At 41.2% G+C, this 60948-nt stretch overlaps 2 protein-coding genes across 3 annotated transcripts; both read right to left on the reverse strand.

The window, feature by feature from the left end:
* Positions 1-18043: 18043 nt before the first annotated feature.
* On the reverse strand, positions 18044-32690 carry LOC124857561 (ADP-ribosylation factor-like protein 8B). Of its 2 annotated transcripts, none has more exons than XM_047348870.1 (7): positions 32497-32690; positions 30535-30615; positions 25561-25634; positions 25326-25419; positions 24858-24925; positions 24655-24725; positions 18044-18409 (listed from the first exon to the last, which is right to left on the reverse strand). In XM_047348870.1, exons 1-7 carry the CDS (start codon positions 32683-32685, stop codon positions 18387-18389), a joined length of 600 nt encoding a protein of 199 aa, XP_047204826.1. In that variant the 5' UTR covers positions 32686-32690; the 3' UTR covers positions 18044-18386. The 2 variants fall into 2 exon arrangements, with proteins under 2 accessions (XP_047204826.1, XP_047204825.1); XM_047348869.1 differs by having other exon boundaries at positions 18044-19701.
* Positions 32691-35305: 2615 nt separating this feature from the next.
* On the reverse strand, positions 35306-41680 carry LOC124857233 (N-acylethanolamine-hydrolyzing acid amidase-like). The gene is made up of 11 exons (XM_047348415.1): positions 41458-41680; positions 40167-40331; positions 39913-40036; positions 37139-37229; positions 36975-37060; positions 36723-36895; positions 36582-36644; positions 36438-36504; positions 36333-36361; positions 35666-35735; positions 35306-35562 (listed from the first exon to the last, which is right to left on the reverse strand). Exons 1-11 carry the CDS (start codon positions 41634-41636, stop codon positions 35539-35541), a joined length of 1071 nt encoding a protein of 356 aa, XP_047204371.1. The 5' UTR covers positions 41637-41680; the 3' UTR covers positions 35306-35538.
* Between the last annotated feature and the right edge of the window lie 19268 nt (positions 41681-60948).

Genomic DNA, 60948 nt, shown 5'->3' on the forward strand with positions numbered 1-60948 from the left:
CCCATTAAGGCGATGGTATTAGGACAGAATAGAAAGGTGTGAGACGAGCTCTGGCATTATTGAACAGCATAAACTCTGCACACATATGGAATGAATTCACACAATTTCTTAAAATACAAGAATTTATTAACAAAAATAAGTCAACTCAAAGTCAAACATATTTCAATCAACAAACTCTTTACTATGCTAAAACAATCCAACTAAACTACCAAGCAGAATTAAAGAATAATGAAGACTAATGGGCTATGTACAATATAAACAAGTTGATTAAAGATGATTAGAAATCATGACCAAAAAGAGTGATGCAACATTACCATGCAATGTTTATGTTTGAGAACCAAGGATTATCTTGAAGAATCCGGAAGTGAAGTTAAGTTAGTCTTGGAACTAATTTAGGCAATAATCAGCATACCTTTAGACAACCCTTCACAATGCAAGATCAGATTAAATATTATTTTAATAAAATAATGTTTTAAATAATGATCTGCTGAATAAAACCAACCTCCTGGATGACTAATTCTCAACGGTGTCTAATTAACTGCCTTTATTTATTAAAATAATATTTAAAGAAATATTATTAAGGCAATATTTTGGAAAAGAGCCAAATCTTTCTGGAGAAATGGGGCTTAATGGTGTTTACTTAGTTATCAGATTTAGTAAAATAATATTTAGGGACTATTATTCACTAGCTTGAAAACTAACAACCTTTCTGTTGACTAGCCTTAATGTTAGCACACGTGTTCTTACCGGCTGGCCGTCGGGCTAACAAAGAAGCTAGCTAAAGTGCTAAGCTAGAAGATAGCTTAGCACCAGAATCAACACATACCTTTAAAATACCAGGGTTAAAATGCATAAGCGCGGACGGCGCGTTATGAGCAATGTTCTGGTTAAAACCACCCTTTAAATAAAGTTTATCTTAGCTTTAAAACATACAAAGAACACGGAACCAGCGCGTGCCGAAGCTAGCCTACTAGGGCTAAAGATCGCCAGGTTCCATAAAACAAACTTCATAGAATGAAAACGTTCAGATTATTTCATCCTAACTGTTAATCTGTTAATCTGCCCAAACCCAACCTCTGTCCATGGTGAGTAAACGTTGTCCAAGGGCGATGAAGTTCGAATAAACGTCCACAGTCAACAAGCGGTTGGTTTTCAGCTAACCTCTGCGTTCGCTCTGCAATAGCGTTAGCTCCGGAGGGCTGGGCGGCTGTTCGGTACCGTAACACGGTGGTGCAAGCCGTAGTCCGTCCTTGCGGCTTGGCTTGTAGAAACAGCTTCTCCACCGGGATCTCTCCTCAATACAGTTTTGCTTCTGTGGGGCCTCGAAGAGAAAATGTAAGCAACTCTTACACCTTAATTTCCCCGTTCATGAATGAAAATACCGGATACACAGACAGTATTTCATTCTACTTAACTTTGCATATGATCGATGATCGTATAGCTTTGGATCCAGTTGAATTTATGTCTTTTTGCCAGCAAAAGACATCAGCGCGTTTTCCTCTCCTATCCGGTTCCTATGGAAGGCCGCGTGGAAGAGGAAGACTTGTGGAAAGGTGGGGGCTTTTATTTGGGTAATGGCGCCACAGGAAGTCCGCAGTTACCCCCTTTCCTGGCTGTGCTGGAAGAAGGTTAATGCGCTTTATTTTGAAAAGTTCCAGGAAAGTATGTACTGGAGTTTTAGTGTTGAAACCCATGGCTGTGGTCCCAACATTTGTGATTATGATTCTTTTCTATAATTGAGCAGCCTTAGCTTGGGTAACAACAGCAACCACAGGTATTTAATGACATTTTAGAATTACAGCAAGATATGCCTTCTTTGGCTAAAGATAGCCTGTTTGTGTCAGAATCTTTGTGTGTGACTCATTTTCTCTACAGAGGATCTCTGTTGGGGGTGTGGCTGATCAATGGCAGGTAGTACACCTACTGGCAATCTTGCTCATCTGCTTCTGTGAATATCAGGAGCTGCAGGACAATCATTCAGTGGATGGGTCCAAGCTGTTGGTACCATCAAGCCCCTAATTTATTTTCTGAACCTACCAGTGATTAGTTATCTCTTATGTGCTCCGTTCTCTCTGTGTCTTCAGGTTGAAAGCTCCGTACCAATCCTGGATTCTTCCTCAGACTCCTCTGTGACAGTTTTTCCTGGATTCCCTCTTACTCCACGATCATACACTGCAGCTCCTTCCTCTGTGATTAAACTGCCTCCCTGCTCTCCAACTCACTATCCGTTCCTCTCAAAAATCCAATCACCTCACCACCTCACTTCCTCTAACTGCCTCTCCACCAGTTGATACTGAACCATACCGGACCCCAAGTTGCTCCTAGTCTGTTCCGATCAGTTGTATATATTGTAAACAAATCCTTTACTTTTCGATCTGAGTCCTGCTGATGATTTTGCTTGGGGGTCAGGAAATTATCCAGCATGGCAGTTTGATGTTTCTGACATGAACAAGAGACAGAACAAAACAGTTTCATCCAACCACATGGAGGGTTTGAAACAAGCTAAGAAACATCTGAAAATCTTGGCACCATCATGTGAAAATGACCAACGGAGTTGGTCATATAAAGGAAATAATGCAGTTGGGATAATTAGAACCAACGAAATAATTGCAATAAAGGCTCCAATATTTGCTTGCCTTGTTTAAAATGATGGATGTTTGACACTGAAACGGCCCCCAGTCAAGTGATCAACATGGTTCTTCTTGTCATTGCTTGTATTAAACCTCTTTGATTTGTGACCAGTATAATGATGTGAGGTACCTGTGTTAATGGGGTTAGCTTCTTACTCATAGCTGCTGTGTTCAGTTATTCTAAGAAACCATATAAGCAATTACAGATTTTTCTTATGGAACTTTTCTGGTGATACTATTTGTCTCCTCTCACATTTTCAAAAACGCATGCTTAAACCCATAGAGATACTAGAAGTGTACCAAAAGACTTATGTTACTTTTTTACTGCAAAATAATGTTTTTCCCAGTAAAGGTGACCAGTGACCCGAGATATAAAGGCTTGAACTAAAACTGCTGGCTTGGTTGTGTTACATGCAGTTATAGATGTGTGTGTTCATGTCTTACAGCAGGATAACAATAATGATGATAAATATTTTGGAATCCTAATCATATCTAAGGAGAACGTTCATATGTATCCACTTAGAGCAGATGTGGAAATGACATGGCAACAACCCCAAAGAATTTCAAAAACTTTGAAGTTCAGTTGGGCACATGCTTTATTATTCAGCTCACACCGCACGCACACTCCCTTGTTCAAAGAATTATACTCTCTACATCAACTCTTCATTAAATATACATAAATCCATCATGGTTTAATAAAGAGGACTACAGTAAAACTGCTGTAAAATGCACACTGATAAATACCCAATCTATATGTAAATATGAGGCATATTGGGTGAAAAAATCAAAACGCAGAAAAAATGCAATAACCACCCTATTTGATCAGAACCCCAGGAGCTAAAGTTTTGATTTTTAAATGGAATCTGAAGAGGAGAGAGCATCAGAGCTGAACCGGGGAGGTGAGAGTGTGAAAGCGTTCACATGGGAGCTGACTATCTGAGGGGCCACTGGATAACAGAGTGGGCCTGTAAGATTACCCTCACAGAGTGGGAATGGAAACATTGCATTTTGGAGGTCTCAGCAACATTTTTGCACTCCTACAATCACAGAAGAGAGGAGAAAATCGTGGATTACGTCAAGGTGAAAATAACTTTCTTGTTCGGTCCTTAAGCGGCAGCAACAGCCTCTAAAACTGAATCACTTCTGAAAATGTTGCCGCTCCATGTTTATATTTTAAATGCTTTATCCTTTTTAGGATCATCTGATTACCTGTACAAAAAAAAACTCTGTAGCCTCATAAGATTTATATAACCAGTTAAAATAACTTCTGAAACGTTTTGTCCCTGTGTGCCCATAACCCTGTTGCATATCTGACCTTTTTTAATGCCACAGGAAGAAACAAAGTCAAAGAAAAAACTCATTTACCACAGTAGACTACTTGATCACCATATTAAACCAGGCTTCCATGGGGCATGATTGTTGCAGTTCTCACATGTCATGTACACTGCACACGTGTTCCACTGCAACATAGTGGATGCAACTGTGACTCAAGCAATGACCCAGTAATAACATTAATTTATTTTATTAATTACATATAACTATACAGTACAAATTATCACAATGACGTTAGTCACATGATGGTGATCCTTTTACTCAGATTTTATTTATTGTTATTCAATAAATGTGAATATTATTGAAAAGTTAATTTGTTTCAGTAACTCAATTCACTAAATGAAACACATTGTATACTGTAGATTAATTACACACAGACTGATGTTTTCAAGCGTTTATTTCTGTTAATCAAGATAATTTTCCACTTACAGCTAATGAAAATACAACATTTAAGTTTAAAATATTACATCAGACCAATAATAAAAGCATTTTTTATACAAAAATGTTGGCATAATAAAAAGTATGTTTAATATATGCTTAAATGTTTTTATTTACAAAAGGAGGTACAATCGCCATATTAACGTGTATTCCAATTTATTTAATAAATGCAGGTAATTATTGAGGACTGGGTGTTGGAATAATTGTATATAGATTTATCTGATATATTTCTCCTATTCTTTAACTTGACTATTTGATTTTATAACCTTTCATGATGTTTGTGTGAGTAAAGGATGTGTGAGTTGTCTGCAGGCAACCATCAAAAGAGGAGATGAGGAGGAAGCAGTTGAGGAGGTCATAAAGATGAAGGCTGATTGCGCTGAACGAAGATGCACTGATCCTAAGATTGGAGGAGACTGTGGAAGTGTGTTGTTAAAAGATAATGGTGTTTATTACCTGTTTACGATGCAGTTGTTTTTCCCATCCTTAGAGAGTAACGTTCTTTGTAATTAGGGACCCCCGAAAGATAATAAAAAGAGAGGGTCGGACAGATGGTTTTCATAGCGGTAGGAGATTTGTAACTGAAGCACATCTCTGTCCGTTCTCCTCGCTGCGAGTGAAATAACTAATTCTTTGTGTTTCTCTTCTTTTTGTGATGTTATAAGTATTTTAGGTTGTTTAAACTTGACACTGGGCAGCGGACGAAGGTGGAAATCTCGGCAGCCCAATCTCCGGATGCTTAGGCTGGCTCTAGGGACATGAAATGTCACCTCGCTGGGGCGAAAGGAGCCTGAGCTTGTGCGGGAGGATGAGAAATATTGAATAGAAATAGTCGGGCTCACCTCCACGCACAGCGTGGGCTCTGGAACCCATCTCCTCGAGAGGGGTTGGACTCTCTTCGACTCTGGAGTGGGCTGTGGTGAGAGGGATGGGTTTGCTTGCTGCCCCCCAGCTCAGCCGTCTTGTGTTGGGGTTTACCCTAGTGGATGAGAGGGTCGCATCCCTGTGCCTTCAGGTTAAGGACAGGTCTCTGACTGTTGATTCAGCCTATGGGCAGAGCGGTAGTGCAGAGTACCCGGCCTTCTTTGCGTCCCTGTCGGGGATGCTGCATAGTGCCCCTCCTGGGGACTCCATTATTCTGCTGGGGAACGCCAACGTGGGAGACAACAGTGACACCTGGAGAGGCGTGATCGGGAAGAATGGCCTCCCCGATTTGAATCCGAGTGGTGTTTTGTTATTGGATTTCTGTGCTAGTCACGGATTGTCCATAATGAACACCATATTCAAGCATAAGGGTGTTCATCAGTGCACTTGGCACCAGGACACCCTAGGCAGGAGGTTGATGATTGACTTTGTTTTTGTGTTTTCAGACCTTCGGTTGCATGTTTTTGACACTCGGGTGAAGAGAGGGGCTGAGCTGTCTACTGATCACCACCTGGTGGTGAGTTGGATCCGCTGGAGGAGAAGAAAGCCGGACAGAGAGTTTGCTGGGAATGTCTGGTGGAGCCCTCGGCCAGGGATGTATTCAACTCCCACCTCGGGGAGAGCTTTGACCACATTCCGGGGGAAGTTGGAGACAGTTAGAGTTTGGGTGGGCAATGTTCTCCGCCTCCATTGTGGATGCTGTTGGCCGTAGCTGTGGCCATAACGCCTGCGGTGCCTGTTGAGGCAGCAATCCCCGAGCCCGGTGGTGGACACCAGCAGTAAGGAATACTGTCAAGCTGAAGAAGGAGTCCTTTCACCTGTGGTTGGCTTGTGGGACTCCTGAGGTGGCTGACGGGTACCGTGAGGCTAAGCGTGCCGTGGCCTGAGCTGTGGCCGAGGCAAAAGCTCTGGCTTGGGAGGAGATCGGTGAGGCCATGGAGAAGAACTATCTTTTGGCCTCGAAGCGATTCTGGTAAATGGTGCGGCGCCTCAGGAGGGGGCAACAGTGCTTTGCCAACACTGTTTACATTAGGGGTGGGGAGCTGCTGACCTTGACTGGGGACATTATCGGGCGGTGAATGGAGTACTTCGAGGATCTCCTCAATCCTGTCACGTATTCCCTGGAGCAGGCACAGGCTGGGGACTCGGGGTTGGACTCTTTCATCACCCAGGCTGAAGTCACCGAGGTGATTAAAAAGCTTCACGGTGGGAGGGCTTCGGGGGTGGATGAGATCCGCGCTGAGTACCTCAAGTCTCTGGATGTTGTGGGGCTGTCATGGTTGACAGGCCTTTTCAACATTGCATGGTGGTTGGGGACAGTGCCTCTGGACTGGCAGACTGGGGTGGTGGTCCCCCTTCATAAGAAGGGTGACCGAAGGGTGTGTTCCAACTACAGGGGGATCACACTCCTCAGCCTCCCTGGTAAGGCCTACGCCAGGGTATTGGAGAGGAGAGTCCGGCCGGTAGTCGAATCTCGGCTTCAGGAGGAGCAGTGTGGTTTTCGTCCCGGCCATGGAACACTAGACCAGCTCTACATCCTCTGCAGGGCACTTGAGAGGGTGCTCCAGGAGTACGGAGTTGGGGGCCCTTTATTAGGGGCCATCCAGCCTCTGTACAAGCAGAGAAGGAGTTTGCCGGCACTAAGTCGGACCTGTTCCTGGTGCATGTTGGACTCTGCCATTTGTCACCAGTTCTGTTCATAACTTTTATGGACAGGATTTCTAGGCACAGCCAAGGGCCAGAGGGGTTCTGGTTTGGGGACCAGTGGATTAACAATAATTAATTTAACAATAATGTCCAATTCCAGAGCTCTAAGCTTTGCTGTATGTTTTTCTTATTGTAGATATTTTTCACAAAAAAAATAAAATTTATTGAAAAATGGAAACCATTCTCCAATACAGTGTACAATCATTCAAATTCACTTCAGCTGGAAAGAAATATAAATATTACTGTAAGCTATTAGCATTATAAGGTCTACAAAAGAATATGCATTTTAACTTTTTCAACATTTATCACCACATTTAGTGTTGTGGAAGGATAATGCTACATGGCTTTGAATTTTTCCCAAATAAAAACAAATTGTGATGGATTGGCGACTTGTCCATCGTGTACCCTGCCTCTCGCCCATAGACTGCTGGAAATAGGTACCAGCTCCCCCGTGACCCACTATGGAATAAGTGGTGTAGAAGGTGAATGAATGAAAAACAAATGCTTTACACCTATATTTGGCCCCTTTACTTTCATATGCCTAAATAAAATCCAGTGCAGCCAGCAGCTTTCAGAAAGCACCCAATTACTAAACAGAGTCCACCTCTTTGTGGTTTACTTTTACAAAAAATGCAGCAGTTTTGTGGTGGTCTCAGAGGTTTCCTAGAGAACATTAGTGAAAAAATAGCATCAGACCAGCAGGTCAAACTGTTGACATGACAACTGTTATGCAGCCTGCAAATCTGGCCTTTATGGAAGTGTAGCAAAAAAAAAAACAAATCATCATTTAAACAAGCTTAAATGGTGGTGATCCAATGTGCAAAATGCTATGTGTGGCAGAACAATTGTACTGCACATCATCCTAAACATACCATCTCCACAGAGAAACCACACATCATGCTTTGGGGATGCTTTTCTTCATCAGAAACAGGAAGCTGGTCAGAGTTGAAAGAAAGATGGAGCTAAATAGAATAGAATAGAATAGAATAGAATAGAATAGAATAGAATAGAATAGAATAGAATAGAGAAGAAAATGATATAATTTTTTATTGTCAATGAAAAACAGTTTTAAGCTCTCAGTGGGCAGTGTGAATGTCACACACATTTACTGTATACACAAAAAAAATGCAATAGATAATACACAAAGAAAAGGCTATCAAATCTCAGGATATTTACTACTTTTGGTAAATAAGGTGTCTTGTGATAAGGGTGATTGATTGGAATGCTCTGGGATGAAAACAGTTTTTGTGTCTGTTGGTCTTGGTGTTTCTGAAACTTTTTCGAGATGAAAGTGGAGAGAACAGAATGTGTCCAGGGTGAGTGGAGTCTGCTACAATGATGCAGGCTTGCTTCTGGAGATTCCAGGTATAAATGTCTGTCAGAGAGGGCAGCTGTGATCCAATAACATGTTCTGCTGTCCTCACCACCCGGTGCAGGTTCTTCCTGTTCTCCTGTGAGCAGCTAAAGAACCACACAGTACAGCAAAACACCAGGATGTTCTTTATCACTAGCCTGTAGAGGTTTGTGAGCAGCTGGTGAGAGAGATGGACGCACTTTAACCTCCTGAATAAATAAAGTCCATTTTACGCTTTCTCCATTTGGTTTGTGTGTTCCAGGTGAGGTCAGCAGAGATGTGGACACCTAGGAACTTGAAGTTCTCTACTCTCTCAACCTCCTCGCTGCATATCAAAAGAGGAGTGTGTGTGGTACGCCTAGATTTCCTGTAGTCTATTATTACTTCATTTGTCTTTGATATGAGGAGGTCATTATTAGGTTATATAGGTTATTTTTCTATTACCTCAGTGTCAAGTGCAGGACCTCCTCTCTGTAGGCTGACACATTATCATCAGAAATTAGACCTATAACACTGGTGTCGTCAGCAAACTTGACTATGGTGTTGTTGGTGTGAATGGAGAAACAATCATGAATAAATATTGAATAGAGAATGGGGCTGAGGACACACCCCTGGGGTGTCCCTGTGTTCAGGATGAGTGTTGATGATGTGTGCTTACCCATCCAGATGGTCTGTGATCTGTTAATTAAGGAAATCCATAATACATATACACTGTGAACTACCAAGGCCCACGTCTCTCAGGTTATTAGCCAGCTTATTTGGAATAACGGTGTTAAAGGCAGAACTGAAGAGCAGTTTTAATGTGTGAGATGATAAATCTTTAGAGGACAGTCTTCGAAGAAAACCTGTTAGAGGTACAAAACCTGGATGGCAGTTTACATTTCTGCATAAAAATCACCTCAAGCACACAGCCAGAGCTACAATGGAATAGTTTAAATCAAAGCCTATTCACTTGTTAGAATGGCCCAGTCAAAGTCCAGACCTAAATCCAACTGAGAATATTTGGCACCAATTCAAAATTGATGTTCACAGATATTTTGCACCCAGTTTTTCTGAGCTTCAGCTAATTTGTAAAGACAGTGAAAACATTTCAGTCCCTAGATTGCAAAGCTGGAAGAAATTCCAAAGAGGTATTGACTCATAAGGGCTGATATATAATGCATAAATCAAACTTTCAGATTTTTAATTCAGTAAAATGTTAAAAAAAAAACTTTATTTTGTTGCTACTTAGAATGGTCCAGTCAAAGGGCCAATATGCACTGCTTTGTTTTGGTCCATCACATAAAATCCAGATAAAACACATCTTTTGTAAACATGATGACCAAATAATTTTATAGGCTGTCTTAGTTTTTCTGGATGAAATACTGCCTTTAATTGAAATCAGACTATTTAATCTGTTGTTCTGCTTCCATAATTACTGCTACTTAATAAATAAAATAAAGACCAAACTTGAAAGTTTTTACAAGATTTCCTAAACATGGTCAAATTAAAATCTCATCAAATTCAGTACCATAAACATCAGTTAGTGGCCACCATAAAGCAGCAAAGTAGAAGAATGAATTTGGCTACAGAGCCCTGTTACACTGGATCATTACAGGATGCATTTGCTTATAACCATCTGTCTTTTACAGAGTGTAGAGCACTAAGGAATGATGATATGTACCATGCGGCTGTGAATTAATCATGTGACATTCCACATGGCGATTAGTGCCAAATTAAGGTCTCCACAGGGGAACCAAATGAAGTGCTTGCAGATGGCTGTCAATCTTTAACAACTTTGGAACGCATCAGTTTCTGTTATCAAAACATAAACCTGTTAGATCTCTGAACAAATTAACAGTGAAATCATTACTTAAATATGAATGCTTATCTTACAGTCTCATGAAGTATATGGTATTTATTCAGTGGTGATTTTTGAAATGCTCAAAATCGCTCCCCACCCAGAACGACCAGGATTCCATCAGGGGGTGGCACAAATGTGGACCCAGTGTGTTCTCAGTTTGTCTATTTACATGTGTTGTTACAGTGTAAACACTGTAAGAAAACAAGCTGTATATGTCTGAAACCAGTGAAGGTCACACTGGATTTGAAGATTCCTATTTGATATTGAAGGGTCATTTTGATCTCTTTAAAGGAAATGGACTCACCTCTAGTTCAAAATATGTAATGATAACCTGGACACACCCAAAGTTATTTTTACAGCACTAAACAGATTCACTAAAACATATTTACATGTTTATAAAAAAAACTTTATTCTGTTTTGAAAGTAGAAAAAAAAGAAAACTGTTTCTTTTGTGAGAACAAAATAATGTAAATCAGGCAAAGAATGGGGGGCTCGCCCAGGGAATCAATTATTTAAAAACTGCTCCTGCATTTATTTCATTGTTGTTAGGATTTTTAAACCAGCAGCCACTCACCAACACAAGTGCTAAAATCAGACAAGAAAACACTTTACCTTTTTTACCTTTAGAGCTGCATGTTATCTTATAGGGATCCAGTGAGATGTTGTGTAACTGCGCTGTAAATGTGCAGTGTAAACACTATGACCCAAATGTCTCAGTGCTGGAGGTAAATATTATTGCAGGATTGTCTGGAAGAAATAAAAACTGTTTATGGTGACAGCTAAGTGGGGAGGGAGAGAAAGGAAATGGAAGTGCTTTAGCCTTGATGGAGACAGTTCAGTCATCACTATAGCTCAGATACTAACTGCTTGAAGAGATGAAAAACATCAAAACACATCAGAAGCAGGTTCTCTCCCATTTTTTTATTTTCAAAACTATCTTTAGTGATTAACAACATGGTGATTCTCTGGTTGAAAATAAATTTTGGAATGTTTTTCTTTTTAAGTATTAAGGTTCTATGTTAAAAAGCTTGTCAGGTTAGGCATCTTTTACCAACTGAATGTCAGTTGGGATTTCTGATACGACTAAAATGGCTCTTTACCTAGGGTGGCATGGCCTTTGGGGTGCAGCAAACACTGCAAAAGAAGGTTATGGGATTCCTTTTGCTTATTTTCAGGTCCAGTCAATTTAGAGTAGGCAACCCCTTTAGGCATAGATGGGATGCCTAACGATACAAAAGATGGTATCAGAATAACAGCTTCCAATTCTAGGCTGAATTAAAAGGGCTGTTTCAGACTCTCAGAATGTCCAAAACCTGAAATCTGTTGAATGGTCAAACCTAAGCTGGAATAACAGTTTGTAATTTGTGAAAGCTTTACTCTATCTTCAACATGCACTGTCATGGCATTTCAGGTATAAGAAGAAGCTGATCGTGTGCCAGGGTAGCTTTGTTGTACAAAAAGGATACCTGGAGATGGTATTGTTAGCATTATGAATCTGAGAATATTATTTAATATTAATATTTTATCAAATAATATTTCGGTCTGTTAAAAAAAAAAAAAAAAAAAAGAGTTATCCTGTGAATACCAGCCCAGTAAGGCGATGGTATTAGGACAAAATAGAAAGATGTGAGACGAGCTCTGATATTATTGAACAGCATAAACTCTGCACACACATGGAATGAATTCACACAATTTCTTAAAATACAAGAATTTATTAACAAAAATAAGTCAACTTAAAGTCAAACATATTTCAATCAACAAACTCTTTACAATGCTAAAACAATCCAACTAAACTACCAAGCAGAATTAAAGAATAACGAAGACTAATGGGCTATATACAATATAAACAAGTTGATTAAAGATGATTGAAAACCATGACCAAAAGAGTGATGCAACATTACCATGTAATATTTATGTTTGAGAACCAAGGATTATCTTGAAGAATCTGGAAATTAAGTTAAGTTAGTCTTGGAACCAACTTAGGCAATAATTAGCATACCTTTAGACAACCATTCACAATGCAAGATCAGGTAAAATATTATTTTAATAAAATAATGTTTTAAGAATGATCTGCTCAATACAACCCACCTTCTGGATGACTAATTCTCAACGGGATCTCATTAGCTGCCTTTATTTATTAAAATAATATTCAAAGAAATATTATTAATGGAATATTTTGGAAAAGAGCCACATTTTTCTGGAGAAATGGGGCTTAATGGTGTTTACTTAGTTATCAAATTTAGTAAAATGATGTTAGGGACACATTATTTACTGGATTGAAAACTAACCTTTCTGGGTAAATATTATTTGGCAGCACGCACGTGTCCTTAGCTGTTAGCATTTGAAGCTAACAAAGGAGGCTGATAGCAAACACACACCTTTTAAAATACCGTTAATAAAAGGGTTAAAATGCATAAGCACCGACAGCGTGTTATGGGCGATTTTCTGTGTTTAAAATCACCCTTTAAATAAAGTTTGTCTTAACTTTAAAAACCCACAAACATAGAACACAACCTGAACACGTGTGCTGCAGACATTCTGCTAGCGCCAAGATAGAGTTCAACACAAACAAAACCAAACTTCATAAAATGAAAAACGTTTAGATCATTTCAATTTAAATCCTTCTATATTATTCTGCCCAAACACTTAACCTCATGAACTGTGGTGAGGAACGTTGTCCAGGGCGGCAAAGTTTGAAGAATCGTCCACAGACTTTAAACAGTTAGCTACAGCTAACCTCCTTAGCTGTAGGGATTGGCGGCTGTTCTATCGGCCGGCCAAACTGCACGTTACTGTAACCACTGTGATGCAATTCCTGTTGTCCTTCTCTCAGGCAGGGAAAACCGCTGCACTTGGCTTGTAGAGACAGCGTCTCTACTGGGGACTTCTCTGGGACAGTTTGCTTCTGCAGGCCTCAGAGAGAAAGTAAGCAATGCTTATACCTTAATTTACCCCTTTTTATAAATCAATACCGGATTCTTTCAACAGTAATTCATCACTACTTAACTTGTGCATATGATCGCGGGATCGTATGACACCCTTGGATCCAGTTGAAGAGTTTATGTCTGTTTGCCAGCAAAGAGAGACATTAGTTCCTCTCCAGCCAGTCTCTCAGCGGAGTCCCGAGTGGTAGAGATCGGACCATTGGAAAGGTGGGGGATTTATACGGGCAGTGGCATCATGGGAAGTCCGCCGTTACCCCCAATTCCTAAATTGTGCCGGAAGTAGGTTAATGTAATTTATTTTGAAAGTTCCAGAAAAGTCCGTACCGCATTTCCTGTTGTAACTCATGGCTGTGGGTCCCAAGAGTATCCTAAGTGCTTGTTTGACTTTTTTTAATCAAGGCATTGATCTGGCATCAAGGTAGACAGGTTGCATTAATAAAATATGAACCTGTGTTTGTATGACCTTCAACTTGTTGGATTATTTATATTTTGGCACTGTGTGCTTCACTGTATTTGTAAAAACAAACAAAAAAGGTGGGGACCTTTTGTTTTTGCAAAGCACAAGTCTAACCTCAGACAGATTAATGGTTGTGACTGTTTTTCCATAAGTAGGTTTGTTTGGACTGTGTATTTATTTGTCCGTGGCGCTGCTGGGGAAGAAGTGACATGTTGGTCAGGTGGGGAGGGGTTTTGGGGGCACAAATGGAGGAGCTTGCCCATGGCACCATTAAGGTAAGAACCTCCACTGCTGGCAGCACTAAAAGGTACTCTGCAGGAGGGATAATGGCTTCAAACAGGAAGCAGTGACTCAGGAGTAATATATCTCATTGCTGTATTTGGTAGGTTAAAACATAACTGGAGAACATATTAATGTCCATCCCAGAACATTAAATATGAGTATGTAACTTGCGATGCAGACATGTTTCTGATTATACTGCTGAGAACAAACTTGTTGACAGTTAAGCTCCACCCTTTTTAGCACCTCCATCACGATCTGTCAGAGAAGATGTATTAAGAACAAATATCATCTCCATGCATTGTCTAATGTTCCACTTTGAAGGAAACCTTGTAATTTTGGTGATGGACTATTATCTAAAGGACTACCGGGAAGTGCAGACAGTGAGTTTTATCAATGACTTGGTGCAAAACATGTAGCAATACACAAATGAACCTGTGTGTGTCCCACCTTTATGTCACCTCCTTGACCCCTCCTCTGAATAAATCCCCAACAGGTTTATAAGCCCTATTTAATCCGTCGCTGTTACTCTAGTTGTAAACCACATTCAAGGCAGTAATAAGGATCCCATAGTGATGCAGCATTGCGTGTTGATCCATGGATTTCATCGGGCAACACCCACATCTGTCCACACCTTCCACCTACCAGTACGGATACAATGAATACCTGCAGATGTTAATTTAATGGGATGTTCAAGAAATGGGATTAATGACAGTGTTTCTGTTGGAACACCAGAGGTCGGCTCCCCAGTAGCTCTGTGCTACTCCACCTGCAAAGGGCTCTTTTTATTGGACCCTAGCTTGAAAACACACATTGCTGCATTTCTTTACAAGAAAACACTGTGTTGAAAAAGGCTTTGACCTTTGTCTTGGGATGAAACAGTCCTTTTTGGGACCACAGCTGACTTGGACACACTGCTAGCAGAAGGTAAGATAAATTTAACTTTTTTACATGTTTTAATTTAAATAACTTTGTATAAATAATATCTGTGATGTGCATGAATAAGGGAAAAAGCATATTTGATTGAGTAAAGACACTTATTGTCTTCATTTATATACTAAAATGGCAGTTTTTCATTCGTTGCCTCAGGGCAACATTGTGCAGTTAGACCACTTTTGTGTGAACTATAACATGCTCATGGATGGAGATGTGTAGGGATGCGTAGTTATCAAATAATCAATTTTTTTTCTGTACTATCACTATTGCTCACAGGAAATGGATGCACAAACATTTTATGGGTATAAGGAACATGGTCAAGCGGTTAGGCTCATTCCTTCCGACAGTGAGATTGAGGAGAATGACAATGAGGAAGAGTGGACTCCAAAATCAGGTTTGAGGGAGAGTTAGGAGATCAGGGTTCAGTCAGAAGAGTAACATACTGAATGGAATTAACATGTGTGTACATCAGTGGTTGAAGAGAGCTATATATGACCTATTCTAAGTTAATGCTTACTGGTTTCTTTTTAAAACAGATGACCTGCCGGATGACAATGAGTCTGTGGATGAAGAAGAAAATGAAGATGATGAAGTATCACAGGAAGCTGTTCCATGCTTACCCTGTAGGAGAACACCCCACAGTGCCAATATCACTGATTACCCAGAATGGCAGGCCAGTCTTCCAAAATCAGACAATATCAATTCCCCCTACGAATACTTCAAGATGTTTTTTTCTGAAGACATTCTGGAAGTAGTTGTAGAGCAGTCAAATTTATATGCCATTCAGTGTGACACCAACAAGCCCCTTAACCTCACTACAAAAGAACTGGAGCACTTTATGGGTACAGCAGTGTACATGTCGTTGTTTGGATTACCAGGCACCCGCATGTTTTGGAACAAAGCCACTCAAGTGTCCCAGGTAGCTAACACCATGGCACTAAACAGATGGGAGTTCATTAAAAAATCCCTGCACTTCAACAACAATGAAGTGGAACAAGGAGAAAATATTGATCCACTCCACAAAATCCGAGCACTGGTCACTCATCTTACCTCAAAGCTGCAGACGATACCAATGGGTGAGAAGTTGGCTGTAGATGAGCAGATGGTCCCTTTCAAGGGAAGAAATAGACTCAAGCAATACCTGCCAGCAAAGCCAAAGAAATGGGGCTACAAGATATTTATCTTGGCTGGCTCTGATGGTGTCCCGCAAAAGTTTGAGATTTATACAAGGAGAACTGTGCAACCACCTGAGCTGCCAGATGTAGGAGCAAGTGGCAATGTTGTCCTCCGCCTGGCTCAGCCAATACCCAGACAACAGAACTACTAGGTGTTCTTTGACAACTGGTTCACGAGTGTCCCTCTCATTCTCACACTTGCTCAACAGGGAATTCACTGTACTGGTACTGTTCGTAGCAACAGATTACCAGGTGTCAACTTGATGTGTGATGCTGAATTGAGAACTGGTCGTAGATCTTTTGAACAGAAGACTGGCATGGTGGGAGAAACCACCTTGCATGCCGTGAAGTGGTATGATAACCGTTCAGTCAGTCTTCCCAGCAATTACATTGGAGCACACCCCCTCACCAACGTTGATAGGTGGGATGGCAAGCAAAAAAAAAATCATCAAAGTTCCCTATCCTGCAGAGGTGAGAGAGTACAATAAGAATATGGGTGGAGTGGATCTGCTGGACTCTCTCATTGCACTGTACCGCAACAAAATCAGGTCGAAGAAGTGGTACCATCGGCTGATGTTCCATTTTATCAAAATGACCATCGTGACTGCCTGGCTGCTCTACAAGAGAGACTGCAGTAGCACTGGGATGAGAAAAGAGGAACAGGTCAGGCTTTATACATTCAAGTCATATATTGCAGAAAGGTTGTGCAAAAGTGGCAAGAATCTGGAGCGTATTAGAGGTCGTCCCAGTTCCACAATTGCTGGGGAGTATGAAAAAAAGAGAAGAGGACCCACTACATCTATTCCAGTCCTTGATGTTTGTCTGGATGCCACAGCCCACTGGATGGTCATGGATGAAAAGAAAGGGAGATGCAAGGTACCAGGATGCAAAGGTACACCTAAAGCCAAGTGCCATAAATGTGACGCTCACCTTTGTTTCACATCCATCAGCAACTGCTTCATGAGGTTCCATACAGAATACAAACTGTGCTTTGTAAAAAAGAGAAACACAGAGCCATTCAGTACCCCACAGGAACATGCATTAAAAAACAAACACACACTGGAGCTAATCTCTAATGCACTAAGTGATAAACCGTTTGTGGTTGTTTGTTGAAAGAAAACTTGTTGAAATTGTTGTTGAAGTAAACTTGTTGAAGTGTTGTTGAAATAAAACTTCTAATGTATTTATTGCTTGTTTGTTCCTCATTCCACTTATGAAATAAATACTACAGTGTAAAGAAAACCTTGGCGTTTTAGTTCCCTCATAGCATATTGTTGCCCTGAGACAACAAACCAAAATCTGGTGGGGGGGCAGGGGCACATTTTCTGATTGATATAAGGACCCCCCCAAGCTCCCAAAACTAGGGTGAAATATGTTTTCCTCATAACATAAAATGTCATGCCATAGAGGGTTGAAAAAAAACATAAGATTTTAAAAAATAGATAATAGTAAATAAATAGGTGAACAAATGTATGGTTAAGACCCAAATAAAGACCTAGTATGGAAAGTCTTAACAGATTTAATACTTTTTAGGGCATAAATTTAGATTAAACTTTAACAACGCCTCTTTAACACTCCATGGGAATGAAAATGTTCAGTACAATGTCCCAGTAATAGTCTAGGCCTAAATCCAACTGAGAATCTGTGGCAAGACTTGAAAACTGAGGCTCAGACACTTTCTCTCCAGTTCTGCACTACCTTGTCACATAAAACCTCACGTATGTTGGTCAGTTGTAACATGACGTTCGCAGGGCTTGCAAGGCAGTATTTATCGTATACGCATCTAAGGTGACAGTTTTTAAATAACAGCTACAACAGAAAATCTTAATTTATCTGTATTTTTGTCATTGCATCTTCAAATCTCCAAACAAACCGCACCTGCTTTCAGGATGCTTCAAAATATAACTGTAGACAATCGATACTGGCTTCATGGCAGCTTGCCTCAACATTACTGTCCCAAGGTCCTCTGTTTCCATCTAGTGGTGAAACATTAAACTGACACTTTCACAAAAGACGGCGCAGGTTTGAAATCCTTATAAATAAAAACAAATTTATTGGCAATCACAGGGAAAGAATGCATACAGGAGCATTTATTTGAATAAAAATGCTAACGTCTTATTTACAAAGTGTACGAATGAATGTGAACAAGCCCAGCACATGCAGATACAAATATTGCAAATAGGCTATATTTATTTCACAGGTAACAAAAGCTTTCTGTAAGATGAGCCACACTGTCAGCCAAAGTGAACAGCCCATCACTGCTGCTGTGGTCCCAACAATCAAGTATGGACTACATGTGATAAAACATAGTGATGGGGATGTGGGCATGGCTACGGTGGCATGCAGACATCCTGCAGGGAGATGATTCAACCCACTCCAGGGACGTACGCTTGGGCAAAAGGAGGAAAAACAGATTGAGATACATCAACCAGGCGAGAGGATAGTGGTTTGATCTATTAGTCTTATTAATTAAAAGCAAAATCATGTAAATGAAAACTTTTACTCATTGCCTGATGTGGCATTTACAAAATTTGAAGAGGTGCTGCAAATGAGTAACACTGGCTTTCTGTTACCCAACCCCTACAGATAAAATCTACCATGAGAGAGATATCTGCGCTCAGGCTCTTTGCTTTAAAACAATTAAACAATCTGAGAGCTGAAACTGTGATTTAGCCCATCTTTCAAAGCTACAGACATGACTCAATGCCTACAAGTGAAACAGCGTTCCAATGCCCCAGCATGCACACAAAATGTAACATTTTTTCTTATTCATTCTTCATCATCAGCATAGCACTGTCACTTCTCAGACACTATAATGTGTTTAGGTGATTACAGAGCTTCAAACGAGATTGTCGAGAGGCGCTGTTGAGAGCAATTAAGGAATCTGAGCCGTGTCTGTTCTGAGTATGGTTGTCATAGCGGACTGGGAGCTGCGTTGGGCAATAACCGTCTGATTGGGACACTTTCACAGTCAAAGGCACTTAAAATTTGGCTAGGGAATTTTGCCTTGAGACACAACAGCCACACCAAAAATCTTACCTCTAGCAATATTTAAAGTTACATGTAAACTTGAATTTAAGACACCCAGAGACACTTCCAGATGCCAGCAAATTAAGAATGTGCGCTACACTGCAGAGAGATTACCGGGAAATAAAAGACTTAGGCAGAAGCAACCATCGTCATTTGGCAAATAGCTGCTCAAAACTACAATCACACAATGCCACAGAAGCACTGAATGTTGACAGGCAACAGAGTAGGTGTTTGATGTCGGGTAACAGCATACTGCAGTACCGTTGGATTCCTGGAAACCATTAACAAGAAGAAACCTTCACGATGCACACAGACTCAGAGCGTGTTGCGGCTACTGAGAAGGCCTTACTCAGGGGTTAAAGCCACCCACTGTCACAGTAGTGAGAGTCCAGGTGGTTGGGGGATGGTGGTAGTGCTGTACAGGAGGATGCACATCTATGGTAGTGTATGAGATGGTGCAGGGGGCGGTAATGAGCAGAGAGAGCTGGATTACTTCACAGGGGCAGTGCAAAGGGTGACTGTTGAGGACCCCTGGCCGATAGGTGAAGGGGGTGGCTGAGGCCAGCGGCTGTGACCGGCAGATGTGGGGGGGGGGGCACTTTCAACTTCTTCGTGACTTTGAATGCTGGATGAGCCACTGCAGTGTGATATCTGTAAGAAACATTCAGATTAAATGAGAAAATACTGATGTTTTTGGTGTTGCTGGTCAAAACTATTACTAAGAAAGGAAACTGATTTGAGTCAGTGAGGTTCTGTTCCACTCATTATCTACAATTAGTAATTTTTAAAGACTAAACAGCCTCACTGTGCCATTAACCAGTAGCTAGGACAACTGGTGCTGGTGTTACCAGTAACGTATTATAAGTAGTTCTCATTCCTTATTTACTCCAAATTAGTCACATTAGCAGCTTGTTTCAGCAGGAGTAAAAAGCCCCTGAAAGCTTCTCCGAGGCATTACACCCCCCAGTACTGAACAGTAAAAGAGATCCGACAAGGCAAACCCCCCCTTAACAGAACACTGGCGCAGTTCTTTAAAATAACTAGGTCCGTTTTTATTATTCATAATATTTGGAGTTTATAAAATGTTTGTTGGGGAGTGGCGGTGGCACATGGATAAAGCGTGTGACCCATGTATGGAGGCTACAGTCCTCGACACAACCGTTACGAGTTCAAGTCCCGGCCCGCTGACCTTTAATGCATGTCTTCCCCTATCTCTCACCAAACCATATTCTGTCGGTCAACTTCAAAAATAAAAGGCCACTAGTGCCACAAAAATAGAAATATTTGTTGAAGCCAAATGTCTCCAACAAGAATAAAGTAAAAGCCCCAATGTATATAAAATTTAATAATTTTTTTTAAATAAATGTAAGATAAACAACTGCATAAACAAGGTCAAGACAAGGCTTTATAAGCACATTAAGCGAAATAATGATATTTTACCCGAGTCCCACTGACTATTCACAAGCATTACTTCAGCTAAGGCTGACTGTGAGCAGGGTATCTGCAGGTTTCAGCAAGTCAGATTTCAGACGTTTGAAGACCTTTTCAATGCCACAATGAATGAAATTTAGGACCCAAAAAAAAAACCCTGTAAATACAGGGGATGCCTGGGGGATCCTGCTCTATTACAACCAAGCATAGTACAGTAACTGGTAAAAGTTTTGAACTTTTCCACATATTATCACATTACAAACACAAATATAAATATATTTTATTGGAATTTTATGTTAAAGACCAACATAAAGTGGAACTTCACACTGTGTTCCAGTAGAAGTGGAAATTATACATGTCTTTTTTTTTTTTTACAAGTAAAAACTGAAAAGAGCATTGTGCAAAAGTATACATCGCCCCTCAGTCAATACTTTGCAGAACCACCTTTTGCTGCCATTACAGCTGCAAGTCTTTTAGGGTATGTCTCTACCAGCTTTGCACATCTAGTGACTGAAATTTTTGCCCATTCTTCTTTGCAAATCAGCTCAAGCTCAGTTAGATTAGATGGAGAGCATTTGTGAACAGCAGTTTTCAGATCTTGCCACAGATTCTCGATTGGGTTTAGGTCTGGACTTTGATTGGGCCATTCTAAAACATTAATATGTTTTGTTTTAATCCGTTCCATTGTAGCCCTGGCTTCATGTTTAGGGTTGTTGTCCTGCTGGAAGGTTAACCTCTGCCCCAGTCTCAAGTCTTTTGCAGACTCCAAAATGTTTTCTTCAAAGATTGCCCCATATTTAGCTCCATCCATCTTCATATTACCTCTGACCACCTTTCCTTTTCCTGCTGAAGAGAAGCACCCCCAGAGCATGATGCTGTTACCACCATATTTGACAGTGGGGATGGTGTGTTCAGAGTGATTTGCAGTGTTACTTCTCTGCCACACATACAGGTTTGCATTTGGCCAAAACGTTCCATTTTGGTCTCGTTTGACCAAACCCCCTACTTCCACGTTTGCCGTGTCCCCAACATGGCTTCTGGCAAACTGCAAACAAGATTTCTTATAGCTTTCTTTTAAGATTGGCTTTCTTCTTGCCACTCTTCCATAAAGACCACATTTGTTAAGTGCACAACTGGTTGTCCTGTGGACAGATTCCTCCACCTGATCTGTGGATCTCTGCAGTTTGTCCAGTCACCAATGGGCTTCTTGGCTGCATCTCTGATCAGTGCTTCTTGTTCGGCCTGTAAGTTTAGGTGGACAGCCTTGTCTTGGTAGGTTTATAATTGTGTCATACTCTTTCCATATCCAGATGATGGATTGAACAGTGCTCCATGAGATCGTCAAAGCTTAGGAAATCTTTTTATAGCCTAAGCCTGCTTTAAACTTCTCCACAACTTTATCTCTGACCTGTCTGGTGTGTTCCTTGGACTTCATGATGCTGTTTGCTCCCCAAATTCTCTTAACCAACATCTGAGGCTGTCACAGAGCAGCTGTATTTGTGCTGAGATTAGACTACACACAAGTGGACTCTATTTAGTCAGCAATCATCAGGCAACTTCTGAAGGCAATTGGTTGCACTCAGAGAAAAGGGGGCTGAATACTTCAGTTTTGTATTTGCGAAAAATGTTTTAAATCATGTATAATTTTCGTTCCACTTCACAACTGTATACCGATTTGTGTTGGTCTTTCACATAAAATAAAATATATTCATGTTTGTGTTTGTGACAGTATGAAGAAAAGGGTATGAATACTTTTACAAGCCACTGTATGTGTGTCAAACAATGAGACACATTCAAGTTTAGTTTAGGTCTGTTTATTAAAAATAAAGTAATAAAAGTGCTTTCTGGTTCAATGTTGTATGAACAAGTGCATAAGAATGTGCCGTAAGACTGGTTCTTGACCACTGTGTTTGAAATCCACAAAACCTCCGACTTCAGAGTTTGTATCGCACCAAATGCTACTCTTAAATCAGTACTAGTAGTAGCAGCGGTGACCGTTTTCTGAGGAGCTTTAGCCACATCAGGAGCAAAACTGTGATATTTCTGGGGTCTGTTTGTGGCTCTTGGCAGCGGCTTTGTGCTTCTCACAGTTCAAATGGCTTTCTACAGCCTTAACCCTCATAGTGCAGAGCTTAAGGGTTTTTTGCACAGAATGCACCTAGCCTCCTGTGGGTCGGCAACAGAAGGAAGCCAGTGGCGAAAAAACTAATGTCGTACAGCCAACTGGCGATAATTTTGCATCCATAATAGAAGCAAAAAAAACTTGCTAGCGAGGGTATACTAGCAGCTAGTTACCTGTAGCCTCGACTGTCTCGAGTTACAGAACACCATGAAGATGTCTGCGTGCGGCTCAAACTTTTGTTTGACAGAAAAGTCCCGCAAGAAAAAAAACTATGTATACGAGAATATATGAGATTTAAGTTGTCCAGCCACGACAAAATGTAAGACCTGTGTAACATATTTAAGGCCAACTTAGATTTTTTTCCCCCCTGAATTTAAGAAGTTTTAAAGGTCTTAATTTTAGATACCGTATTTTCCGCACTATAAGGCGCACTTAAAAACCTTTACTTTTTTCAAAAAATGACAGTGCGCCTTGTAATCCGGAGCGCCTTATATATGGATCAATTGGTTAATCCATACTGGTTGTACACGGCGTTCTTTCAAAATGTTTCAGTACGACTGGTAAACTACAAAGCCGCACCGCTTGCAGCATCACGGCTACCGTAGTCAGGGGTGTCGCCGAAGTAATAGCGGTAAACACCTGTACTGTGCTTACTCCTAGTCCAACACCACTTGTGTGTGTATAACGTTTGAATGTACTGTTGCAGGAATTGCCTGAACTATATGTGATTAGAAGCTCAGTGTGTGGGGTGTATGTTTCGTGTGTGTGTATGGAAGATGTTGACATTACTCCTCCGGACAGAGGTGGCGCTGTGTGCTGCCGTAGCTGAGAATCAAGAGTGAAGGAGTGACGTCGGTATTATTGTGTGTGTGGGGTGGGAAGAGACGGCGACCGGAGCAGCGGTGTATGAGTCTGTAAGCCCTGTGTTTTTACGTGCTGCAAAGTCATTAAAAAGAACCCCGAATCTCGTCAACAACTCAATGTTTTGATGCTGTTTCTTCATGCTCAACTCAGCAACGTATGAGTGAGGGAGTTAACCCCGAGGAAACTAGTAACTTCGGCCCTGGAGAAAGCGTCTCCCCTGTGTCATCAGACTACGGTCAGGGGACAGAAACAGGAAAGGTTAACAGTACTAACGTTTGATTTAGTGCATCAAACTGTTTCTTTTATGTGTTTACTGAATCAGGGAAAAGTTCCCTTTCACATTTTCACTAACGTTTGATTTCAACTTCAACTTCATAGACTCCAATGCATTCCTAACGTGCGGTTGGCTCTATTCAATAGAATTCTATGTAGAGGAGACCTTACCATGAGAGTGAATGGAGTTATCAGAACGCTGGTTTGTAGTGTATTAATAAAGTTTGACTGACTGACTTATCTGTTGACATTCTCTTTAGCACAGCTCCATCTAGTGGATGCATAACGCAACCCCAGTCAAACGTTTGACTGCAGTAGCTTCTATTCTATGCGCCTTATAATCCGGTGCGCCCTATATATGAAAAAAAGTTCTAAAATAGGCCATTCATTGAAGGTGCGCCTTATAATCCGGTGCGCCTTATAGTGCGGAAAATACGGTACATACATTTCAGACTTATTAAGGATGTGCGGACACCCTGTGAGGCTTTAACAGGAAAGACTGAATTATTACTGAGTCGCTTTTAGACCGAATTTAACTTTTTCGTTGTCTGTCATTTTGACACTGGAGACTGGTGACATTACAAGCGCCACTTCAGCCAAACTTTTGATATCAGGGAACGCTTTCTCCAACTGAAGTGATCTGACGTCGGCATGACTCTTCCTGATCTGGAGAGCAGTCACTTTAGTGGCCCTGAGGGACCACACAGCTAATTAATATGTTTTCTCACAACCACGTGGTCAGGGGTTAGAATTACAATCTGTCAAAATTACTGATGGCCTTCAGACTTTTTCCATCAAAAATGGAAAATATTTGGGTAACGCAACACCTGGATTTGACACAACTGAGTTTTAAGATTCATACGTCTGGCCTTCCACTTAAACGTTGAGCAGACAAACATCCCTCTGATATTTACCTATGTTGTCTTTCTCTTTGCAAGACACAGAGTAGCAGCAGATCTCTCGGTCCTGAATGGCAGAAAGGTTCCTGCAGAGATCAGGAAGGAACATTGAATAAGGAGTAACATGAAAGTGGCATTACTTTATAGAGCACAACATGGGACATTTATTTTGTCATGAGTTACTGTCACACAAACTAAATAAAATAAGGATTCCTCACATTTTTTCAATGAGCTGCTTCTCATCAAGCGCGTTGAATAAGTCCCGCTTGTTGCCGAGGACTAGCACCTGGAAAAAAAGGATAGGAAGGAATACTTATTGATAGCTTGTTCAGCTTCACTGCAGTTTGATCATTCTCAGTAAAAAACCCTTATAGTCAGAAAAAAAGAAGCAGCTCCTGCTGGTGGGTTGTATCAAGCATCACAGCAGGATAAACGGTAATAATCACCTGCATCACACAATCATGTCAGTTATCATGACTAACAGTGAGAAAGAAAAAATGGTTAAAGGGTTGAAATAACCACCAAGTGTAACATAATCGATCCTGCTCTTGTGCTGCAGCAATTCTGTGTTTTTTCACCATTAATGGCTGGAGTCACTTGACTTGTAAAGAAAGAAACCTCTGAGAAAAAGTCCATTACGCTATGACCGTGCGTTTTTACTTCAAAGATCAGACAACATCTCTTACAGGAATTCCTTGTAGTTGTGGTTTGTCTAAAAGGTTGTGTAGTTCGTTTCTGGAAGCTTCTATCTTCTCTCGGTCTGCTGCATCCACCATGTAACTGAAAAAACAAATGGGGTAGAAAATACTGCTGAGAACCAAAACACAGTTACACACATGGAAAAAAATACACTATGAAATATTCATGCTTAGGTTTTGCAAGGCTTTCATATGTCCAGCCAGAAGAACAGGGCTAACTTACACAATAGCATTCACTCCTCTACAGTAGCGCTCCCACATGCTCCTGAAGCGAGGCTGTCCACCTATGTCCCATATCTGGAACAGGAAAGCACAAAATCAAGTCAGGGGAGCAACAGCAAAGACACACGGTTACTGCTCCACGCTGTAGGCCATCTAGAGATAAACTCAGAAATCTGCTGCTGTGTAGAATCGCATGATTTTCAGCTTCATTGAGACAGACCAATAACTTGATAGTCAAAAACTTAAAAATCCTATCTTTTTCCAGTCAGTGAATGCACTGTAGTTAAGTGCTACCAGGTCAAAAGCTTTTGTGATGGAGGTTGTTACTGTAGGGCAGAACATGTTTTTTTGCCCCCCTTCCAGAATGTTGAAGCTATTTCAAAGAAAACGTTTTTCTACAATACACAGAGACATGTCTGTGGTTTAATCAGGCTGAGATTGAGAGACCAGGACTTTAGGTGGTTAACAGAAGGACTGAACATATTACAGCAAAGTTGCTGTTTTGTCCTTTTGAGCTTTCAACCTCTGTCTGTTATGGATAATGGTAGATTTGGAAATGTTAAAAGCCTTTGGAGCAGGGGTGTCCAAAGTCGGTCCTCGAAGGCTGGTGTCCTGCGTGTTATATGCCTCTTTTCCACTGGCTCATTTTAGGTGGGGTGGCTTTGCTCCACTTGGTCTCTCTCAACTCGGCACGGTACCTGTTGTGTTTCCGCTGACCCTCTGACGGCTGGAGCTATGGCAGCTGAAGCCCCGCTTCCAACCGTCAGTGTAGTGCGCTGTGATGCTATAATTTTTACTCTGACATTGTCACATTAAAGTAATCCTCATGTAACAATAAGTAAATGAATAAAAAAATAAGTAAATAAATAGAAAATTAAAACAATACAAATTAAAGCTGCAAGCAGCATTGGGCGGCCCTCACAGCTCAGCGCCGCTCAGCCTGTGTAGCAACCGCGGGAGCCTCGCATCGCCACCTCCACACCACAGACGAGCTCACCACTTGATTCCACACATCACCACTAGGTGGCACTGTGAGCAACTTTTTATACAATCTTCATTCATGCAGAGTTCTGCTCAGGTGAGAAGCATTCAATATTTGGGCGAAAGAAAACCTTCCCGATGGAAGCTGCACTGGCTTGTTATTGGGTGGTGCTAAAATGATGTCATCAATTGACTGTGCGGACATGTTCAGCATTGATCTATGATAATGCATCCCAAATTTGAAGTGGATCCAATGATGCATGAGGAAGATGAAGCATTTGAAGTTTCCAAGGGGGCGCCGTTGATCCAAATTCCAATGTAATTCAATAGAGCTTTTTGGGGGTTGACAAAGATTAACCATATTCAGTTTGGAGAAAATCACACCATGCATGTGTAATTTAGAGCCAAACGCAAGGCCATAGCCACGCCGCACCACTCAGTACTGGAGACAGACTTAGACCATCATGTTATCTGTCACTGGGGACAGTTTCATGTTGATTAGGTGAAGGGGATCAAATCTGGACCTTCCAGAGTAAAACATTAGACTTCGATGATGTCAGCATCTGATTATTGAATATTGTTCGGGGCCGATGTGGATTAATTCCAGAAGGTTTTGTGTCTCTGCGACATGCCTTGTAGGTGCTATAACAATTTTGTCTTTAGTGGTGAGAATCCAGATTTTGAGGCTCGGCTACACCCACATGCGTTCATGTAGCAAAAAGCTTTTGACATCTTTTAATCCCTAATGCCTTGAGAGTACACTGAGTGATTTAGAAGTCTGTAAGTCAAAAGCTGTAGCAGGATCCCACTGTACAGTCTCTGTGTTGCAAACGAAGTTAGATCAACTTGATATCTGTCTTCTGACTCACTTGCAAGTTGAGTGGGTCAAGAGGGCGTGGCTTTCATGATGTCATCATTTGACCACATAGGATTGTTGGTCACCTGACAGGGGTCAACCATACCAGGTTTGGTCTAATTCAGCCTTTGTATAGGAAAGTTATAGCTGTTCAAATTTTTTGGCGAGAAAGCAAACTTTGAGGCATAGTCCCGCCCCTTCAGCATGCTCAAAAATCCCCCATGCCTTAAGAGCATATTGACCAAATATGAAGTCGATAGCTCAAAATCCATAGGATGAATTCGTTGAGAGGCAGAGAGGAGAGACGCCACTGTCTGGACTTATGCTCCATAGTTTGCCTGAAGAAGTTAGAATTTTGGCCTTTATTAGGAAATGTATGTCTCAGCAATGGTAAAAATGAGAACAAGGACTTTAAATCCCAAAACTGCAGATTTTTGACTGTGGTGAAGTTAGTTTTAGGTTGGATATTGGATATTCATTCTCTGTGGATTCAGTGGAAACTTCCTCCCGTTTGTCCCAATACAGGCAGTCTTCACAGGCAGCTGCTCTCTGTCTGCTCCTTCCTCCTGCAGACCGTGGTTCACTTAAGGAACCACACCAAACACTCCGTTTTATGGTGGTATTGTTTTATGTGTTTTGGGGAAAATGTTTGTGTGTCTGAACAACTGATTTTATGTGTGATCAGCTGATTCAGGATTGTTCTTAAATACAGCATGCCACCTGCCTGTAAATTCAGAAAGCTGATATGTTTTTTTTTTTGCTTTCAGCCTTCAGGCCTGTTTATGTTTTGTAAATAGTAAAATTATATTTCGGTTTGACCCCCTTCGGCTATTGTGGTCCTTAATATTAATGTAGTCGCTATTGAGTTTTATTAACTATTCCCTGCACTCTCAGCAAAGACCTTCTCATTTATCCTGGTCCCTTGGCCAATCAGTGAACATCAGTCTGTTCACGTCACATGTAGTCCCTACTTAGCCCCCATCATACCTGTTCAGGATCAGGAACCAAAAAACTAGGTACCAGTATGGAAAAAACAGTAATGGAATAGAATGGAGCCGGGCCAAATTGAGCCAGTGGAAAAGGGGCGGTACATGTTTCCCTACTTCAGCAAACCTGATTTCCATCTCTGGCTGATTACCAGGCTTTTGCTGAACTGCAATCATCTGAATCAGATGTCTTAAAGCAGGGAGACATTGAAAACATGCAGAACACCAGCCCTTGAGGACAGACTTTCAACATCCCTGCTGTAAAGGCATCAAAAGGCATAAGTTCTTCCAACACGTCACCAAGTGAGAGGCTTTGACCCGCTTGGCTGTCAGAGGGGAAATACTCCCCCTGGCTGTACAAGACTGATCTTGATAATTATGTAAATATATATAAAACATAAAGAGAGACAGATGTTGACAGAAAATATATATAAATACATAGATGAATATACATCAGAAACAAAACAATCAATTGTTATACTGTTGTTATTAAAAGAAACACATAGAAATCATGTCCCACCGCCACGAGGACTGAAGAGTCACCAGGAGTACCATGAGACTCAGCGTAAAGTGAAGGTAGCGGTAGCTAAGGCCAAACACAGGACATATAGAGACTTTTATGATTGGTTGGACAGGAAGGAGAGAGAGGGATTTATACAAGTTGGCGAGAGAGAAGCAGCACAGAGATGGGAGGGATATTCCTTTAGAGTGATTAAGGATCATGATGGAAATGAATTGACAAATGTTATAAGAAGATGGAAGGAGTACTTTAAAAGTTGATGAATGCGGAGTTTGAAAGAGAACGAAGAGCAGAAGAAGCGACCGTTGTGGATCAGGAAATACCAAACATCAGTAAGGATAAGTAAGGAAGATGTTGAAAAGGATTAAAAGCACAAAGGCAGTTGGTCCTGATGATTTACCTGTGGAGGTATGGAAGTGTCTAGGAGAAACAGCAGTAGTTTCTGACTAGGCCGTTCAATGAGACAGTGAGAAGAAGCCTGAGGAATGGAGCAGAACTGTGCTGGTACCAGTATTTAAGAACAAGGGAGATGTGCAGAGCCGTGGGAACTACAAAAGAATAAAGGTAATGAAGGTCAGATGTGAGCATCTGTGAGAAGCATTATGGTTTCATACCAAGAAGAAGTACTACAGATGCAATATTTGCTTTAAGGATGTTGATAGAAGCAGTACAGAGAAGGTCAGAGTAACCTGCAGTGCTCTTTTGTAGATCTAGGGAAAGCATATGACAGGGTTCCGAGAGAGGAGCTGTGGTACTGTATGAAGAAGTCTGGAGTAACAGAGAAGTATGTTAGAGTGGTGCAGTACATGTAACAGAGCTGTATGAGAGTGGTGAGATGTGCTGTAGGTGTGACAGATGTGTTTAGGGTGGAAGTGGAACTGCATCAAGGATTGCCTCTTAGCCCCTTCTAGTTTGCTGAGGTAATGAACAGGAATCTCCATGGACTATGATGCAGATGTCCTTGTGATTTGTGGTGAGAGCACTGAACAGGTTGAGGGAAATCTAGAGAGATGGAGGTTTTCTCTGGAAGGGAGAGCAATTAAGGTTAGCTGGAGCAAGACAGACTACATGTATGTGAATGACAGGAACCCAGGTGGAGCTGTAAGGAGGCTGTAAGGAACAGAGACAAAGAAGGTGGAGCTGCAAAGTTGACTGTGGACAAGAGATGAAGAAATGTGTCTGAGCAGGTTGGAACGGGTGTAGAAAAGTGTCAGGTCTGTTGAGAGATTAAATTGGTAGAAGTATGCTGAGGCTGGAACTACCAGGCAGGAGGCTTAGAGGAAAACCGATGAGGAGATTTATGGATAGAATGAAAGAGGACATAAAGGTGGTGGGTGTGAGAGAAGAAGATGCAGAAGAAAGTTAGATGGAGACAGTTGACTCACAGTGGCAACACTTGAAAGGGAAAACCGAAAGGAGGAGATTGGCCGCTCATGGCTGAAAGGTTAGATAATATTCTGTTCTAATTGTTGTTCTTGGATTACAGTTTATATAAATAAACTGAAACCATAATCTGCTAAAACTGGTATGAGCAGCTCTAAGCTTTACAAAAATTGGCCACAAAACTTTTATCAGTGCCTCTCTAAGCACACGAAAGCTAAATAACATGTAGAGCCTTGTTTACTGGCTTACCTTTATTGTTACATTGCCTTTAGTGACCTTCCGCATGTTGAAGCCAACTGTGGGAATCATGTCTTCACTGAACTGTCCCGACTGCATATGAGAGATGGAAGAAAAAAAGATTAAAAGAAAAACATATTAGCAAGAAACCAGATGCCTTGCAACCCTGAACAGGTCATCATGGTGTCATTTGATCTAAAATCCATGTGAGTGAGAGGGATGTGGATATGAATTACATCAGTAATGATTTGTTAGCGATGGACATATTTTCCCCAGGCTGCATTAAAAAACATTTGCCATTTCACCCCATTAATCACCATGATATGATGGCAGGTGTGGTGTCACTACGTAGTCTGAGTCCAATGTGGAGATGCTTTTGTAGATCCGAGTTTAAACACATTGATTATAAATCACAAAAAGAGATGCTTGATTAAAACCCAATGGATGACCAGGAATGAGTAAAGCAGAGATCAATACATTTAACGCTATATGGACACTTCATCATCATCAGTACCAGAGACATCTGCACAGCCAACACTTTGCATCTCCCCTGCTGATGCTCCCTGCAGCTTTTCTTTCACCCTGCTATTTGCAGAGGCTGCCTTTGTGTTTTGTCTTAGACAGACTGTGAAAAGCCAAGTGACTCAGCCGGTCAAAGATGTCCCACCTATTCACCCTGAACAGCCCACTAGCCAAATCAGCTCTGTGTTCAGAAAAACTGTGCATCCTGTGGAAGGAATGTAAACTAACCGGTTTCTATGCAGTTGGATACATTTGAGAAGACAGAAGTCTTCTGGAAAACCCTTTGGCTGATACTGAAGGTGAAATTATTCTCATCATATACCCTTCCCCACCTGTTGCTGCACACTGCCAGTCAGCTAGTGGTATGAAGGCGCTTAGAAGTTCTACTTTCCTAACAAGAACAACATATATTGCTGTTAAACTGATTTTACCATGCACTGACCTAACCAAAACATAGAATAAAAACCTAATACATGTAGAAATTGTTTTCAAGCAAACTGCACCAAATATTATGCATTTTGCTGCTCCAAAAGCATGCAAATAATAGTGAAAAAGTAACCAACAAGTAAAATATAAAATAGAGTAATCAAAAGAAATCTGATCAACTGCCTTGTGTGATGTCATCAGAGGAAAGTGGAAGCTTGTTTATGAATGGTTAATTGGATCTTTCCTAAATACCTGTTTACAACATCAACAAAACAAACAACTGACCATAACATGTTTTATGGATGACAAACTATATCTAAAGATAGTTTCATTGACTTTGCAGAGAATTCTAGCTCGTAGCTCTAAAAAGCTAAATAATCTGGAACTGCATCACCACTTGAGAACAGTGCTTAGCGGGCAACAACCTTGCTTAACCTCTCCTCTAATTCCAAGGGATTACTAAACAGGTCCAACTGCATGAGGGATCAGGCTCTTACTACTAAACTAGCCAGAACCTCGACAGCGACTGAGCAGCATTTCCTGATGGGGAACATAAGCCGGTGCTGGCGAAAACTCGAGGAACATCTAACACAAAATGAATTAGTGAACGAGCATATAGTCTTTATTCATGTACATGTACATGAGACACCTAAGAACCTATGGTTACCATCAGCCTGGTGACTCCACGACAAACAGATAGTCTTTAACCTAGACTGGTGTTGCGGACACACCGGGAGCTGCTACAAAGCTCTGACAGTGGTCACATGACCCGGTGTATTAGTAAGCACACAGTCATACCGACAACTTCGTCATTCTCCAAACACCAGCTGTTTGAAAGATTTCCAAGACTTATTGCTCCTGCACTTTTCCTCGTCTAACCGTTACCAAAAGCATACTTTATTATAAATATGTTACTTTTGTTTCTCAAAACGTGCAAAAAATGTGTTGTGTCACAGACACCTTCAACCTCTCCCAGTCTGTAGCCTGGGCCCACTTTCTGCGTCTTTTCTAACGTTGGCTACTTACAGCAATCACATTGACAAATGTGGTTTTTCCCGAGTACTGAAGTCCAACTAACGTGAGCTCCATCTCTTCTTTCCAGAAAAGCGACCTGAACCAGTCTAATAGTCTGTTAATTAGGGCCAGCATCTTGGAGGAGTCCGTAACCGCAGTCTCTGTTGCTGCCTGGAAGGAAGTCGCTAACTGCTCTGTCATATCATGTGATCTACTGGCAGGCGTCCGCTCACGCCTCTTCTTCGCCTTGGGCTGTTACCTAACTGGCACTCTACTGCCACTCTGTGGTGTTAACCATTTTCTTTTTATGTATCGCTACTCATCTACTCATCTTTAGGGATTTAAAAATAAGTTGTGTTTATTTTTTTAGCATTGCGCTTTTCGTGTCCACTCAGCCAGGCAACATGCATTATGACCTTCAAATACAGTCATATTCTTTCTGCATTTTACATATGAATGTGTAATTTGACTCAGCATCAGTCATTTTGTGATGAAATAGGCAAATGCAGGGTAACACATCTACAAGTTGTTTTTTTTTTTGTTTTTTTTTTTTGCCTAATGTAAACAACAAAGCAACATCAAGAGTCTGAAATTAGCTTAGCAATCAAAGTTCAGTGCAAAAAAAATGTGATATTTAAATATTTCTCAGAATGACAAAATAATCACTTTAAAAAGATACATTAGAAAACAATGGCAGATTAGAAATAAAATTGTAGTTTTAATTGTATCTGAATAAGCTGAAGCGGATACATCTCGAAAAATCTGAATATCATTAGCGAGTTCAATATTTTTTGTCACTCGTTTCAGAAAATAAAACTCTTACATTATATAGATGCATTACATGTAGAGTGAAAATTTTCAAACCTTTATTTCTTGCAGTTTTGATCTTTATGGCTCTAAGATAATAATTAAAAAAATTTATTCAATGTCTCAGAAAATTGTAATATGTGAAAAGGTTGTACTGTATATTGGAAACACATGATGTCACACCCTAATCAGCTAATTAACTCATAACACCTCTAAATGGTTTCTCAGTCTGGGTCAGTTGGCTACACGGGGAAGACTTCTTACTTGACTGGCCAGCCAAAATATTGTACTTTTTCAAAATATTCAACATTTTCAAGATGTACCTGTAGTGCTATAGAAATGTTTTCCCCGATACTACTTTTTCTATTCAAATATCCGAACCAAGCCCAATTATATGTGGAAAAAGTCATCACCGTCTTGTGAAATCATGAATTATCTAGGGCTACCTTAAGGAAACAAACATGCTTCTTGCTGGTTTGGTAGAGTTGTAGATATCAACAATAAGGTAAGGTAAGTTTATTTATATAGCGCTTTTCAGTAACAAGACATTCAAAGCGCTGTACATGAGGAAGAACAATTACAATACAATCACAAAGAAAATAAACAGATACAGACACAGAAAAACAAATCAAAATGAAACTTATAATCCTTGAGAGTAATAATAATTAATAATCCTTCCAAGTTTACTGGTAGAAATTGGTTCCAAGCCACTCTTAATAATAAAGCATCTTATGCTAAAAGAAGATGATAATATTGATAATCTCCTCATTCCACTGAATTCTAACTAGGGAAGCTGAGTCACTGGTACAAAACCGCTTTAATCCACATTTTAAGGTGCTAATAATATATTCCTTTTACTGGTATTGAAGTTGAACTAAGTAATAACAGTCATTGTAGACTAATTTAGAAAGCTGGGTCATTGGTGTAAGAGCAGCTAAAGTCCAAATTACTAATAATATTTGGTTTTCGCTGGTAATCCTTCTGATAAAACTAAAAATTAATGAAAAAGTAATGAAATACTAATAATAATTGGCTTTTGCTGGTAATCCTTCTGAGCAATCTGAAAATCTATGAAAAGTAATGAAATCACAGATTTAGGTAAAGTAAGTTAGGAGGAAAAAAAAAATCATATTTCAGACTCTATTCTTAGCAGAATAGAGTCTGAAATAGTACAAAAAACCTCAGCAGGGGTAAGCAACACACACATAAGTAAAGATTTAGCAAGGGTAAGGTGGAATCTTGAGGATGCAAATATATATAAGTCTGAGTGTGTTTGCAAGAATTAGACCGTCATCACTGATAGAAGCGCCATTGTCCTTGAGAAGAGAGATGGAAGTTTTATCAATCGGCCGCATAGTCATATCAGCACACAGCTGGTAGGGGAGTGCTGGGGAAGAGCGTCGTGTTTATATAACATCCAGCAGATATTTTGTCGATAACCAGTTAGCAGAAGTTGCCAAGGCCACATTGGGGAGCCAGTTCTATTGTGTGGCTGCTCTCCTGCATCTGGCACAGGGAACTTAAATGTATGCAAGACACAATTAAGTTTCAAGGCTTTCTGGAGCAAAACGCACTGCCTAGTATCAAAATGTTCACCCTCAGTCGCAGGTTATGGGTCTTCCAACACGATAATGGCCTAAAATCCCTGGGCAAATCACTGGACTATTCTTAAGTGGCCTACCATGAGCCCAAATCATCTTAACTTTTAAGCATCAATTAAAACATCTAAAACAAGCCTAAGCCAGATTGAGCAGTTTGATCAGGGAGAGTGAGCTAAACTACTGGTTGGCAAATACAGACTTCTGATTGTGAAATACAGAGAAAACCTTTTTGGTAGTGATTGCTGCATAAACTGCTGCAACAAAATATTAAATCACAGTTTTTATCTAGTTTTAATCTGTTTTTATCCATGGCATCCATGCCAGTTGTGTATAGTCTTATAAAATATTCATCAGAAGCATTTATCAAAATCAAAGTTTGATTGTGTCAAATATGAAATAAGCAATAAGACATATTTCAAGTTATTAAAAAGATAGTTGTGTTTATTTTAGAAGGGGGCAATACAATCTGTGTATGTCTGGACATTCAACAACCCTGCAAAGTCATATTGACACCAGACATGAAACAACAAATTTAAAAAACATTCTCATCATCTTGGGTCTGATTCCAAAAACACAACTTCTGGCTGGCTATCAAATAATCAGCAGAAACAGTAATTAGGTCATTCACTGCTCCCTGATGGTCACTTCAGTTGATCTTCTTCGGACAACCCTTTAAAAAACCATCAGAGAGGAAATCGAGTGAGTGAGGGTCTCATGTTGTTTGGAGTATTTCCAATCATTTCCCAATAATATTTTAGATGTATTTGCAGTACCTTTTGTCTCATAACTGTGGTGTACTCCCAGGGGGTTGCTGCACTCATAAGAGTTGTATAGATTGTATTTCTGGGGGTTTATCAAGGCAGAAGGTAAATGATACTGTCACATATGTTTATAGTTTATATTTTCATATTACAACCACAAACTTCAATGTTTTTTTTGGTGGCCAGCCATGTCCTGGTAGGTTTGCAATTGTGCTTTGCTCTGTCCATTTTGAGATTGAATACTGCTCATGAAGATGCTTAAAGCTCGAGCATATGGCTTCATAACCCAGTCCTGCTTTAAATGTCTCCACAGCTTTTTCCTTGGCATTTGGTTGCGTTGGATTTGATTTCAGAATAGCAGAATTAAGGGGGCAGGTTACGGATGCACACCACACTTTTCTGATGTGTAGTTGTAAAAACTATTTAAAGCACACATTTTTCTCCTTTCACTGTTATTAATAGCTTTGTATTTATATGTCACAAAAATCACATTAAAAGATGCAAAAATCTGTGGTTGTGGTGTAACAAAACATGCAAAAGTTAACAGGGTATAAACACATACGCAAAGCACTGTAAATGCATGTGTGGAGCCTGACAAAGGTCCAGTCATATTATGGCTGCTGCGGAACAAGAGGTTAAAGTGTTCAAAGTGTAACAAACAATTTCATCCTATCCTCACCTGTTGCACACTGGAGGCACCGACAGAACCTGGAAGACAAGGCTTCATTATCTAACTACACATTCACAAAATGAGCCAGTACCACATGACCTTGTCCCTACTTGCCTGATAAAGTTTATCACTATTGATGCGATTCTGACCGACAGCATTTAGTGCTTTGAAGGCTGCTCCTCTAAGAAATGATCAAATAACAGCAGAGTATAGAAATCAAACATTATGGATCTGTCATCATCATGTGATATGACTAACCTGCGCTGGTCAGAAGGCGGAGGAGACAGCCAGTGGTCATGGTTCGTCTCCACTCTGTACCATCTAAACAAATCAGGAAGATGGTGTTACATGTTGCTTCATTAGTGCAATCCCCACTAAGCAGCACCAGCTTCTCCCTACCCTCCTTTTAGTGGCTCCAGGGGCCAGGTGTCAGCGGGGCCCTTTCGATCTCTGGTGATGATGACCCCCTCCCCTGCTCTTACCCCACCCACAATGTAATACACCCCAGTGATGAGGGGGGTTTCCGACAGACGCTTGACTGCATCCTGAAAGTCCTTGGCCTCCTCCAGGGTCTGCATGAGTTACACACAATTAATTTCCCTTCGACATAATGCCATTTTCTCATCCCGCAACCTTCTGTAATGTACTCACCTCCCTCACAAGCCAGCTGACTGGGTGACTTTGATACAGCAAAGCAGAAACAACATTCTTCCGCCAATTCCACCAGAGCTCAGTTTCTTAAGAATGAAAACCAAGCTTAGAGAAAAAAAGAAACAATATCGTCCAGCATGTCTCAAAACTGTCAGCAGTCTTACCTCGCTGGTTGCCAGACACAGTGAACTTGTAAGGACTCATTCCAGTCCACAAGCCGACATAACCAGCAAATGAAGTTCCAAAGTACACTACCTAGAAAGTTACATAAATGAAATAATCACACAAACATTTCAGTGCCCCAGCTAGAATTTAATGCTGGAAGGTTTCTCTCACACAAATGTTTCGCAATATGTGTGTGATGGAAGAAATTAGCAGGTAGCAGTGTGGCAGTTTGTCTTGGTTTATCACAAAGATAAATTTTTAGAATATTAGGGCAGGAGAACAGTGAAACACCAAAACACCTAACCATGCCAAATGTTGCACAAACATGTCTGCTTGTGTTGGTTTAGTTATGAGGTGGTTAGGCCTATTGAGTTTGAAGACTGGCTGGTATAGTGTCTACTGGTAAGCTAACGGCAAGGCCCTCCTCACCAATAAATTCACACGTTAGATAAAAACTCGTCGTTAAAGATACATAGAATCAATCAGTTTGACTACTTTCACTTTCAGGTCTGGAATTGAATTTCAGTTCCAAACTTCAGTTTTTTTGTCACACATCCGGGTCGTTGAGGATAGCCACAGATTAATCAAAGATAGATTCGTCGATTTACGTTTCACATCAGGTTAAACTTCCTTTATGGCATTTTGAGCTGGAGAACTGCCGCATACATGAGCTTGGCGGATGTCAATCACTAAGTCAAATGACCATCTATTAGAAGCGTCATGTAAAGAAATGATGGTCAAATAGTAACACTTATTCTATCTGTAGCTATTAGCTAAACATGCCAGATTAGCATAGTGTGCCACCGGTGTTACGTCGGTTTGCGTTTCCCTTGCCATTACCTCAGCGTAACTTCTGTTGGCAAGCAACTGTGTTAGCGTGAAGCGCAGAGCTGCAAAGCCGAACAAATGGAGCCTGAAGGTTAATAATGCTGTCTCTACTGTAAATGACTACACGGTTTTTATTTACCCTTTTACATATTGCTGATGGCTTATAATCCTATTTTTTTTAAATGTTAATGTTTTATGATCTTGTTCATTATTCAGCCATTTAAAATGTTCAAAATAATTTTTGTGTTCATAGATATAAAGATCTAACACTATAGATAAAATACATTGATGACAAATACCATTTGTTTAATTCATTTGTAAAGCTTTTAACAACTTAAACACATTATAACTTATAACATATTAACTTTAGGAACAAAGTTTAAATCAGTTTATTTGTAGGACATACTACAAATAATAATAATAATTATTATTATTACAATTACAATAAATAAACCAAACATTAATATTAGATATCATCTGAGTGAATTATATCTGCTTAACTTCCACCTATTGGGGAATCTCAGCAGGATTTTGAAAACAATGCGCCGGGAGTCAGCTGTTCTCTCTGGGTTTTGCGCACCTCAACCGCCTGGAACCAGATTCAGAAATTCAGTTATAGAACTGAAAGTAATCAAACTGAATTTTCGATACAAAGCAAAGCAATTTTCAAAGCAAACAAATTCAGTTTCAAAGCAAATAAATCCAGTTTAAAGCAAACATATTCAGATTCAGTTTAGTGAAATTAATTTTCATACCAGTGCATTTAATTTCAAATTACGCCAATACAGATTCAGTCTGAGCAATTCAAATTTAGTTTCTGATGGGACAAGTTTCTTCCCTTAACCTTTCAGCCATTTTCTTAACTAGTTTGTGGTGTTAATTTTCACCAAAAATCGGGTCAAGAACTGTAACTCGGTCTGTTGGGTTACAGAGGAGAGAAAAAAAAAGCTAAAAGGAATTTAAATTGAGGACACTGTGAATCAGTTATCTGGTATTGGGGTGAAGGCAGAGGGCTACCTTCTTTTTAAACTGAAGAAATAATGTTAACATTCATGAAAAAAGGTCTACAAAATGGTTAACAAACTATTATTTTTGCTAAAAACACATAAAACAAAGCATCTTTTATTTCTTATGCTTGTTTTATGCAGTTGGGACAGAAGTTGGGTAACCAAACAAAACTTTTGACCCAGGTTGTTAGAGTGGGAACCTCATCATTCTTCACAGGCTGCCATGTTGAACCGATCAGACGTCACTAACCGTCTTCCATAGGATGAAATAAGAAATGCTCAAATGAAGCTGAAATGGTGTATAATCATGTTAATGTTGATGGATTGTGGTAATGAGATTTTTTTCAAACCGGAAAGCCTGTTTCTTTTTAATTAGCTTTTTCCTGCTAAGTGGTTTGCACAAGGTAGAGCTAGGAATGTTCAATATAAAGACTTTGAGCAAGGAAATTATAAATAATGTAAATAAAGAAAGGCACAATTTCCTAAAGTGTTATATATTGGGTATTTAAGATTAATTTATGAGGGTTGTAGTTTTGTCATAATAAAGCATAATAAACTCCAAATTTTCCAATCAGAGCAACAATGATGGAACAAGCAAATGCAAACAGTATTACAAAGAAAGTTGATAAAAGGAGCAACAACTAAAGAAATGTACAAATGTACTAGTTGTATTATAAGACTTTGTATTGAAAATCTGAGATTTGTGACACATTTTTGTAGGCCTAAAACTAAGATTATTGGATGTTAATATTGTAACTTTTATGGACATTGCAGAAATCCTAAAATGCTCCAAAATCCCCGAGGCAGCAGATCTCTGAAGTATTTTAAGTGCTGATATGAATTAGAAATTGTAGTACTACAAAAACTGTAGATTACTGTATGATCAACATGTCTCCTTTAAACACCTATGTTGCTTTATGAGCATAAACACAACCCACCTTTCCATTTTTGTAGAAGACTACATTCATGGTTAGATTGTTCAGAACTAGATGTGGATAATCAAAATTTCTCCCATGGTAGATGTTCCCCTTTTGATCCTGAGCCACAATGCTTGTGCAGTAACTGTGGATAGAAACGGTGGATGACCTTAATGTATTTTCAGGCTTCATATTTATATACCTTTTGGAATTTGTGATCATTTGAACCCTGTATGTAGTCACAAATTTATAAACAGACTTGAAACTTTACATACGCAGTAAATTCGTAAGCAAAGTTGAGTATCATGACATCTGCGGGGTTTGTTTTCATGAAGCCAGCTATCCCACGGATTTCCCCGGCGTAAGGCTGGGGAACATATTTTTCCAGGGTCATCGCAATAGGGTTGACTGCCTGACGCAACCATTTTGGAATCTGTGAACTACAAAAAATAGGAAATAAGGAAAGATGAAATACATGGTGACTACTGTAAACATGAGTATAATAGAATATAAATCTATTTTCTCAGTGTTCTTCAGTGTTAAAGAGTAAAGATCTTCTGATGAATGCTATATTTTTATTAGTTTGCACAGTATAAATTGCATGAACGGACATTATACATTTCTAAACTGTAAAAGTTTAAAATATATTAGTATATAAAGTATTAAAGAGTAATGTTTCTGTGTTTTTGGCATGCTGTTTTTATTCCTTTATTTATTTTCAATGAATTAATTAATATAATTATTTATTCATTTATTAATAATTATTTTATTTATTTGAGGGATTATAAAGCAGAAATATTAAACAGCGCATATATCCAGCTAAATGTTAACTGACTCAGCATTAAGTGCTGGCAGAATGGAGATGCCAGAAGGAGGTGGAGGATTTCATTCACTGAGAAGTCTATCTCCCTCTATGTTTTACAAACAGAAAAAATCCATATACGTGCACTGGATGATGTTTTCCCCCCTAGTTTCTCATTCCCTGTCCTCTTCTCATTTTTGGGACAAACTATTTTTGGGCTTCTGACATCTCCGGAAAAAACACACACACTATAGCCAAGGTCACATTTCCGATATCTTTAATTCATTAAGAGTTCCAGCAAGTTTTAAGTAGTTTGATATCAGGATATCTTAGATTGATTAAATGTGGCTCCAAATATCATTTGAGAAAAGTCAACAAAGCTCACATCATTATGATAAAGTGGTGTCATGTTAGGCATTCATAAAGGTTCAGCGTAATTTAACCAGAAGTAGGTTTTTAGAATAGATCCAGGCTCGACAAGCTGTATAAAAAGTTACAAAGAATTGAACAAATAAACAAGTAGGCATAACAAATGTGGTATAGTGAATTAATACAGAGATCTCCATCTTTACCTCCCTGCACTACAAAGGTGCTTATAAAAACAATTTAATGTATTTAACTGAGCTGAATTGTTTTTTTTCAGCTTAGATGTTTCTTATTTTTCTTCAGTCTGTCTGTTTACACCTTAAACCAACTTTTTCTAACCAAAGTGCCATCTACATACTAAACTTTTCTAATAATAAAAATGTCATAAAAAGACTTACGCAATGAGGGCTCCTGCAGCTTTTTTCAGGCGGTTTATATCAAACGCTTTCTGCAGAGGCTCCCATCGCTTTTCTGGACTCAGGCTAAGATTGATGACCACTGTAGGTGGAGGAGTCTGAGCGCATAAAGACCCTGCGAGCCCAAGCAGCACCAGCAGCCCTGCACTCAGCTGCATCATGACCCAAGCTTGCAGTCAGATGAAGAAGATGCTTGACACTGAACAAGACTGGCTGCTTTAAGCTGATAATGAACTAAAGACAAAACTAAACCAACTTCCTTCAAGAGGTTTTCATAATAAAACACACAAGTTACACAAGTTGTTCAAGTTACACAAACGCTTTGCATCAAGTCAATTCAAAGAAATGTATGCAGTGTGATCCAGCTTTACAGAGCATCCTGTTCATTCATATGCGTTTTCTTTAATTTTCAGATTTTACATGTCCTTCATGAATATTTTTTCATTTGCTGTTGTGTGCTTTTGTATTCTAAAACATGATAATACAATATTCACAAAGCCCATAATTAAACTGCTGGTCTGATTTAAAGGGAACATATCATGCTTTTAAATCTTTCCCTTTTAAACTTAATTAATTCAGTTGTGTTCCACATGAAGTGGAACTGCAATACTTTGGTCTGAATTCCTTGTTATTGTAGCTCCACAGACCTCTCTTTTACCCCTGTTCTGAGGTGCCTCTGAGATCAACTCGTTTTGGTGCGGTCTCTTTAAACGTGTTAAAGCGCTTCACACCCCAACCCTACAGGTCAAGGTGCGCTCAGCTTTAACTCGATCGGCCATTTTTGTAGTTTCATAAAAGTTATCTAACAGTATAGGCGTGTACACTCCACTCTTTGCAACGGGTGGAGCCAAGAATATAAAAACTGAGGTTTTTCCTTTGTTCAAGATTTCATCTTCTTCATCCACAAGAGGAGAGGATTGGGCCTTGGTCCTGAGTGTTGTAATATTTTTCTGCTTTTCTACATAAAATATCTCAAATTTAATTACAGAGTTGTAGTATGTAATTTATAGATTAAAGGGTAAATGGAATCTCTTTGCTTAGACTAACCACAGTGGAATGGTCACAGCTGTGTCCGTCATTTCCATTGAGAGAAGGAACTGACCCCTTAATCAGATGAAGTCTTTCAGCAAATCCTTCTTGGAAGTTGCTGAAGCCACTAGTCCTTGAAGTCAGAGAAAAAGGATTTTCCCCACCTATGTGGGAACATTTCCATGAAAAATTGTATTTAACTAGGCACTTTGAAGAGGTTCTTATGCTAGGGGACGCTGTAATGTATTGTGTGGGTTAATACAACCAGCAACCGAACCAAACTTATCCTCTTTCAACGTAGGCATACTTGAGCTTGGACTACAAAATCGCAGCAAGAAATAAAAATTGTGATATGCGAAATTGATCAGCCGGAAGTCCATGACCGAATTTAAGATTGCTTCAGTCTTTTTTCAAGTAAAAATGAACAGGACCGGTGACAAAGGGCAGCCCTGCCGGAGTCCAACATGCACCGGGAACAGGTCCGACTTAGTGCCGGCAATGCGAACCAAACTCCTGCTCCTCTGGTACAGAGGACAGAAAGCCCCTAGTAAAGGGCCCCGATTCCATACTCATGGAACAACCCCCACAGGGCATCACAAGGGACACAGTCGAATGCCTTCTCCAGGACTGCAAAACACATGTGAACTGGTTGGGCAAACTCCCATGAACCTTCGAGTACCCTGTAGAGGGTATAGAGCTGGTCCAGTGTTCCACGGCCGGGACGAAAACCACACTGCTCCTCCTGAAGCCGAGGTTCGACTATTGGCAGGACTCTCCTCTCCAATACCCTGGCGTAGGCCTTACCAGGGAGGCTGAGAAGTGTGATACCCATATAGTTGGAACACACTCTCTGGTCACCCTTCTTATGAAGGGGGACCACCACCCCAGTCTGCCAGTCCAGAGGCACTGTACCCGACCTCCACGCAATGATGAAGAGGCGTGTCAACCGTGACAGCCCCACAACATCCAGAGACTCGAGGTACTCAGGACGGATCTTATCCACCCCCGAAGGCCTGCCACCACGGAGCTTTTTAACCACCTCGGTGACAACAGTCTGGGTGATGAAAGAGTCCAACTCCGAGTCCCCAGCCTCTGTTTCCACCAGGGAATGACTGATGGCAGGATTGAAGAGATCCTCGAAGTACTCCGACCCCCGCCCGATAATGTCCCCAGTCGAGGTCAGCAGCTCCCCACCACCACTGTAAACAGTGTTGGCGAAGCACTGCTTCCCCCTCCTGAGGCGCCGGACAGTTTGTCAGAATTGCTTCGAGGCAAACCCCTCCTTGAACCGCCACCTTAACGTGGTGGAGGGGTTTGAGTGCTCGAATGATCTTAGAGGCTATGTTGTCTGGGGCATAAATGCTCCTGGTAGGGTCTCCCATGGCAAACAGGCTCTAGAACCCCTCATGACGACTACTAAATTGAGGCATGTGACGTTGCCCGGTACGGCGGAGCCGGGGTCCCACCCTGCAGCCAGGCCTGGGGTTGGGACTCGTCGGAGAGCGCCTGGTGGCCGGGTTGTTCCTCGCGGGACCCGGCCAGGCCAAGCCCGAACGAGAGACGCGAGGCCATCCCAAAGAGGATTGGGCGGCGGACGAAGGTGGAGACCTCGGCGGCCCGATCCCCGGATGGTTAGGCTGGCTCTAGGGACGTGGAATGTCACCTTGCTGGGGGGGAAGGAGCCTGAGCTTGTGCGGGAGGTTGAGAGATATCAGCTAGAGCGTGGGCTCTGGAACCCACCTCCTCTAGAGGGGCTGGACTCTCTTCTACTCTGGAGTGGCCCACGGGGAGAGGGGGAGGGCTGGGGTGGGTTTGTTTGTTGCCCGCCAGCTCAGCCGTCACATGTTGGGGATTACCCCAGTGGATGAGAGGGTTGCGTCCTTGCGTCTTCGGGTTGGGGACAGGTCTCTGACTGTCGTTTCGGCCTACGGGCCGGGTGGTAGTGTGGAGTACCCAGCCTTCTTGGCGTCCCTGTCGGGGGAGCTGGATAGTGCCCCTCCCGGGAACTCCATTATTCACCTGGGGGACTTCAACGCTCACGTGGGAAACGACAGTGACATCTGGAGAGGCATGATCGGGAGTAATGCCCTCCCCGATCTGAATCCAAGTGGCGTTTCATTATGGGACTTCTGTGCTAGTCATGGATTGTCCATATTGAACACCATGTTCAAGCATAAGGGTGTCCATCAGTGAACTTGGCACCAGGACACCCTAGGCAGGAGGCCGATGATCGACTTTGTTGTCATATCATCAGACCTTCGGCGCATGTTTTGGACACTTGGGTGAAGAAAGGGGCTGAGCTGTCCACTGATCACCACCTGGTGGTGAGTTGGATTCGCTGGAAGAGGAGAAAGCCGGACAGACTTGGCAGGCCCAAGCGCATAGTGAGGGTCTGCTGGGAACATTAGGCAGAGGCCTCAGCCAGGGACACATTCAACTCCCACCTCCGGGAGAGGTTTAACCAGATTCCGGGGGATGTTGGAGACATAGAGTCAGAGTGGACCATGTTCGATGCTGCTGTCCGTAGCTGCGGCCCTAAGGCAGAAATCTCCGAACCCGGTGGTGGACACCGGCAGTAAGGGATGCTGTCAAGCTGAAGAAGGAGTCCTATCGGCTGTGGTTGGCTTGTGGGACTCCTGAGGCGGCTAACGGGTACCGTGAGTCTAAGCGTGCCACGGCCCGGGCTGTGACAGAGGCAAAAACCTGGGCCTGGGAGGAGTTCGGTGAGGCCATGGAGAAGGACTACCGGTTGGCCTCGAAGCGATTCTGGCAAACCGTCCGGTGCCTCAGGAGGGGGAAGCAGTACTTCGCCAACTCTGTTTACAGTGGGGGTGGGAGGCTGCTGACCTCGACTGGGGACATTATTGGGCGGTGAGAGTACTTCAAGGATCCTCTCCATCCTGCCATCACACATTCCCTGGTGGAAACAGAGGCTGGGGACTCAGGGTTGGACTCTTTTATCACCCAGGCTGAAGTCACCGAGGTGGTTAAAGAGCTCCGCGGTGGCAGGGCTTCGGGGATGGATGAGATCCACGCTGAGTACCTCAAGTCTCTGGATGTTGTGAGGCTGTCATGGTTAACACGCCTCTTCGACATGGTGTGGTGGTCAGGTACAGTGCCTCTGGACTGGCAGACTGGGGTGGTGGTCCCCCTTCATAAGAAGGGTGACCGGAGAGTGTGTTCCAACTACAGGGGGATCAGACTTCTCAGCCTCCCTGGTAAGGCCTACGCCAGGGTCTTGGAGAGGAGAGTCCGGCCGATAGTCGAACCTCGGTTTCAGGAGGATCAGTGTGGTTTTCATCCCGGCCGTGGAACACTGGACCAGCTCTATACCCTCTACAGGGTACTCGAGGTTTCATGAGAGTTTGCCCAACCGGTCCACATGTGTTTTGTGGACCTGGAGAAGGCATTCGACTGTGTCCCTCATGGTGACCTGTGGGGTGTGCTCCAGGAGTATGGAATCAGGGGCCCTTTCTTAGTGGCCATCCGGTCTCTGTACAAGTGGAGCAGGAGTTTGGTCCGCATCGCCGGCACTAAGTCGGACCTGTTCCCCTTGCATGTTGGACTCCGGCAGGGCTGCCCTTTGTCACCGGTCCTGTTCATAACTTTTATGGACAGGATTTCTAGGCGCAGCCAAGGGCCGGAGGGGGTCCGGTTTGGGGACCAGAGGATTTCGTCTCTTCTTTTTGCAGATGACGTGGTCCTGCTGGCCCCCTCTAGCCAAGACCTACAGCATGCACTGGGGCGGTTCGCAGCCGAATGTGAAGCGGCAGGGATGAAGATCGGCTCCTCCAAGTCCGAGGCCATGGTCCTCGATCGGAAAAGGGTGGCTTGTCCTCGGAAAAGGGTGGCTTGTCCTCTTCAGGTAGGAGGGAGTTCCTGCCTCAAGTGGAAGAGTTCAAGTATCTCGGGGTCTTGTTCACGAGTGAGGGAAGAATGGAGCGAGAGATCGACAGATGGGTCAGTGCGGCTGCCGCAGTAATGGACTCACTATGCCGGTCCGTTGTGGTGAAGAGGGAATTGAGCCGAAAAGCGAAGCTCCCGATTTACCGGTCGGTCTACATTCCTACCCTCACCTATGGCCATGAACTTTTGGTCATGACCGAAAGAACGAGATCCCGGATACAAGCGGCTGAAATGAGATTCCTCCATAGGGTTGCCAGGCACTCCCTTAGATATAGGTTGAGGAGCTCGGCCATCCGGTAGGGGCTCGGAGTAGAGCCGCTGCTTCTCCACGTCAAGAGGAGCCAGTTGAGGTGGCTCAGGCATCTAAATCGGATGCCTCCTGGACGCCTTCCTCGGGAGGTGTTTCAGGCATGTTCCACCAGGAGGAGGCCCAGGGGATGGCCCAGGACATGCTGGAGGGACTATGTCTCTCGGCTGGCCTGGGAACGCCTTCGGCTCCCCCCGTAGGAGCTGGAGGAGGTCTCTGGGGAGAGGGACGTCTGGGCATCTCTGCTGAGTGTGCTGCCCCCGCAACCCGGTCCTGGATAAAGCAACGACAACGAGTATGAGTACGAGCTCTCGCTGACTAAGAGTTTAGCTTTCTCACTTTACCATCTCCCTCAAAGTTAAAATATGATTAGGCATTAAGTGGCTTAGGGCCAGTGGGATCATTCAGATGATCAGCTGTGAGTGGCCTTCTGTTAATGATTACTATAACGTCATACAAGAAAGTTCTTAATTATGTAGCATGTAGACGCTACTTGCTGACTGGTCAAGGATAGCAGAAAGATCACTCCTTATTGTTCTTACGTGTATTTCCCATGCTCCTGCCATATGACTCGCTGATGAGGGATTCATGAGGAATTCACAGCCAACGGCCTTGATCTTTTCTTGATCCATGTCTTTCATCAGATTTGAAAACTCTCTTTGAGCACCAACTAAATTGGTTCCCTTGTCACATCTCAGCTGGCGAACACTGCCTCTGATAGCAATAAATGCTTGCAGAGCATTCTTAAATGTGTCTGTGCTTAGATCATCTACCACTTCTATGTGGATAGCTCTTGAACACTGATACAGGTTAGTATCAGTCAATTTTTTTTTTTTTTTGCTCTTTAACATAAATTTGTCCGAAACAATCTGTAAGAGCCAAAGTTAATGTTTGTTTTGTTTATTTGTTATGGGGGCACAGGTTTTCAGATTTTTTCTACACTTCAGGTGATTGTTAGGAGGTGTGGTCTCAGTTATTCAGCTGATACAGGCATTTCCAACTGGTAGTTGGTGAAGGGTTTTTTGCAAACTTTTCTGTTGACCGTTATCTCAGCCACCCTCACTAGATCATTATTTTGAACGTTATTTCACAATTCTGATCATAAGCGATGTATTTGTTTGAATGAACTAAAGTTTATTGTCATACGTTTTAAAATAAAAACACAAAACGCAAATGGAACTTATCATGGCTTATTGGAGATGCGTCACAGTACAAAACCCTACTAAGCCAGCAGCGACTATTGTTCCGGATCAACGTCGCTACATTTAGTTAACAGAAAATAGCAGTGTTTAACCACATGCATCAGAACAATGAAGAGGATTTGTGGATGGAGCTTTCGTAGTGACAACGCCATGGAATGGATGATTTTTGACACATTTGGATGTTGTTCTTAAAGGAGTTATTGGAAATGCCGCAGCTGATCAATGGCATGGAGGAACGCGGAGCAACACACCCATCAGAAGCGGTAGGAAATGCTGATTCACTCTGTGTATTGCTGGAAGTTTTGAACACAGCATGGAAGTGTCATTGCTTGTCCATTGGGGACATTAGTTTGGCTTGTGTTGTGTGCGCAGGGCTGCACGGTGGCACAGTTGGTGCCACCTTGGCACCTGTTGACTTGCAGCAAGAAGGTCCTGGGTTCAATTCCCGGCCGGGGTTAATTGGTCTCTCTTAATTGTATGAATGAGTGTGTGTATGGTTGTTTGTGTGTTGAACTGGTGAGCTGTCCAGGGTGTATCCCGCCTTTCGCTCGTAGACTGCTGGAGATAGGCACCAACTTCCCTGCGACCCACCTTGGAAGAAGCGGTAGAAAATGACTGATTGTGTTGTGTGTGCAACTTTGCTTGATTTGGCAAGCAGGAGGAAGCTGCTCTGAGTTTGATGCTGCAAGAAAAGCATAGGCTGTGACTGGTTTTCAAGCTATGTGAAATCATCTGATGCATGTGACAATGAGTGAAATAAAAGAAGTCGATTTTGAGCCAGAAGATCTGCAAAACCGATGGTTATAAAATTGAAACTTTACAGAAAGCGTGACAATCTCACGTGAACAAAATTAAAGGGTTAACACGTGATATTAAAGAACTGATGAAAACTTATGACAATGCAAAGGATGTGCAGCTTCACTTAGAACAACCGAATAATCCATATGAAAATGCAAAAGCAGCCCATGATTCATTCATTTTATTGGTTCCTAAAGACGAGCAACATTCTCATTCTGAATGGTTTGGACACATAACAAGATGTATTGCTGATTTTGTTGAAGATGTGAAACAGTGGTCGTTGAAATTGGAAGATCTTTTGTGGAAAAAAGGCATGAAGCTAAGACTGTCCCGGCTACTTCAGATGTACCTGTTTCTTTAAAGATTGTTAAAGCAAAGGAGGTTATTGCTTCCACAAATGATCAACATAACATTACAGAATCCTCACAGCAGTGTAAATTAACATCTGGTGACAGTGTTTCAAATGTTGGAAGCAGGAGGAGTATGGAAGTTCTTCAGGTTCAAGCTCCAGAGTCTCAAGTACAACATCATTGTGGATAATGGCTGAAGCAGAAGCAGCTGCACTGATAGTAAGACAAAAACTGCTTAATATATACATGCTTTGGAGGAACATGAAACACAGTTAAGGAGACAGCGGGAGCAACTAGAGCTGGAAACAAACATAGATGCTACAGTTGCAAAGTTTTGGGCGGTTCAAAAGGATCCAGCATTAAAAGTAAATTATCAAAAATATCTAATGGTATGGAGTCATATTTTGAAAAGGGGCAAAAGGAAAGAGAAGTGTTGAAAGCTAAAGCTGATGATCTTGTACAAGAAAAACATGTCTTTCAGGATCACATGGATGCAGATTCACAATCTGTCTTATCTACAGGCAGTTTTAATAAACCACAGACTCTTTCTGCAGATCCTTTGATATACCAGGCAAACACCAGAAACTCACAAGAAAATAAATATGTGACATCTCATGTTTCTAGTCATGGAGAACAATGTAACATCTTATCTGTCATGAGTAAGAAAAATTAACTCACTGCTTTATTAATCCAACAGCAATGTCTTTCCTCTTTACATAAAAAAGGGATCCCTGTTTGTTGAACACAACATCAAAAGCAGAAATAAAAACCATGGAGATTGTCTTTATTATCTGGAACAACACATAAGAGGACAGCCAAGAGAACTTGTAAGAAGTTGTCTACATATGTCTTCAGAGAGAGGCAAAGTCTTTATTAAAGTGGCATTTTGGCAACGAACACAAACTTGCCATGGCATATATGAACAAAGCTCTCTGTTGGTCTTCAATAAAATCAGAGGACAGAAAAGCTCTTCAGGCATACACAATATTTCTCAGAGGTTTTTGTAATGCTATGGAAGTTCTCAGTAACTTGAATGAGCTTGATATGCCTGCAAACATGCTTGCCATAGTAAAGAAGGTACCCTACAGGCTGAGAGATAAGTGGAGAACGACAGTCTGTCATTTTCATGAGAGAAATAATCGACAAGCTAAATTTAAGGATGTGGTGAATTTTCTGGAAAAACAAGTGAAGATTGAATCTGACATCAAAGATATCTACATGACAAATGTTGTGGATTTTCTTATCAAAGTGGGAGAGAAATTAACACTCAACAAAAGAAAGTCCGGACTTTGTCTTTATAAAACTTATTCAAAGGCAGTCAGCGCTTGAATGACTCTGTCACTGAGCAAGTCAGTTAAGCAGAGCAACGAACACAAAGTACAAATCATATTTATAGCAAAATGAGGGTGTTGTCTCAACATCAAAGAGTTTAGTTTTATGGTTCCTAGACCCTCCCCAGGTCAGAGGTAACAAAGTCATTTAGGAGAACACCCATCTGCTCTTTCTCGGGACATAACCCTTTAGGGAATGTTTAACGATAAACCTCCTGATAATGAATTTAAAGGTAATCTCCTCTTAAGAACTAAACACTAATAAAACACAGAGGTCAGAGGAGAGAGGTAGATGGAAGGTCACCACCTCTGAGTGATAAAACACAGAATCAAATGAGAGAGGAAAAGGAAAGATCAGAGCACTTTAAAATAATTTTCCATTACACAAACAAACACACAAGAAAGCTTCAATCACAGAGATTTATTTTTCAAAATGTACCCCAGCAAATAAATACCAAAATTCAATTTGAAATGTAAAATTTGAAAATGAAAAAGCATTTCCAGAAATGCTTTTTCATTTTAAGAATGTGGCTGCATTGTTTGACTCATAAATGAAATTAGTTATCAATCATCCTATTTGCATTTGCATTTTCTTCTTCAAGACTGCTCATTCCTTCACTAAATTAAAATGAAAAAGAAAAAGACATTTGAGATTTATTTTTTAAAATATGCCCCAGCAAATAGATACCAGAATTCAATTTGAAATGTAAAATTTGAAAATGAAAAAGCATTTTAAGAATGTGGCTGCGTTATTTGACCCATAAATAAAATTAGTAATCAATCATCCTATTTGCATTTGCATTTTCTTCTTCATGACTGCACATTTTATGCCATAATCAAAAAGAAAACAAAGCAGACATTGCTTTTTCGTTTTCGAGTTCTGGGCAGTATTTTGCGGGCAGACCGAGTTCAATTTGTGGCAGTGGCAGACAGAACTGGTAGTTCCGCCACAGCTCCACAGTTCCGCCTGCCACTGCCACAAATTGAGCTCGGTCCAGCTGCAATTCAATCAATTTCTCGGCACGTTTGCAATGTAATGCACTGCAGACGTGCACAGCGCCTCCCACCGAACAAGATGGGTAGCTCGGTCATCTGGGAGCTGAGGAAGAGCGGCTGCTGACGTCACTCTTCTGCGCCCGCAGCTCGGAATGCTTTTTCGTTTTCGAGTTCTGGGCAGTATTTTGCGGGCAGACCACGAAAACGAAAAAGCAATGTCTGCTTTGTTTTCTTTTTGATTATGGCATAAAATGTGCAGTCATGAAGAAGAAAATGCAAATGCAAATAGGATGATTGATTACTAATTTTATTTATGGGTCAAATAACGCAGCCACATTCTTAAAATGAAAAAGCATTTCTGGAAATGCTTTTTCATTTTCAAATTTTACATTTCAAATTGAATTCTGGTATCTATTTGCTGGGGCATATTTTAAAAAATAAATCTCAAATGTCTTTTTCATTTTAATTTAGTGAAGGAATGAGCAGTCTTAAAGAAGAAAATGCAAATGCAAATAGGATTATTGATTACTAATTTCATTTATGAGTCAAACAATGCAGCCACATTCTTAAAATGAAAAAGCATTTCTGAAATGCTTTTTCATTTGAAATATGGTAACGATTTGCTTCCATAGAAAATGAGTCCGAGATCGATTTGCTAATTGGCTCAAATGTGCCAAAGGCTCTGGAACCACTGGATGTCATCAGAAGTGTTGGAGATGGACCGTATGCTGTTAAAACTGTACTTGGTTGGACAGTTAGTGAACCTTTGGGTGAGACACAAGCAGAAGCTCAAGATCAGCCACAGATAAGTATCAATAGAGTATCTGTAGTGAAACCTGATGAGCTTTGAAACCAGCAGTTTAAAACTGATTTTCCAGAGTGTGCTAGAGATGAAAAGGAACTTTCTAAGGAAGATCAGCAGATTTTGGATAAAGTTTTCAATTCTGCTAAGTTACATGATAGTCATTATTACATTGGGCTCCCATTTAAACATTCAGATGTCTGCATGCCAGATAATAGAAATGTTGCTGTACAACGGCTGCAGAATCTGAAGAAAACATTTGTGAGGAACCTTTATTTTCTTCAGGAATACAACAGCTTCATGTCAGACTTAATCTCTGAAGGTCATACAGAACGAGTACCCGATGACAACTTGTGGCGTAATGATGGCAAGAAATGGTATTTACCACAACATGTTGTTTTGCATTCACAAAAGAAAAAACTAAGAGTAGTGTTTGACTGTGGAGCCAAGTACCAAGGAGTGTCATTAAACAGTCGGATCTTACAGGGTCCCGACTTGACCAGCACATGATTGGAGTCCTAACTAGATTTTGTAAAGAACCTGCTGTCATTGCCGCAGACATCAAAGCAATGTTTTATCAGGTCAGAGTACCAGATGAGGATCGAGATGTGTTGAGGTTTCTTTGGTGGCCCAATGGAGATTACATTCAAGACATGGTTGAATACAGGATGACAGTACATGTCTTTGGAGCAACATTATCTGCCAGTAGTGCAAATTTTGCACTAAGGAAATGTGCTGAAGATCATAAACAACAGTTTAGTCTTCAAGCCATGGACACAATCTTGAAAAACCTTTATGTTGACGATTGCCTTGTCTCAACAGCTTCAGAAAGAGATGCAATAGCTCTCTATCATTAGCTCTGTGCAATGTGCTCGAATGGAGGCTTTCTACTGAACAAGTGGATAAGTAACAGTCATAATGTACTGGCTGTCATACCTGAAGCTAACAAAGCAAAATAAATAAAGGAGCTAGACTTAATCAATGACGATCTTCCAGTGGAAAGAGTTGTGCGTGAAAACATCATGAATTATGGCAGTGGCGCTTGCTGAGAGCTTAGTAAAACCAATATTTTTTAAATGAGCTGACTCGTGGTGGATGATGTCATTGTTGTTGTTATTTATATTAGATATTTAAAAATCCACCCGCGAATATGTAGATATGACATTTTAGTTTTTGTCATTGCTTTATGTGGTCATTTGTGTGTTCATTATTTGTGAATCTCCATTTATATTCCCTATGGTTCCATGCTTATTAAAACTAAATTGTTTCCAGTGACCAGTCTCACTTCATGTTGACAGAACACCTCCAGGTCTCACTTATCAAATTTCACCCACATCTGATGTGGAATATCAAAATTAAAGCCCTTACAAAAAGACATTTTAGACAGTACTGTGTCTATAGCAAGAAAACAGAATGTCTGCAGTGATTACTCTTCCATCAGGCTGACAGAAGAACATCTCTAGATGTCACTCATTAAATGTGACCAACATCTGATGTTGAATTTTAAAATTAAAGACCTTAAAAATAAGTAATCTTACGTATATTTTCCCTAAATTACTGTGTTTATTGCATGAAAACAGGTTGTTCCCAGTGATTACTCATCAAATTTCATTAAGATGTGATGTGGAATTTGTGCCAATTTTCCATCTATCTTTTACAAAGTTGCAGAATATATTCATGTTATCATGTTTTATTGTCCGATTATTTGTGATCTCTTAGCACTTGAACTATGTTTTATGGATGACTATATGCAGCGGTCAAGGCTATTGCAGTCCAGTGTCTAAACAGCTGAATGAATAGTTTAGAAAACGTGGCAAACGCCACTCAATTGCCGTCCTTCTCGGGTCACCGTGAGCACTCCCATGATCACTTCCGGGTCAACCTAGGAGCTGGTACATTCCTTTCTGTTAGATTTTGTCATTTGTAAGTGTTTTGTGTTTTGTTAAAGTGTTTTCTCAAATGTAAATTTGTTTTCTGAAATATACATTTGTTTTCTGAAATGTCAATTTGTCTCAAGCTTTGTAAAAGTGTTTCAGATTTTGTTGGTTTGCTCCTCCCGGGAACTGAACAAAAGCACTAGCTTTTTCTTTAAGAAATCATGCGAAAAATCAAAAGACAGAAATCAGTCAAGATAGGAAGAGAATTGTGGAACTCCACAAGTCTAGTTCATCCTTGGGTATGATCTCCAGATGCTTGAAGGTGCCAAGCATCCCCGCGACCCACTATGGAATAAGCGGTAGAAAATGACTGACTGACTGACTATACATAATTTAGTTAATCCTAAGTGGGCTAAAATAGGAAACCTGAAGTCTGATTTAATGGGAGACAGTACGAAAACAAAGGTTTATGTGTCTTGTTTATAAAGTGTGTGTAAAAATGTGCTCCCACATTTCAATTCAATTCAATTCAAATTCAAAGATACTTTAATATCCCGAGGGGATATTAGAATTCCAGTACAACCCATCCTGACACAAGACAAGGGGGGGACGGGTGTTGGACCACTTGTTTGCTGAATATTGGACCATGTGCATGTTGTCGGACGTCACTATGCCTTTCCAATGGCATCGGCCATTTTATCCAGGACAGTCCGCTCCTACATACCCGGTCGAACACTACGACGATATGGCGTGGCGTCCCAAGTCTGACGTCACAAGACGCTATATAACAGGGCCTCCATTTTGAACCCCCGCTTTTCAGCTGGAGACCGGGTTCGGTTACCAACATCTGAAGCATCACCTGGAGAAGAGTCCCTAGTGGATCTCATTTATTCTCTCTCGTTGGCCAGCGAACACTTCATAACTGAGGTTTCTGGACAAGGAAGGCCAGAAATTTCCCTTTGCCGATCGAAAACGTGAGTTTAACACGTAACTAAAAACACGGAGTTTTGAGGAGACGAACCGCCACCGTGTTTCAGCCGAAGTCGACTTTGACGGTCAGATCATATTTTTCCTTTTCGCCAAGGAGGCCAGAGGACGAAGATTGACCGCTTTTCCTGAAGTTAATTGTGGATGCACAGTTAACTTCCAACTCCCCCCCCCCTTCCTCGCTCGACCCCGCTCAGAAGAAAGCCGACAACAAGTAATACCCATCCTTTAATCTTTTTATTTCTTTATTAGGAATAGCCGGGCAGGGTAGAGGAGATTTTTAGTGCAGTTAGAATCTAATGTGTTCTGAATGATATGTGCATGTAAACTTGTTATTGAAACTTTGATGTGCTGTGTTGACATCTGGAAGCCGCTGCGCTCCCAGCTCTGTGCGTGTTTTGTGGGGTATTTACCATTTGAGAGCCAGCGCAGGTGCGCTGTGAGACTGGACTGCTAAAATAACCTCATGGTGAAATTCCCCTTTTTCTTTGTCTTCAACCTCACTGCTTGCTTGCTTGCCGCCAAAAGTTTTATAACTCTTTGTCTGCTCAGGAGTTGGGGGAGGTTTTATGACTGAGTATAACTGAGTTACAGTTGGAGCTGTGCCCCACCCTCCACCCTCCACTCACCACCACACCCCTTCGTCATATTCTCATTTTTGCCATAACTGCTGACCACTGCTGTTTTGCTTTATTTAGCTTAGTTAGATATTTTACCCCTTTTATGTAGAACTTTGCATGTTGAGTAGGTGAAGATTATTAAATCGGAAGATCGGATTGTATCAGGCGGTGATTTAATAAATTTTCACATAGATGATAACATAAGGCGTTCTGTGTTTATTTTGTGCAAGAGGGATTCGTCAGTCAAGATAAGGTTAAAGTTCCACACGTTTCGGCAGAAACGGTCGATTAAACAGTGACATCTCTGATAATAGTTATTAATTATTACGGAGTATTTAACGGTTGTAATTGTCAAAGGTGTTGAGCACAATTACAACACCAGGAACATCTCTGGTCTTGATTCATAAATGAGGATTTTGGTTAAGAAATTGATTTTGTCAAATTATGATTTTTAATTATAATTATTGATCAAGTTCAATCAATCAATAATCATAACTCCCAACACGGGTCACCGAGGCTTTGCTGCCCACTCACAGGCGCTGCCCTTGCTAGATGAGAAAAGAGGCCACATTAGGTAAGTAGAGGGAAAAAAATCATATTTCACACTTTATCCTTAGCAGGATACAGTTTGAGATTTCAAAAAACCTCAGCACAAAGAAGCAACACGTAAGCAAAACAAGTTCATGCCGGGATTGGTGAAGGCGGTGTAAGTGGGTGCATATGTTTATCTTGAGCATGTATGTGTGAGCAAGTGAGTGTGTGCAAGTAAGTGCATGAAGCACTGTCACAGAAGCCATTGTCCTTGATGGTACATAGGAATGTTCATCAACCAGCCATTCTGAGCAGCTCCACAGATGTCCACAGGGAAGGGAGGGGGCAGCGGGAGCCGAGTGTCATGTTTACATAACTTCCAGGAGAAGTTGAAGATAGCCAGCCATCAAGGCTGTGCAGGGGAGCCAGATTAAGAAAAAAAATTATTATTTGGGTTAGGCTGACTCTTAATTTTCCGTCAGCCTTGAGAGTCTCGCTGGTGTTTCTCAAAGGCGAATCCAAACAGCCAAATTCCTGGTCTTTCACTAGATCCGAGCGAACAACTTTCTCCAAGATTTATCCCATTTCACCCCTGAGTCCAGGAACCGCAACCTGCCTGCGATCCTGTGTAAGGATCACATCCAGTGTGCGATTCAGCTCATGTAACATCTCAGTCTGAGTGCTGATCGCCCTGAAGATCCCATCACACATGCCAGGCAGCCTCACAATTGCCAGAACGGCTGCAGACATTCTCCGAATTTCTCGATATGCCAGGTAACCGCTGACTCCAAAAAAGCAAAAATCCTGATATCAAACATCCAATTATATACATATCTTCCACATCCTTGATTGACATTATCGACAAACACACAATTCTCCACTTCTGCCAGGAGTCCATTGTGTATCCAGAGAAAAACGTCCTGTCTGGACAAGAGGATTCTCCTCCACCCTGTCTTCTCATCGAGAAAATCTGATCAATTGCATTGAGCGATCAGCTGACCAAATCCATAACTCAGAATTTGGAACATATTGTTGTAGAAAAATTTGGTTTTACCAAGACAGAGACCGATGATTGTCACTCAGAATCAGCTTTATTATAATCTTGCAAGAGAGAAGGATTTTTTACAGCATTGGAGATGCGCTCAGTAGTGCTGCCAAATCGTTCTGACCAGACAAAGCAAAAGTTCTCCTATAAGCTACAACAGTTTTCAAGGTGACTCTCATGAGACCTGTTGTCCTAGACATAATCTTAACAGTGTGGCATACATAGTATCTCACACAGCTGCAAGCAGAAGACTGAGAAACCATTACTCTAAGACTAAATAAGAGAAGAATGGAACAACACCTGAGGGGTTCTAATACTTTTGTCAATTCCTGTAGAGTATCAAGGAGCAAATCAATCAAGGCACTAAAAATTTCCATAACAATCCACCCTCTTCGATTTTAATGAAACAAGTGTCATATGTTATCGAACTCCCAAGAACATTTTTACTGAATGACAAAGAAGGAAAGTACAAGAAATGAATTTCAAAATGTGAATTGATCAGTAATAAAATGAATAATAAAAACGAATCAAAAATTGATTATATGAAATAAGTAGTAATAAAAATTGACTAAATAATGTAAAATGAATAATGAAACATTATCACAAAGCTAAACACTACAACAAATCTATTATTACTGTCATCTTCTTTGTTGGAAACAATTTGTCATTCTGATGGAAACAAAAACATCTCTTCAATCAACAACCTTTTAAGGAATGATCAGATAAAATGAATACACAAATAATATAAAGAATTCAAACACTCAAAAAATTAAATGAAGAAAACCAATATACTAGCAAAATGAAATCATGAGTTATCATGTACCCTGTGTGTGTTCGGTGCAGATCTACATCATTAGAATTAAGAAGATTATCTGAACAGATGGAAATTGACCATGGATAAAACTTATAAAAAAAACATCATCATGAGAGTCACTTTCAGACTCATCAGAGCAATCCAAGGGTTCCCCTTCACCTGTGAGGAGGGGCATCTGATATGACCTAGAGGTAATCAATCTATTAATTAGAGTACGCAGGCAGGGCAGAGCAAATGAGGATACCTGCGAAGGTGGCAAAAGAAGTCATACCTGCAATAATAAAAACCTTCCATTTACCAAAGGTAGCAGTAAACCAATCAGACAAAGAATCAGCACCAGGGTCAGGGTACCAGGGGGCCAGGGTGCATAATCCATCCAGAGTTCTGATTACTGAACCATCAGGACCTGTTATTTGGAATAAAAGTACAACATAAAGGACCAAACATGGCACAAACACCTCATTTTTCAGCCAACGTCATGTCTAAAGCCATTCTTGTTTGCCAAGACATAAGAGAACTGGAGGATAGTTGGTTGGTTACGCCAACCATTACATCTCTGGTGATGTTTTCTAAGCGCTGCATATTGTAGTGCAATCAACGTTTTTGTTAGGATTAATCCAAAGAAATATTGATTCAAAGCCATTGACTACAGGATTGGCTAACTAATACTCATCTGGAACATCACGTGGGAGAGCCGGAGTAGTGAAAAGTTGTGGTCTTGCTCTCCAGCTTATCCTTGTACACCTCCTTGCTGTCTCTTATCTTGACTTTAAGTTGCTTCTGTATACTCCTCAATAATTCTCTGTCTCCCTCTCTGAAGGCTCTTTTTTTCTTGTTAAGCAGGTCCTTCAGGTCACTGGTGATCCAAGGTTTGTTATTTGGGAAGCACATCACGGTTCTGGTGGGGATGATGTTATCCACACAGAAGTTTATATAGTCGGTTACACACTCAGTCATGGCATTGATGTCCTCTCCATGTGGCTGGCACAGTGCGTCCCAGTATGTAGCCTCAAAGCAACCTTGCAGGGCTTCTTCAGCTTCCTGTGACCATTTTCTCACAGTCCTCTTTATTACAGGTTGCCTCTGAACAAGGGGCTTATATTTTGAGCAGAGAAAAACAAGATTGTAATCTGATTTGCCTAGAGGAGGTCTTGCTGTAGAGATGTATGAGTCCAAGACATTTGCATAAAACAAATCCAATGTTCACAAGTACTGCCAGTCCACCTCCTTTACATTTGCCGCTCCTCTTTAAATCTCTGTCTGCTCGTATGGTTAAAAAGCCCGGCAGAGAGACGCTGGAGTTGGGGATATGATCCTGCAGCCATGTCTCAGTAAAACACATAATACTGCATGCCCGGTACTCTGGCTGGGTCCTTTGTAGGGCTTGGAGTTCATCCAACTTGTTTCCCAACAATCTCACATTGCCCATCATAATCGACGGAAGAGATGGTTTGAACTTCCTCCTTCTCTCTCTTCTCTTAGCTCCTGCTCTGCATCCACGGCATCTCCTTTTCAACTCATCAGGGATTTGGGGTTGTAGTTGAAGTATTATTTGACCTTTTGAGATATTAATCAGCTGCTCCCGGTTGTAAGAAACAACCCCATTGCCATGGCAATGCATCATAACAAATGTCCAAAAATAGAAAGTATTAAGAAAAATACTCCAAGCTGCACAGCATCCGACACCGGAGTGGACAGTCGTCCAAAAAAAATCAACTGTATCCACCACAAGAGGAAGAGTTCCCAAAAAAGAATAAATCAGAATCAAAAGTAACAGAGCTACTCCAACCTGCTGCCACCTTGAGCGGCACAATTCTAGAACACTGTCCAGCTGTGCAGAGCCTGGAACAAAAGGCTACATGCTCATCACTAAAATACTCAATAAATATAAAAAAAAAAGTTAAACTTGTGTGCAAATGATTATGTGCAAATCCATGCCTAAAGTGCAGTGCTAAATAAAGTGTTAAAGTGCTAGATAAAGTGTTTTTAATAAAGTGTAAAGGTGCTCTTAAAGTGCTATGAATTACTTAAATAAGGATAGTCCACGTAATGAAGACCTCCTCATTACATTTCCACCCCTTCTGCTAAGAGCACAGAACCTCAGTCCTCCTTTCTGGATAAGCAGTCAACAACCACATTGAACTTCCCTGGTTTATACTGAACCATAAAATCAAATGGCTGCAGAGACAGGTACCATCCAGCGATGCAGGCATTGGCATCCCTCATGCGTCTTAACCACTGAAGGGCACAATGGTCAGTCTCTAGAATGAAGTGACATCCCAGAAGATAATACCTGAGGGCCTCGATAGCCCACTTCATGGCGAAGCACTCTTTCTCCACCGTTGAGTACTTCTTCTCCCTGTTGAGCAGCTTCCGACTCAAAAATACCACAGGCCTCCTTTCACCTTCCACCTCTTGTTGAAGAACCGCTCCAAGCCCCAGTCCTGAAGCATCTGTTTGCAAGATGAATGGCTTGCTGAAGTTTGGGCTGTGTAGAACTGGATGAGTACATACCGCTGCCTTGAGGTCTTTGAATGCTCGATCACATACTTCTGTGCATTGCACTTTGTTGGGGGCTGAACTCTTTGTTAGGTCAGTCAGTACAGCTGATCGGTCTGCAAAAGAAGGTAAAGATTTTCTGTACCAGCCCACCAAACCAAGAAATCCTCTTACCTTCTTCTTTGTGGTTGGAACTGGGAAGGCCTAAATTGCCTCCATCTTTCAAACTTGAGGTTTTATCTTCCCAAAGCTAATGACAAAGCCCAAATACTCCACTTCCCTCTGGGCTACAGTACACTTCTTGGGGTTAATAGTCAGCCCAGCCACTGATGCGGTGTAGCACCTCCTGCAGGTGAATCACGTGCTCCTCCCAGGACTG

This window comes from Girardinichthys multiradiatus, chromosome 20, assembly GCF_021462225.1.
Source record: "Girardinichthys multiradiatus isolate DD_20200921_A chromosome 20, DD_fGirMul_XY1, whole genome shotgun sequence".
Classification (NCBI taxonomy): Eukaryota; Metazoa; Chordata; class Actinopteri; order Cyprinodontiformes; family Goodeidae; genus Girardinichthys; species Girardinichthys multiradiatus.

Bases quoted from the DNA above. Each gene is read 5' to 3' on its own strand.
- LOC124857561 (XM_047348869.1), bottom strand. From the start codon at position 32,685: ATGACAGAGCAGTTAGCGACTTCCTTCCAGGCAGCAACAGAGACTGCG. The intron at 30,616-32,496 runs GTAAGTAGCCAA...TCTCATATGCAG, and splicing joins CATTTGTCAATGTGATTGCT to TCGGGACAGTTCAGTGAAGA. The intron at 19,702-24,654 runs GTAAATATCAGA...TGTTTCTTACAG, and splicing joins CAAAGAGAAAGACAACATAG to ATATCACACTGCAGTGGCTC.
- LOC124857233 (XM_047348415.1), bottom strand. From the start codon at position 41,636: ATGATGCAGCTGAGTGCAGGGCTGCTGGTGCTGCTTGGGCTCGCAGGG. The intron at 36,896-36,974 runs GTGAGTACATTA...TAACTCATGCAG, and splicing joins TCAGCTGGCTTGTGAGGGAG to ACCCTGGAGGAGGCCAAGGA. The intron at 36,505-36,581 runs GTTAGTCATATC...ATCATTTCTTAG, and splicing joins CCGCCTTCTGACCAGCGCAG to AGGAGCAGCCTTCAAAGCAC.